Genomic DNA, 72,089 nt, shown 5'->3' with positions numbered 1-72,089 from the left:
CATGGGCAGCGCCCCCCAGGCCTCCTCTTGACCTCGACCAGTCTCTCTTTCTTTCCCTTTCCCATTCTCCCTCCTTTCCCTCTGGCGGCTCTGTTGAGAACCACTCACAGTGCTGGACTTCACATCCGCCACTGGCCATTGTCCATTGGGTGAGTGACCCCTTCTTGGAATCCCTGCTACAGTTTCTCTCTCCATGGATCCTGTTCCTCTGAGAAATCTCAGTGCTGGGTGTGAGAAATCCCTGGCACCACTGAGTGGCAATGACTTGCTTTCTTTGGGGATACCCATCAATTACCTGCCATTTCACTGTTGTTCTTGGAATGACCGTAGAGAAACCAAATTCTTGTGGGGATGCCCCTTGATTTTGGCTTTTCTCTCTGTTGAGTCCTTAGGGGTCCTCTATGATCCTTTTGTCCAGCATGGGCCAGACCAAATCAAAGCCTCCATGAGACACTTCTTGTGGTGCCTTCCCAAACATATCCAGACCCTGGATCTCTAAGACACAGTCAAACCTAAAAGACTCATGTTCTTCTGTAACACTGCCTGGCCCCAACACAAACTGGACAATGGCAGTCACTGGCCTTAAGACAGCACATTTAACTTCCAAATTGTCCAAGAGTTTGAACCTTTCTCCACCACAATGGCAACTGGTCCCAGGTCCTCTATGTCCAGACCTCCACTACAGGCTTGGTACTTCTACCCCAGACCTTCTCTTTACCAAAACTGCTCAGCATTTCACACTCTTCTCTTCAATGAAAAAACCCTTAAGTATCCTCTCTTGGGATCCCTTCCTCTTTGGGAACTCTGCTTTCTTACTCTAATGATTCCTGTAACTTTGCTCTTTCTGGTCTTTGTGTTCATACATTTCATTCCTTGAATTCGCAAGACAAAGAACCCACCCATCCACTCTCTGTGTGTTACATGTACAGGGGCTCCCCTGGCTCCCTGGGTTCTACCTGAAAGGACACTTGCAGAGTCCAAGCAAAGTTCAAAGACCACAATGCTGGAATCTCATGCAAGAGATTTATTATCAGTAGCACAAGGAAAACCGACAAGGCTGTCCCTCTGAGGAAGCAGCAGCGAGTCGAGTTGGCACTCACAGAGCAGGAGTGCCCAAAAGAGGAGTTTCATAAGCTGCTTAGGAGTTGCATCATAATCTGGGGTGGGGTTGATCGTTTGGCAGGTACATGTTCCTATGGGAAATTAAGCAGTGTTGCCTCAGAATTGAAACTTTGGAGCCTCTAGATAAAATGGCTCTCAAACTAAAATGGTGAATCTGATGCCAAGACTACCAAAGGGTGTGTGATATGGACAAGGGAGCTCTTGTTTCTCTTTTCTGTGGTCTTTTTTAGTGGATAAGCTGTCTATTACAAACACCAGGCAGGGCTGGGGTTGTGGCTTAGTGGTAAAGTGCTTGCCTCACATGTGTGAGGCACTGGGTTCGATTTTCAGTATCGCATATAAATAAATGGATAAAATAAAGTCCATTGACAACTAAAAAAAGAAAAAGAAAAAACACCAGGTACGGTCAGCCAGTTAAATGTGACTAGCATGGCTGCCAGTGTTAAGACTCAGGTGACAGGCTGGCTGGGCAGGAGGGCTGATAGCCTTCACCTAGGCATTGGGAATGTGGGTCCTGACTTGCTTCAGTTTCCCTTCTGTGGGAGAGAATTGGTGCATGGGACAGAGGAAGGCTTGAGATACTTGAAGACAGAGACCTGGGTGACTCCTTGGTGCTGCACAAAGATCTCATGTCCAGAGGGTGACCCTGAGAGCCTGCAGGGGTACCAAATATCAACCACTTTCTGTCTTTCTGTTTCTGACTGACTTGGCCCCATGGTGAGGGCACTCTCACCTGATGAACCTTGGACCCTGAGATGAAGACTTAGTCTGATCTAAGGTCTTTGGGGGAAAAGGTGACATGTTAATCCCCAGAGCATGATCCAAGAGTGTCTCTCCTTCTCTACAGAAATGCCTCTTCCACACGCATACCCTGGTGCTCAGGCTACTTCCAACTGCTCTATATGTCCTACTGATCCTCAGTTCTTTCATCTTCTCTCTCTCTCTCAAGTGCCTAAATAGAGTCTCTAGGGGTCTCCAAGCTTTCAAATGCTTCCTGGGACCCAAACCCCAAGTTTGACCCTAGTGTCTGCCTCTTAAATAGGGACTCCTTATGGGAGACTTTCAAGATAGCTTCAAAATTAGACTGTCTTCTTTGGACCTTCACAAAACACCTTTTCTTCTATATTCTTCCTTGTTCTTCAGGGAAATATCAGAAGTTGTTCTATTTCAATTACGGTGAACACTCACTTATCTCTTCTAGATCAAGGGATTGTTTGCCTTCTGAATTGGGGATATCACCCAGAGCACTCTCAGGCTTGCCTCTTTGTTCCAGAAAAGACTGTTTCCTTTTTTCTCATACTCTGGGATTTTGCTTTTTCAGTTAGTCCTTTGAACTCCCGTCTGATAAAGATGTTCTATATGCTCCATTACTAAAGTAATTATGGCCATTTCGGAGGGTGGAGGAATCTCTTTCTTTCTTTCTTTTTTTTTTTTTTTTTGAGTTCATTTTTTTCTGGTGAATTCACCTTTGACTCTGCACACCTAAACTAATATATTTTGTTCTAATTAGTCTTGTTTTATCTATCTGTCATTTGTTTGCCTTTTTTTTTTTTGTCTTCTATATGTATTTTTTTTTCCTGTTGTCTTTATTCAGAAACCAAATATTCAAGGGTTAACTCTCATATATGCTGGGAGAAAAAAAAAAGAGCTTCTCCTTTGGGGAATCCTAAGAAGGGAAATGTCCCTAATGTCCCACATGAAGGATGAGTGGCTACCTGAACCTTCAATTTTAACATCCACCGTGGCTGACAGACCCCACTGCTAACATTCCCTATTGTACAAGCCAGTCCCATGCCTGGGTCATACTGTAAAAAAATCTATGACCGGCTCTATTTTAATATTTAAAGGGCTAAATCTGATGGACATTGTGTAATAACTTTTGTCCCCTACTTAGGGAGTATAAGGATTATTTTTGAATACAAATTTAAGAAAGGGTCTAAAACTAGAAAATAAATATAAGAAACTTATAGATATGAAAATGTATTTTTAGTATGGAGAATTAAAAGGAAAAAGAAATGTTTCTGGATGAGAAAGTGTTTTGTATGGTAAACATATTTACCATATACAGTATGGTAAAATAATATATAATATAATATTCTTGTGCTAAAGTCCAAGATGAAAAGAAAGAACAAAACCAAGGATATAAACAAATTGTAGAATGTCTAAGTAGTTGTGGAAGGTGAATCTCAAAAAGTTTTCGGATGTGATTAAATTGGCTATAATTAGCACAAAGGATTGCTATGAAGCAAAATCTAAAACATTGATCAGCTCTTATCTATCAAGATAATTTTCTTGTATCTATTAGGTTTTGTTACTTAGGGAAACTAAGTCTTAAAGGAATTAGGTTTTATACCTATTTTAAAATCTTTTAAATGATGACTTCATAATTGGTTAAATAAGCAACTGTTATTTTAGGTTATTACAATATAGTTGACACCCTAGATATATGTGACTAGAGATATGTATAATCTGAGAATTAAATGTTCAAGCTTTGTCTAAGTGTTTTGTAAAAGTATATAAAATAAAAACTTATGTAGGTCTAGTACATGCAAAGTAACCAATAAGTGCTATCTTATACATTCTCCATTATAAAACCTGTCTTACATCTGTTTGCTTTGAGTACATAAAGGTTTTATCATGTAAATAGGACACACCTATGTGTCCCATAAGGCAGAAATGTTAGGAAGAACTTGACACAACACCATTTTGAAATATATCCATTTTAGAACAAGAGTCACCTCATAGTCACTCGGACTCAGCCTGAGCTTAAACCCCCGTCAGTACTCCACTTCATGCAAAGAAAGGAAATTGCTATCTGGGACTGGAATCCTGAAAACCACCTGGTTTGACATTGAACAGTGACCACCTCAAAGAATAGAGGTGATGACCACAAGGCCCCTTCTCTGAAAACTTCCTAGCAATGGCCTATCCATAAAAATCCCCCACTCCCTCACTCCCCTATATCCTCCTCAGGCTGCAAGTAGAAGAGAAAAAAATTCTGTTATAGAAGTTACACAGTCTTGCATTTTATATTAAACTCTATAATTCTTTTTTTTTTTTTTTTTCTTGTGATACTGGGGACTGAATCCAGTGGTATTCTACCACAGAGTGTGTCCCAAGCCCTTTTTATTTTTAATTTTGAGACATGGTTTTGCTAAGTTGCCCAGGCTCATCTCAAACTTGCAAGCTCCTGCCTCAGCTCCCTGAGTCTCTGGCATTACAGGTGTGTGCCACCATGCCAGGTTCTATGATTCATTTTGCATTAATTTTTATATGTGGTACAAGATATGCCTAAAGTTTTTTTTTCCCTGAGATATGTGTGTGTATGTATATGTATGTATATGTATGTACATACATACATACATACATATATATATATGTATACATAATATACATTCGTGATTTTATATATATATATATATATATATAAAATCATTCTAGCATATCATTTATTGAAAAGATTATCCTTTCTTCACTGAATTTGCCTTTGAACTTTCATTATAAATCCATTTCTAATCTCTCTTTTCCATTCATCTATATACTGTAGCTGCATAACAAGTCTTGAAATTATGTGGTATGAATCCTCCAGCTTAATTCTTTTTCAGAGTTGATTTTGCTATTCTAAGTCATTTGCATTTACACATAAATTTTAGATTCAGTTTCTGAATTTATTCCAAAAAGTCCAACTGGGATTTTATTTGGAATTGCATTGAGAATATGAATTGGTTGCTGGATTTCTACATAGTTGATCATGTTATTTGCATATAAAGGCAGTTTTACTTTTCCTTTATTTCTTTTTACTGCTTGATTGTACCAGCTATAAGTTCTAGTACAATGCTATATAGAAGTGGTGAGATCTTACATCCTTATCTTATTCCCAAGCTTAAGAGGAAATCATTTGGGGCTGGGGATGTGACTCAAGCGGTAGCGCGCTCCCCTGGCATGTGTGCAGCCCGGGTTCGATCCTCAGCACTACATACAAACAAAGATGTTGCGTCCGCCAAAAACTAAAAAATAAATATTAAAAATTCTCTCTGAGGTAAATAGGGAGCCTACGTCCTGGGAACAAATCTTTACTCCTCACACTTTAGACAGAGCCCTAATATCCAGAATATACAAAGAACTAAAAAAATTAGACAATAAGATAACAAATAACCCAATCAACAAATGGGCCAAGGACCTGAACAGACATTTCTCAGAGGAGGACATACAATCAATCAACAAGTACATGAAAAAATGCTCACCATCTCTAGCAGTCAGAGAAATGCAAATCAAAACCACCCTAAGATACCATCTCACTCCAGTAAGATTGGTAGCCATTAGGAAGTCAAACAACAACAAGTGCTGGCGAGGATGTGGGGAAAAGGGTACTCTTGTACATTGCTGGTGGGACTGCAAATTGGTGCGGCCAATTTGGAAAGCAGTATGGAGATTTCTTGGAAAGCTCGGAATGGAACCACCATTTGATCCAGCTATTCCCCTACTCGGTCTATTCCCTAAAGACCTAAAAAGAGCACACTATAGGGACACTGCTACATCCATGTTCATAGCAGCACAATTCACAATAGCAAGACTGTGGAACCAACCTAGATGCCCTTCAATAGACGAATGGATAAAAAAAAAATGTGGCATTTATACACAATGGAGTATTACTCTGCATTAAGAAATGACAAAATCATAGAATTTGGAGGGAAATGGATGGCATTAGAGCAGATTATGCTAAGTGAAGCTAGCCAATCCCTTAAAAACAAATGCCAAATGTCTTCTTTGATATAAGGAGAGTAACTAAGAACAGAGTAGGGATGAAGAGCATGAGAAGAAGATTAACATTAAACAGGGATGAGAGGTGGGAGGGAAAGGGAGAGAGAAGGGAAATTGCATGCAAATGGAAGGAGACCCTCAGGGGTGTACAAAATTACATACAAGAGGAAGTGAGGGGAAAGGGGGAAAAATATAAGGGGGAGAAATGAATTACAGTAGAGGGGGTAGAGAGAGAAGAGGGGAGGGGAGGGGGGAGGGGGGATAGTAGAGGATAGGAAAGGCAGCAGAATACAACAGACACCAGAATGGCAATATGTAAATCAATGGTTGTGCAACTGATGTGATTCTGCAATCTGTATACGGGGTAAAAATGGGAGTTCATATCCCACTTGAATCAAAGTGTGAAATATGATATATCAAGAACTATGTAATGTTTTGAACAACCTACAATAAAAATTAATTAAAAAAAATTCTCTCTGTCTCTCTCACCTCTCTCTTTAAAAAAAAAAAAAAAAAAGAGGAAATCATTCATCTTTCATTATTAAGTACCATGTTGGCTGTAAGGTTTTTGTTTTTATTTTTGTTTTGGTGCTGGGGATTGAACCCAGGGGTGTTTTACAACTGAGCTACATCTCCAACTATTTATATATTTTATTTTGAGACAGGATCCTGCTAACTTGCTTAGGGTCTTGCTAAGTTGCTGAGGTTGGCTTCCAACTTGTGATCCTCCTGCCTCAGGCTCCTAAGTTGCTAGAATTATTACCTCTGTGCCTGGTGATTACCTTTTCTAGATACTATAAAATTGAATGTAATAAATTCTGTTTGAAATTTTGCACCAATGGTCATGATGAACACTGTTCTGTAGTTTTACTATGAGGTCTTTCCCTGGTTTTAATGTCAGAATGGTGCTGGTTTTATAAAATGAGTTAAATGATGTGCTCTTCTCTTCAATTTTCTTGAAAAATTTTGTGAGGCTGGAATGATTTCTTCTTTAAATGTTTGATAGAATTTACCAGTTAAGTCATCTGCTCCTGGATCTTTCTTCGTGGGAAGGTTTTTAATTGCAAATTCAACTTCTTTAATACATGTAGAACTATTCAAGTAGGCTATTTCTTCTTTTCTGAAATAATTTCACACTTTATATATACATTTTTATTGGTACATTGTAATTTTACATAATAGCAGGATTAATTATGACATATTTGTACATAGCATAATTTGATAAATTTAATTCCCTGGTATCTTCCCTTTCCTCTCCCCTCCTCCCTCCTCCTGGTCTCCTTCCTCTGCTTTATTTACTTCTCTTCTATTTTCATGAGTCCTCCCCCTTTCTTCTTTTTTCCCTCTTTTTTGTCTCTCTAGGTTCCACATATGAGAGAAAACATAGAACCCTTATCTTTCTGAGTCTTACTTCATTTTCCAAAATGCTCTCAAGTTCTACCCTGCAAATTGCACAATTTCCTTTTTCTTTATGGGCAAGTTAAACTCCATTGTGTATATATACTGCATTTCCCTTATCCATCCATCTATTGATGGACATCTAGGCTGGTGCCATACTTTGAGTACTGTGAATGCACTTTTATAAATGTGGGTATTCTGTAGTATACTGATTTTAATTCTTTGGGATAAATGGTATAGTTGGGTCATATGGTGATTCATTCTTAGTCTTTTGAGGACCCTCCATACTGACTTCCATAGTGGTTGTACAAATTTATAATCCCACCACAGTGTATAATCCTCTTCAGCATTTATTATTATTTGTATTCTTCTCTTGTTCTTTTTTTTTTTTTTTTTTTTTTTTTTTTTTTTTTTTGTGGTGCTAGGGATTGAACCCAGGGCCTTGTACATGGGAGACAAGCACTCTATCAACTGAGCTATATTCCCAGCCCTTAATTTGTATTCTTCATCAAGAAGAATTCTAACTGGAGTGAGATGAAATCTTGGTTTAGATTTGGTATCCCTGATTTCTAAAGATGATCAACATTTTCTATTTATTTGCTATCCATTTGTATTTCTTCTTTTGCAAAGTGTCTGTTTAGAGCATTTGCTCATTTATTGATTGGGTTGTTACCTATTCTTCTTGAGAGAACTTTGTATCTTTCAAGGAATTTGCCCATTTCATCTGAAGTGTCAAATTTATTGGCCTACAGTTATTTGTAATGTTCCTTGTGTTCTTATTAATCTCTATAGAATATGTAGTGAAGTCTCCTCTTTCATTCCTGATTGGTAATTTGTGTCTTCTCTCTTATTTTCCTTATGGTCTGGCAGGGCATTTATCAATGCTATTGATCCTCTTTAATAACCAGTTTTGGGTTTCATGGATACTCTCTGCTGTTTTCCTGTCATGGATGCCTGCTCTGATCCTCATTATTTCTTTCTTTTGATTACCTTGGTTTAATATGTTCCCTTTTTTTCTATCTCTTAAGATGGAAGATGGGGTCATTGGTTTGAGGCCTCTGTTTCTTTCCCTCACAAAGGCACTTAGTACTTTACATTTTCTCCTAACAGCTACTTGAGCAACATCCCACAAATTCTGATATATTTGCTTTTCATTCTTCTCAAAGAAGGCTTCCTAATGTCCCTTTGATTTCTTCTGTGACCATGGCTTATTTAGCAGTATGTTATTTATAAGTATTTGGGGATTTCCCAAAGGTCTGTTATTGAGTTCCAAATTAATTCCATTGTTTCCAGTGAAGACGTTTGGTATGACTAATCTTGTAAAATTTATTGAGATTTGTCTTATCCCCCCACAATACCGTCTATCTTGGCAAATCTTCCATATACATTTGAAAATGTGTATTCTGCTGTTGTTGGGTGGAGCTGGTTTAAGCCAGATTGATAATGTTGTTTAAACCTTCTAGATCCTTCTTTATTTATTTATTTATTAGCTTTTGGCGGACACAACATCTTTGTTTATACGTGGTGCTGAGGATCGAACCCAGGCCGCACGCATGCCAGGGGAGCGCGCTACCGCTTGAGCCACATCCCCAGCCCCCTTCTAGATCCTTTTTAATGATTCTCTGTCTTTGTGTTCTATCAGTCATTAAAACAAGGCTATTAAAATCGTTAACCACGGGACTGGGGTTGTGGCCCAGCGGTAGAGTGCTTGCCTAGCACGTCCAAGGCCCTGGGTTCGATCCTCAGCACCACATAAAGTAAATAAATAAAATAAAGGTATTATGTCCAACTACAATTGAAAAAGAAATATTTTAAAAAATACTTTTTAAAAAATTGTTAACCAGGGCCGCGGATATGGCTCAGTGATAGAGTGCTTGCCTGGCATGCATGAGGCCCTGGATTCAATCCCTAGCACACAAACATATTAAAAAAAAAACCAAAAAACCTTCAACCTAACTATGGATTTGTTTATTTCTCTTTGGTGATCTTCTATTAGTTTTTGCTTCACATGTTCTGAAGATCTATGTGCATAAACATTTACATTTTTTGTCTTCTTGATGAATTGATCCCTTTGTCATTATGACAAGACTTTATCCCTATGAAATCAAGCTTTGTCTCATATCATATAGCCACTCCAGCTTCATTTGACTAGAGTTCTCACATGAATCTTTTCCCATCCTTTGTACTTTTATCTTATGAGTCTTTGTATTTAGGTCTGCTTCATGCAGGCAGCACCTAGTCCGGGGCTTTGATATCCACTCTGACATCCTCTTCTGCCCTGTTGTGTGTGTGCCTTGTAGAAAATTGCTCCACCACCAAGCTACATCCCAGCTACTTTTACAGGTAATGAACCCCACAACACACTGTTATAGTTGACGAAACAATTATCTCTTGAGATGTTAAAGAATACAGCCCTGCCAAGACAGGTTTTTTTTCCAGCCTGTGATCTGCAATCCACATTAGGACTGAGTCAGGAAATAAGATGGAGGCCCTAAGTCTTTCCCAAGAGTTCCCTATAAATATTTCTCGGACAGCATGAGAAATATGTGAACCAACATAATGACAAAGATCATGTTAAGGTCACTGCTTTCTCTCATACCTACCATTTCAGATGTTTCCAGTAGCTACCCTAATGTTGAAGGCAAGAGAACTGCTGAGCAGAGCCAACTGTCAATATTGGAAAGATTTCAGAATTCGGAGCTATGTTTAAATGATATATTATGAGGTGTCTGGCTGAGTTTATATGTGTGTATGTATGTGTATGTGCATATATATATATATATATATATATATATATATATATGTATATATAATATATATATTTATATTCATTTATACTCATTTTTTTTCAGGTACTGGGGATCAAGTCCAGGGTTACTTAACCTCTGAGCTACATCCCCAGTCCTTTAATTTTTTTTTTTTTTTTAATTTTTGTTTTGAGACAGGTCTGTTAAGTTGTAGACTCTGGCCTTAAACTTGTGATTCCCCCTGCCTCAGGCTCCCCAGTAGCTGAAATTACAGGCATGTACCAGCGTGGTTACCACATAGAGGTACATGGTTGCAGAAAGTGGCAGAAAGACTTATATCCCAAACAAGGAAGGAAAGCCCATAAGCTAGCCTTGAACTAGGGGATTCCATCAGTTTTCCCAAATTTGGCATTTGACTTTGCTTCCTGCCTTCTGCTTAGCCCCTCCCCCAGGCTGGCCTTCTGCTTTTCCCTGAGGCCCAGATCTGTCATTGTGACCGGCTCAGCCTTCTCCATATTATCTATACCAGATCCTTTTCTAAAGCTCCAGACAGTCGTTCCCATCCCACCAAGTTCTCCCGGACACCATTCTCCAGCACTGGCCCGTTGAGTTAGATGCTAGCTCTGCCCTCCAGGTTCCAGCTGCCCCAGTGCCAAGGCCAGTCTCCAGATACCAGCCCCTCCAGTCAGGCCTGAACCGCCACCCTCAGCATCCAGGTGTTGAGAGAGATATCAGGGGATCTACCTGCCTGGCCAGGCAAAGATCTCGACAGATGGCCAACTATCAGAAGGTGTCCCTAATTCACAGAAGTCTCTCGTTTCCACCTGAGGTTCTGCTTCTGCCATCTTCTCCATTTCCACAGGACACCCCTACTTCCCTGGCCACCTGGCCACCTGGCCACCATTCACAGGAAGACACTTTGGATCAAGTGTTCCTTCAAGAACACTCCTTTTAAAGGCAAGTCTTTTCAGCTGCATTATATTTAGAAATATATATTTAATGTGTGTAAGGGTCAGATGTGAAAAAACAAAAAGAAAAATTCTGATCCCCACATCAAGGAATTTCCCACCTATTTGGCAGTGACTAGAAAAGATCTTGGCTTTGTGAACCCTAAAACTTATGTGCTTTGGTTGCTCACTTAAAAGAAAACACAAAACTCCAAATACACACACATATTTTTCTTTTACTATAAAAATAGGAGAGAGCCAGGCACAGTGGTACACACATGTAATCCCAGCAACTCAGGTAAATTGCAAGTTTGAGGCCAGCCCTAGCTATTTAGCAAGGCCCTAAGCAACCTGGAGAGACTCTCTCTCAAAATAAAAAAATAAAAGGATTGGAGATTAGCTCAGTGATAAAGTGCCCCTGAGTTCAGTCCTCAGTACCAAAATGATGTGATGATGATGATGATAAATAAAATTTTTAAAAAAGAGTGAGCCAGGTATTGGTGTCACACTCGGGAGGCTAAAGCAAGAGGATCATTGGAGATTGGGAGTTTGAGATCAGCCTGGGTAACATCTTGAGTCCCTGTCTCAAAATAAATAAATGAATAAATAAATAAGGAAGGAAATACAAATTTAAAAAAAAACTGCCTAAAGCTTAGAAGTAAAAGAATAATAAAATTTAGGAAAATCACATAATATTTTTTATAAACTGCCTAACCCACCTCTATAATGCTTTGTCAGACCAGAGAGTGTTATTGTATAACAATTTTGTGATGCAGTTTCCTATAGAATAGAAGAAGAATTTGTTCTCTCTTCTAGCATGTTTGATCAAAATTAGATTTTCATTGACGGTTTAGAAAAGTCTCTTTCAGCTTCACAGCTGGTTATCAGTAACCTCCTGTATATTTTTGCAAATTTGAGGAAACTAACAAATTCTTCTCATCAAGAAGTTACACAATTTGGGGGACTTTGGGGCTTTCTTGTTCGTCAAAGCTGGGTGTGATGGTGCATGCCTGTAATTACAGCAATTTGGGAGGCTGAGGGAAGAGGATCACAAGTTCAAGGCAATGTCTCAGCAATTTAGCAAGGCCCTATCTCAAAAGATTATAAAAAGGGCTGATGATGTGCCTCAGAGGTAGAGTACTTGCTTAGCACATGTGGGGCGCTGGGTTCAATCCCCAGCACCACAAACAAAACAAAACAGCTCTTCAAATGACTCCACTCATCACCCAGTTTGTTATTAATATCACCATTGTGGCTTGTCAGGAGTTATTATGTCAGAATTTCATATCAAGACAGGAAAATCTTAGTAAGAATCTATATAAAGGGGATTGGGAGAGGCTCTTTTAGGCTAAAGGAGAAGAACACAGTAGATCTAGCACAGGTAAAAGGTCCCAGGGATTGAGTGAAGGGTGGAGGAATGGAGGCAATGGGTAATAAGACTAGGGCATGAGCCAGAAGGAAATGTGGCAAAGGTCTGAGGATAGACTCTCAAGCTTTAGGATAAGAAATCAAAGCCAGTGATGGATTCCTGAAAATATGAAAGCTAACTTAATCTGGTATAAAATTCAGAGTCATAATGAGGTAGATCTGGGATTAAATTCAATCCCTGCAAAATCCTAGTCTGTGAAACTTTACTAGAAACAACATGGCTCTACACAGAATAAGAACCTCTTAGTCCTGTGAAAAACATTTCCAACTCATCTTCCCCCTAGCCAAATCCTCAAACTACCCGCAGCCATTCCTGTAGCACAGACTCAACTGGGAAGTATGGGGAAGAAGAAGCTGAAGTGGTAAGAGGCACCAGCCCTCAAGTATTTTCTATAAAATTTACCAAAACATGACTGTGTGAACCCATGGCTAGAGATTCTCCCAGGGTCATGCAAGGGACTTGTGCAAGGGAGGAGCCCTGAGGCTTAAGCTTTACAAACTTCTTAGTAAATTCATATCCTGTTGAGAACATAAAATGCATACATGATGTCTAGTTATCTCTTATTGGGTAACAAATCATCCCCAAATTAATACTTTCAAACAACACACACTCATTGCCTCAGAGTTTCTATAGTCAGGAATCCAGGCACAGTGTGGATGGGTCCTCTACTTCATGGTCTGACCCAAGGCTGCAATCAAGACGCTTCCCTGGGATGTAGTCTCACCTGAAGGCCAGACTGCGGAAGGAATGGCTTCTAGGCTCACCCATATGGTTGTTGGCAGGCTTGGGCTCCTTGAGCATTGTTAGATTGAAGGCCTCATTTCCTAGTTTGCAAATGGCCAAAGATCACCTTCAGTACCTTGCCACATGGGCCTCTCCAACATGGCATCTTGTTTCATTAAAACTAGCAGATAAGAGTCTGCTAATAAGACTTTATCTTTGTTGTAGGCTATTGGTTAGGAACAAATCACTAAGTCTTGACACTCAGAGGCTCCAAGAAGCAAATTGGTTTCTAGGAAATTTCCAATCACCTTTGACTTAGCAGGGACTCTTGGCAGGACAGGAGATCAAATGTGTGACTGCCATCCTCTGGCTCATGCTGAGAATCAGGTCTCAAAATGAACCATCAAATGTAGGACTGGGGTAGGTATTAAATCTAAAAGGACTGGGATAGGACAGGCTGAAAGAATATAATGAAGAGGTAGTTCCCATGCACAAAGAACACTTTCCTGCTTTTTCTTCCGCCCCTCTCTGGAGACCTTTTGATTGTCATTAACTTTTCTTCTTTTAAGAGAAGTTCATTCACAAATTGCCTATTGAACTCCTAATTACGGACAAAGTACAGAGCTGATCACAACAGATAACGTTCCTGTCTTTGCAGAACTTTCCACCTACTTTCACAAAAAAGCTAGAAGATAACAGGACTATGTTCAAATTTAATCAGTCTACCGGGTTAATACAAAATCTTATGAAAAACACTTTGGAAATCTTAAACTGTTATCTATTCACTCACATGCTTCCTCCTTCAACCTCATTCTACAGCTATTTCTTGAACTCCTATTTCAGGCAATGTACAGAGGCGAACATGACAGGTGACACCTGCCTTTGCAGAACTTTCCTTCTAGAGGGTGAGACACAGTGTACAAAGTAACAAGTTCTTTGAAGACAGTTAAGTGGAGTAGCAGGACAGGAGGCACCCGGGACTCAGGGACAAACAAGACAGAAAAGGTGTCTATACTGTGAGAGCACCCTATCTAACAGAGTGACAGGCAGGAAGACAGGGAAGCACTCTGCCCAGGAAAATTCAGCCTCTATCCCAGACTTCACCCTGCTTTCTAGCAACCAGCTCACAAGCCGGCAGGGGTCTCAGGGCATCATGGAATCAGAATGCTGGTACTTCAGCAGCAGAAGAGGTCTGGGGTCTTTATTTTATCACCAGAACTTGGAAGGAGTTATGGAGAGTGCTCAGAGAAAGCCCACACTGATCCTGAAGCGGGGCAGGGGGACACCAAAAGGACAACTGTGGCCGGCAGTAATCTTATTAGAGCATCCTGGGAAGGCCCTGCCTGTTCTGGTATTGGAGAAGCAGTCTGAACTGATCCGTTTAATCTGCTTATTGCAAGAATCAGAATTATGTAAACTTTAGAGTCAGTGAAATTATTCTTTTTTAAATATATATATATATATATATATATATATATATATATTTTAGTGGTAGATGAACATGTTACCTTTGTTTTATTTTTATGTGGTTGCTGAGGATCAAACCCAGTGCCTCACATGTACTAGGCAAGTGCTCTACCACTGAGCCACAACCCCAGCCCTGAAATTTTATTTTTAGTACAACTTTATTGAGATATGGTATATAAATCATAAAATTCAATGTTTAAAGTATACAATTCAATGTTTTTTAGTATATATCCATTGTTGTACAACCATCAGCACAACGAAATATTTGAACATTTTGATTATCCCTAAAAGAACGTCACTCTCTACCTCCCTTTGCCACCACCTCCACGCCCTTGGCAACCACTAACCTGTCTTACCACTTACTATCTATTTGAAATTAAGAGGTGGCCTCTCCATAAGCCTCAGTTTTCTCATCTAACAGTTCTGTCTACTCTAGGGTGTCATACACCTACACTGACAAATATCATAGCTGTGAATAGAAACCAGCCTTGCATTGTGAGCCACCAGAGTGAGGCTTGATGGGACTCCGGGATGGCAGAGCCTCAGTGAGGCAGCTGGACAGATGGGCACAGTGGTGTACACCTGTAATCCCAGCAATTCGGGAGGCTAAGGCAGAAGGATTGCCAGTTGGAGGTCAGCCTCAGCAACTTAGAGAGAACCTTCACAACTCAGCAAGATCCTATATCAAAATCTTAAAAAATGATAATAAAGAAGAATGTCCTCCTTCCCCTGATGTTGATGGCCCATGTAGGGGACACCTCCACACTGGCTATAAGCCCCAGTTCCCCTTCTCAATCCTTCCAGTCCACCAATAGAATGGATCGCTCTCTCTCTCTCTCTCTCTCTCTCTCTCTCTCTCTCACACACACACACACACACACACACCTTTCTTTTCCTTTTCTTGGCTCTTCACATGTCACTAGAACAAACACCTGTAAATTTGACCCTGACCAAGAAGCTGCAGCCTGTCATCCAGCATGCACTGACCATACCAGGAGAAAGGCCGGGTACCCTCTGCCGCCCCAGGGTTCCTACCAACATTCCCTGCCCCAACACAAGGGCATCAACTCCCTTTCCCAGCTGTCTACTGCAGGCAACCTTCAGAGACCTGAAATTGGGCTTCTCAGGGTAGGAATCTGGTGGCACCCACAGAGGGTCTCAACCTAGAACCCAGGGGAGGAACCAGGCTCTCGTGACATTGATCAGGACTAAGATACCCAACTCTAGCTAGCTTATGTGAAAAAGGGAAAGGGAGGTTCACATGGCTGGAGAACTTGCCCGAGGGACCTGGACCCAGGGGCTCAAAGGCTCACCTGTGTCACCACCAATTCCTGGCCCTCTTTCTCACCTCCTGCTCAGGGGAAGCTTCCTCCAGGTGGTTGGGGAGATGGCCAGTGACTCCATCACCCCCTTTAACCACGCCAAAGGGAGAAAAGCTCTCCTTTCCCAGGCCTAGGGAGGATTCAGAGAGGCCAAGCTCGTCACTTGCCCTCCCTACATCCTGGATCCCATCTGTCTCCAAGAGGAGGATGAAGGGCCACTACGGGGAAGGCAAAGGCAGTATACAGAGGTCCTCTCCTGGCAGCTATTTTCAAACATGGGAAGCTTCCCATCTCTGAGTAAAAATAGAGGCAAAGTAGGGGAAGAGTCTGAGAGGCGGAGAGAGCTGCCAAGAACAGCCATCCTGTAAATAAAGCTGCCACTGGAGCTCCAGGGGCCTGGGAGAGCACTCGCAGCTGCTGCGCTTGGGCCTGGTGTTGGGGGACACTGCGGAGGAGGCCAAGGTTGCCCAGCACCAGCGGGGAAGGCTTCCCACGGCCGGCCTTGGGGCTCCTCCACCTGACGCAGCTCTCCTCTCTGGGGTGCCCCAAAGGCTGTCTACCACAGCAGCTCAGCCCCCCTTGGAGAACACCCCACTGTCATCTCCATGAAGAGGTCCACCCCTGGCTCGTTCCTGCCTCAAGGGCTCAGCCACGTGGGATTCTTCTCCATCCTGTCCCCCCCAGCATGGGCTTTGGCCCAGGTCTCCTATGCAGGGGATGTGGGCCCTCTGGGACCCCCCCCCCAGTCACCTCTGGCATGGACATACCTTGCACAGAGAAATCCTTCCTCCTGTTAGTGTGACCTTGTCCCAGGCCTCCACTAACAATAGACTCTTCCTCCACCCCACCCCGACCACCTGTGCTGAGGAGCACTGAGTTCTTCTGTGCCCCTTTTAAGGCCACAGATGTTTTGAATGCCACAGCCAACATTAATGAGAGGAAGTGAGCAGTCAGGGTGGATCAGCATTTAAGGAAGGGATAATGACCAAACAGTGAGCAGAGGCCGAAATAATGATGGCAAACAAAAAGCAACCTCTATTCGTTGAGCACGTAATACATGCCAGGCTCCAAACACTAATAATCTGTACATTTGTATATAAATACCCCCCACATTACTTCTTAATTATAAAGAGAAAGATAGTATTTCACTACAGAGTAGCCCAGTGTACAAGGTCAACATTATCAGTAATAGGGACATGATGGTGTCATTAACCCCTGCTGTGAGGATGTACTGAGGATGACATTGTTCCTGTGATATTCTGGTCAATGACACAGAATCTCATTCTAACTATGAGATAACATCAGACAAGCCTAATACTAAAGGACAATCTACAAATAACCAGTACTTGTCAAAAATGTCATAGTCAAGAAAGACAAGATAAGACTGAGAAACAGATGGGTGACCAAGGACAAAATAACACCAAATCCGATGTGGGATTTTACCAAGAGTCCTGGAACAGAACATGGACGTTAGTGAAAAACATAATAAAATTCAAATAAGGGCTTCAGTCCATAGGGCCACTGAGTCCATAGGAGGCAAGAGCTGAGGCAGTCTGCAGTGTCCAGGGAGATGTCAGGGAACAGACTGAGGCTGTGAGGGGTACCTGGTCACTTTCCACCCACCCCAGGAATATTGGGCCCAATATTGATTTTGATAATAATAATATGACTATATAAGATGTTATTAGCATCATGGAAAGTTGGATAGAGGTAGATAGCTTCTCTGCACTATTTTTACAACTTTACTGTAAGTCAGAAATTAATTCAAAATTGATATTTTAAAAGTTATTTTTGAATTAAAGTCTTCTAAGTGTAAGTTTTACCCAACAAATTCAGTCTGAGAAAATCAGATTATCAGGTTGTTCTCTTAGCAATAAAAAATGTTCAAAACCTGGGTATTTATATGTCAATATATGTTATACATAGTGTGTGTATGGTACTGGGGGTTGAACTTTACCACTGAGCTACATCTCCAGTTCTTTTTATTTTTTATTTTGAGACAGGGTCTCTCTAAATTGCTGAGGCTGGCCTGGAACTTGCAATCCTCCTGTCTCAGCCTCCCAGTCGCTGGGATTACAGGTGAGCACCATAGCACCTGGCAAGAATATTTTTAAGTGTCTGCTATATCATTAGAAATCTGCCAGGGGCGGGGCTTTTCATGGGTAGGATTGCCCCTATTACTTGAGCAGGTACTCAATAGCACTGAGAAAAGCACTAAGCATGTCTCCAATTTCTGAAGATAGCAAGACAGCAGAGACAAACTGTCTCCCACAAGGAAGGGCTCCTCCCCAGCCTGAGAGCCAGTCGCCCTCCAAGGGGTTGTTTTGCATCTTGTTTGTCTTGTTCCTTAGTCCAGCGGGGCACAGTGAGTAAGAAAGTGCTGCAGCCCTCTTGACAGTACATCACCACCCCTCCTCCTTCATTCCTTCCATGGTGACTCACTTGTAGAGGCTTTTGCAATCAAATAAAGAAAGGCATTTCCCACCAACTTTAAGCCCAACAGCTTTATACTTCAATGTCTACCCCTCATTTCTCTTAGCCCACAAGAGGAAAAATAAATGTGAGATGTTGCTATGTCAAAGGCTTGGATTTGCACACATTTGATTATTTTCTTCTGTTTTTCTCTCTTAGCGTTTCCCTGGGTTTCTCCATGTCTCCAGCCAGGAGTGCAACAACAGATCAGCACAGGCTGCCGCCAAAGAGTCTGCAGCTCTGGCCCCCTGGTTGACTGAAGGCTGAAAGTAGGTATGTTGGTCCTCAAAGGTTCCAACAGCCAAAACAAGAAGGCAGAAACTGCCTTGTCCTGTGCTGGTTCTTGGCACCTCCTGTCTGATCCTGGGTCTCTGCCCAGTTGGGCTTCCTGCAGCCCTGCCCCTAGCCAACAGGGTGCTACATTTTCATTCTCCTCTCTCCAGACCACAGGCTAGAAGTAAGTTGTCCAATGATGAGTTATCATCCCATTACTGAACCATATTTTGCAATGAAGAAAAGGCATTCTGACCCCAGCTGCCTTATCCCTTGAACAGGAGGAGGAAGAGTCGCAGAGGGTCACTGAATCCATAGGAGGCAAGAGCAGGGGCAGTCTGCAGTATCCAGGGAGATGTCAGGGAACAGTCAGACTGAGGGGCTGCTGCCTGGACACGGGTGGGTGCCTAGGAAGGAGCCCCAGAGCCTCCTTCTCAAGGCCATCTCCCAGCTCCTGAGTTTTGCAGAGGCAGGTACCAGGAAGGCAGGACGCAGGACAGCTCTGCTCCTAGTTCTTCACCAATAGGGGAAGGGAGGAAGGGTCCCACCCCAGGTCAGTCAGAGGAGGGGTAGCTCCTACCCATGGAGGAGGGAGTTGACCCTTGGCACAGGAGACATCAGCAAGTCAAAGCAGAACGTACTCACCCTCATGATACAGGAGCTGACCTTAGAGGTCAGTATTCCTGCCCCGAAATGGGGACACTCACACCTCCATCACACTCCTGGGCAACCCAGAGTCATGTGGGAGGGAACTGACAGTTTGCACCCCCTTCCTGGATTACCCCCTACCCGTCGCATGGGTGAGAGCACCCAAAAGGATCAGAATGGCTAGGGGGGTAGCTCAGTGGTAGAGCACTCACCTAGCATACAAGAAGACCCCCAATACCTCCACACATAGGAGCAGGAGCCAAGAAACAGTGATGTCACATCAGGGGGAATACACTGTAGAGACCATAAAAAAGACACCCCCCCCCCCCGCTTCCATTTCTTACAAAATGGACCTCCCCTGGGCCTGGGGACTTGGAAAAAGACCATACCCCAGGATGGGGTCAGGTTCAGGCGGCCTTTTGCTGGGTTGGACTGTGGTACTAAGAGGTCCCCACAAGCAGACAAGTGGGACCTCGTGGGCTTCAGGGAGAACCCAGACAAGTGGGTTCTGCAGAGGTGGAATAATGGAAGAGGAGGCGGGCTTGTCCTAGCCAGATGCCCAGGGGACAGAGGGACCAGACAGCAGGATGCGTGGGACGTAAACCTGGTAGGTTCTCATTGCTTTGAAGGGCCAATAGCCTCTCACAGAAAGAGACTGAAAACTGGGATCGATACAGGAAAGAATGAAAGGTGGAAATGTTATGGAGAGATGCTGGGAGAGGACTGTGAGGACTGAGAGGGGACATCAGGGGAGAGGTCCAGGAAGAGGCTGCGGGCAGCGTGGGAAGTTCAGAACTAGGATGGTGACAGGATTAAGGAGCCAAAGCAGGGCATCTAAGCAGCAGCTGAACCAAGACAATAGATGCTGTATCACCCAGAAGGGGGAATTTTGAGGTGGTCAGTGCGGTGAAATGCTAGAGGTCAGCAATGACCTCCTAGTTCCCAGTTCAGGATATGGACATTCAGAAGTGTCTGCGCTATATGACAGTGAAAAGATTTTGAGACCCGAGGCAGCAGGAGAGCCATGAAGACAGTTACCATCAACAAAGTAAATGGTACAAATATTTCATTTCTGAAAGAAAAGGCATTGTATTAAGGGACAAATGGAAGAGGAAATTGCAGGCCAGAACATGAATGGGAGAAGGCTGCAGAGGATATGGGTCAGCCTTCCCAGGGGACCTCCGGAAAGGGGCCCAGCTTGGAGGAAGCTGAGTGGGTAACTTCCTGAGGAGTGAGCTATACAGCAGCTGGATCAAAACCCCAACACACACACACACACCTGCACTCACAAGTGCACACACAAAAATACCAGCTGGGTTGAACATGAGTTCAGATGCTTACCTACTAAGAATTATTCCCTAAACTGAGCAGAGACACAGTTTTCAGATTGGGAAGAGACACTATGTCAGACACTCCAAAACAGGCCCAAAGAGGAAGGAAGACAGCTCCCACATGGGGTGAGGGGTGTCAAGGCCACCTGCTCCCCACTTGTTCAATTCATGAAGGGAAACAAACTCAGTGAGGACACACACTCAGTGAGACACTCCTTCAGCTCCACTGCAGGGAAATGGCTTCTTGGATAGACAGTCTTGAAAAAGAAACACTTCCTAGAACTTCTACAAATCAGTTTAGTCCTTCATTCATAAAAAAGGGCTGAGGATCGCTTAGTATTCTCTTCCATGAGAATCAGGGGGAACCGAGGCATAACTAAGCCCTGAGATAATGCACTAGGAATTATCAAAAGAAAAGTCTAATCTGTTTCATTATAAGGAGTCCTTGCATATATAAAGAACTGGCTCTTATGGAAAGAAGGGCAGTCAGGAAGCAAGACATTGTTTTGGAAATTTTTTTTAAAAAAGAATAAAGATAACAAAAAATAAAAAGTTCTATACATAGCTAGATAATGGGCTGGTTATGACTCACAACCAAATTGGTTTTGTAGTGGTTTATAGAGATAGTTATGCATAACTCTATGGTTTGCCAAAATCGTTTAACACTTTATTTTCTTGAGGTGTTGTTTTTCTCCCCCATAACCTTTCACTGTACACTTTAAATGGGTGAATGTTATGGGAGGAAAATTACACCTCAATAAAGCTATTATAAAAAATCACCTAGCCAGGGGGCTGAGGTGGTGGCTCAGTGGTAGAGCACTTGCCTAGCATGTGCCCTGGGTTTGATCCTCAGCACCAAGGTTTTTGTCCATCTATAACTTATATATAAATATATAATCACCTAGCCAGGATCAGTGGTGCAAGCCTTTAACCCAACAACTTGAGATCCTGCCTCAAAATAAAATGAAAAGGGCTGGGGATGTCACTCAGTGTAACAGTGCTTGCTTATCATGCATAAACCCAAGATCCAATCCCCAGCAACACTCCTCACACACATGTACTCACTCCAGCAGGTGCCTGCCAGCAAACCCAACAGCCCAACTCCCTTAGGCCTCAGGAGAATTCTTTTTGTGTGTGTGTGGGGGGGCGGCGGGTACCAGGGATTGAACTCAGGGGCACTCAACCACTGAGCCACATCCTCAGCCCTATTTTGTATTTTATTTAGAGACAGGGTCTCAATAATTTGCTTAGTGCCTCGCTTTTGCGGAGGCTGGCTTTGAACTCGCAATCCTCCTGCCTCATCCTGCCGAGCCCCTGGGATTACAGGCGTGTGCTACTGTGCCAGGCAGACAGAATTCTGAGGCATATATTTTGCACTTTTCTCAACTCCCCACAGGACAGAACTCCCAGGGTGACAGTTGGTTTCACGCATCCACATATATACTCCCATTGGACACCTTCCCTTCCCAGCATCACTTCCCAAAAACACTACTCACATGAGAATCCTCATCTAAAATTCTGTTTCTGGAAGAACCCAAACCAAGGGTAGCATAATTTTTATTTCATATACTTCTAAACTGTTTGACATGATTGCAGGCGGAGCCCTGGATGAAGGTTATTTATAACCTGTCAGCAGAATGATGAGGGAAGTCAATTTCAGGAAGGGCTTGAGTCATGAGCAGGAAGGAGAACTTTAGTTGACAGGTTGGAAAGGGCAAGTTACAGATGGTAGGTTTCCAGAGCAGTGAGGTGAGCCCTGGCTGTATTATTAGAGTTCAAGTTCTCCACGAGCCTTTACTGCCTGAGCAGGACGAAAGAGCCCCTACCCTAGTGCCAAGCGGCTGTTGAGAAGTTGCAAGCACCTTCATTCAATTCAGATTATACTCATATTAAAGCCTCTAATTCTGCTGCTTCAATGCAATTAATAACTCCTGTTCACATGGTGCCACAGGAAGAAAGGAAGTGCCAAAGCCCAAAAGCCACCACAGCTGCTTAGGATGAAAATTCCCAAACACAGATCAAAGTGACAGAGAAGCAGGAAGCAGTCCTGAACAAACCTCCAGCTCCGAGAGTCGGGGTTTTAAAATACAAAGACTGTATAGAAATTACCGCTATGTTCCAATTATTCCAAGAAGTAATATTTCACGTCTTACTATCTCTGTAATTGAGGAACATCATACAATGGATGTAAATCATATTGATTTGCAAAGTTTTTCAATGAAAAGTTGTTATATCTTTCAATGAACAAATATACTAATTCATATGATGAGCAAACAAGACTTTGAGGGATTCTTTAAAGAAAAAAGAACTTATTCTTAATCTCTACCTTTTAAGATGTAGTAATATGAAAGGCAAAAAATTTTGTCAGTGTATCACTTTGAGATCTGAGTCAGGATAAATACTTCCAATTTTTCAAATTTACTATTAACTCGAAATACAAAGTTCAGTCTCAAAATTTCTTATTATTCACTGGATGTTCCTGGCATTGAAAACAAAAACAACATAGAATTAATGTTAAGGAAAAAACAAACTTATCCCATAATCTCAATGATTTTGCCCCTTGTTCTAAGAATTTTCCCTTTGTCTGGCTTCCTTTTTTGTTTTGTTTTTGGCAGAAGATAAATCACAGAGAAGTTAACTTTTAGCTCAAGTAAAGGTTTTGTTGATTTCATCTTTCCTGGAAATGAAAAACCGTCATTTCCCTTTCCCACCTCTAATGGGCTAAGATGGCTCAGGCCATCAAATATTCATCATTAGCAACCAGAAGTGCAAACAGAAGGGATGGTCACACTTGGGTGTCTTTAATTCTGGACCCAATTTCTAAGGTAACCAAGTGTTTCCCCAACTTCCTATCCTCCTTTTTTTAGGCTTCCTCAAACAGCTCCAAAAAAGAAGATATAATCAGGGTCAGGGGTGGGAAGGAGCTGTTCTTGTCTGTCATCCTTTTCTCTTAAGGCCTTGTTACGGCTTAGATGTGAGATGTCCCTCGAATGAAATAAGGTTTATAGGACAAATGATTAGGAAAACCTTAACCCAATCACTGAATTAATACCCTGATGGTATTAACTGAGTGATAACTGAAGACAATGGGAAGGGCGCAGCTGGAGGAGGTGGACATTGGGGACGTGGCTTGGGGGTATACATTTTTTATCTGTGGCTTCCATCACATTCTTCTGCTATGATGTTCAGCCTTGCTTTGAGCCCTGAGGAATGGAGCCTGCTGTCCATGGACTGAGACCTCTGAAAATGTGAGCTTCCAAATAAACTCTTCCTCTTTAACAATTGTTCTGGTCAGGTCTTATAGTCAAAGCAACAACAAAAAAAAGCTGACTGAAACAGGTCTGCTTGGATTTATGAAACATCCAAATTCCGATGATGCTCATTCTTCCTTTTTGACCTTCAAACTCAAAATCAACACGACTTGAGAGTAGCCATGAAAAAAGCCAGGCTCCAGTTTGTGCTGAACAGTTGTTGAGCAGTTCTCAAAGAACTAATTAGCCTTTTGTACTTGCCTCCATGAGATGGGGAATCAGGACAGAGTCCATCTCATGGGCACCAAGGGGGGGGCTTCATGAATTAGGCTCAGTCAAGTACAACGTGTATACAGCTCTAAATCCTAGAATCCCTTTGCTGCCAAGTCCATGAAGTTAATCTCAAAGCACAGCAATGACCAGCCACTGACCAAAAACTTCTGCCAAATAAAAAAGGGACAGAGATTATCTCACACAAATATCATCAGCACCAAGGACTCATGTTTGGACAACAGCACATCTGTCAACTGCAGGCTCACAAAATGCCCCCAGCAACTCTCCAAACCTGTCACATGGCTTCTTTCTTTGCAGATTTCAAACCTCAGGGAAGTGGGTTCCCTATAAGGAAATTCCCCTCAGGAGGAATTCATTACCTGAGACTCCAAAGTCAAGTTACAAGGACACATGCATATTGTGAATCAATTACCTTTGAATGTCCTCAGAGCTTTTTTATCCCTCTCTAAACCTAATCTGGCAGAGTGGCCCTTTGGGAAATGGGCTAGCAAACACAGGAGTGTAGAGGTCAGATGCAGGCCCCATAAATCCTTCAGAAAGATTAGGCTTCAAAGCCTTTGAGCCCACACCAAGGATCTGTGAGCTCACATGTGCTCATATGTGGCCTCAGCACTCCAAGCAGCAGAGGACAGTTTGCAACCTTCAACATCACTCCTCCTGTTCTGAGCTTTATCAAATGTCCACTTGTTTTTAAGTGCACATTAGCAATTTCTTGTTGATATGAGTCTATGAAAGAAACAGGCCTGACTGAGGCTGCCTCTGTATTTCATCACTGCGGCCATAACCCCTGCAAAAAGGAAACAGCTCAGGATTCTATGGTCTTCACCATGCTGAACCATTCCCATTAAATTCTTTATATTCACTAAAAACAGAAGCATAAATAAACATTCATGCCTCTCTTTAAAATGTAAGGTCCTTGCTTAGCATCTGGGCAGCCATCTTAAGTGACAGCCGCCATTTTCCCACCCAAGGACCTTTCCGGGAAAGGCTCACCACTCCCTCATACCAACCCCACCCTTAATCCTGCCCGCATTAGGACCCACCCGGCTCTGATCCCTAAGCCTGGCCCATAAAAACCCCCAAATGCAAGCCTGTCCTGCCTCTCTCCATCTATGGAGAGAGATGGTCTTTATTTGTCAGCTCTAACAAATAAACTCTCTTGTGTATCTCTGGCTGGTCTCCGTCTTTCATTTCTCGCTCGCCTGTTTCCTGGTTCCTTACTTTCCTTTCATAAAGACTAACTGGGAAAGCACTTTTGAGATTTTTAAAAGCAAAGATGGATAATCCATTGAGAGAGAAAAACGGTTTCTGGGGAAAATGGCCTCTTTGGACAAAATGTAATCAAATACAGGAAAAGACAAATTATTACACATAACAATTAAAAATAGGGTGACTTTATTTCCACTTTTTTACAGTCCCTAGTATTGCATGTGATAAGAATTCTTATCTCTAAAAACACAAAAATATTTCAAGAAAGCATGTTATAAGATAGTACATATAAGCAATAGTTTGGCAAAATTTTATCAACTATAGTAGTTTATACTCCCCAAAAAAACCCAAAATTTTAAAATTCAAAAATAACCATTAGCTTTATTTAACATATGTTACACCTTAACATTTAAAATATCATGCTCTAGTTAAATATATCACCAACAACACTGTATACAAATAAAATATTACACAAAATATATTTAAGAAAATGTTTTGGTCTTTGATCTGAACAATAAATAAAAACACAGGCACTTCTACACTGAGACAGGGAAGCGATCACTACTCAGAATAATAATTTTGCATAAGCAACATGTGAAAATATGGCAAGAATAGAATCCTGGAGTTTTAAATTGACAGACCAGGTAAGAAAAAGCCTACAATTTCAAACCTTTCACTTCCAAGTTCAAAAGTCACTATGCTTTCCTGATCCATAGTGAAAATTCATAAACCCATATGGTTGTCACTGGCAATCCAATTTCCAGTTGGCCATTATGGAATCATAATCATTATTTTCAACAATACTAAAATCAGATCATTATTATGATACCACCTAGCAAAGCAAATACAAGAGAAATTAAACTCACTCTCTCCTCATTATGACCATGAGACCACAAGAAGATAAACTGGATGTGTCACACATGATTCTCATTTTGCAAAATTAACTGATTAAATTAACACAAGAAAATACTGTTAGGGTGGCAGGAAATTTTGAAGTCCATTTTGTAGATAATTTAAAAAATGCACCCAAATTTCATGAAAATAAATATAATTCCACTTTAGAAAACCACTGAGTCATGAGTCATGAATAACAAAGTCGTGGTAGCCATTAGGTTCCTAAACACCCGAATTACAGATAAATCCATCATGATCACAGAAGTAGGAATAATATATAACAGAAAAAAATAAAAATAACTTAAATGATCACATTCTAGGAACTTAAGATTTCAGATGAGAAGGTAGGATAAATTAGAAAATAATGACCACTATTCAGTAGGAAAGTTCAGAACCAATCATCCTGCCATATTCTCCATTAAAATCATCATCATCTGCTTTCCCTAGTCACAAAAGTACCAAACTAAAGCGTCTGGAGGGCTTCACATGGATACTATCTTTAAAGGTAACTCTGATGGTTTAACACAGAAATTACCCTAATACGAGAAAACAACATGGGAACTAGGGAAGATATGTCTTTCTATGTAAAATTTAGCCTGTATATTTTAGCATTTTAAATGAGCACTTTGCAACCGAGACCAAATATCAATCATCTCTTGAGGTTTTCTACTATGTACTAACATTAGATCTACATAAGAACAGATGTTATTCTTGTTTTTCTCCTCAATATCAAATGTCCTGAAGCCTTTGTGTTTCTCTGGAACGAGGCCAAGTTTCTGAAGGCACATTCCAGTATAAACGTCATCAATGGGGTAGAGATGGACCTGGTCAGTTATGTTGTACAGCCTCAGGGCCAGGTGGCCAGAATAGAGGAATCCCCCTCCCCCTGCATAAGGAGGGTAGACCCCAGAGAAAACCACCTCTGGGATGTAGTACTTCAGTTTCTTGTTTCGATGAGGACCAGCATTATGGATCACATCACCTATAAACAAATCTTTGGCTTTGTGCTTGGGAAAGCTATTCAAGTAATTCAGGATGTGATGAGTGTTCACAAAAACATCGTCATCACCCTTGAAGACAAACTCAGTGTCTGGGCAGGAAGTGCTAACCCACCTGAGAAATAGCACTTCCTTTAGAGACAGGTTGAAGAAAGTGTCTCTATAGTTCCACATAAGAATGTCTTGGTGCTTCTCACTCTCAAATTTCAGCATGTCAGAAAGGTCAGGGTGGTTGTCCTCTGGGGGAGTCTGGCCCAGCAAGAAGACTCGCACCACTGTCTGGTTTCCCTGGTTGATTTCTTTGCCCCAGGACTCTCGAATTGCTTGCCTTCTGGCGAAATGTGGAGTGAGGGATTTAATTGCCAGCAATAAGAAGGGCTTCTTTGCACATTTATTTGGTTGATCTATAACCAGTGAATAATTTCGACATCTCAAATACAGGAGAAAGTCTTTAAATCTGTCCGGCAAATTATTAAAATCTGTCACAACTGACATGACCCTCAGGTCAGGTTCACAATAATTCAGATGACTTATATTTGACGACCCATTTACATCCCCTGTCTGGTTGGCCAACATGCTCAAAATAGGATTGTATCGCTTGTTCAGCTTTTCTTGTTCTCTGTTCCAGTACGCCTGGGGAGGTACGCTAGATATCTTCCAGAACTTTTCTTTGGGTATTATTACTTCTCCCTTTCCATTTTTTTCTTGACTGCTGCTTTTGGAGACTTCCACAATCAAATAAATGAAGGCATTTGCCATCATCAGGATACCCAACAACTTTATTCTTCGACGTCCAACACTCATTTCTCATACCTGGAATAAAGAGCAGGGAAGTATTACATTAATTGGATAATTATGAGTTTTCAGTTTCATGTACATTTTAATTCATCTTACTTGCATTTTTGTCTCCCCAGGAAGAGTGGTTGAGCACAAGAACTCTAGACTTGCCAACTCTGGCTCAAATCATGGCCCTTCCTCTCTAGCTTTGTGACCTTAAGCAAATGGTATAATTGTGTCTCAGTTTCTCCATTTGTGCTGTGGGGACTTTAGAGGGTTGTGAGAAATATATGGTTTTGTATACAAAACTTATAGCTGGCCCTATGAAAGTGATCATATCAACATCACTGTTGTTTTAGACACCCAGAAAGCAGAGAAAAGGATTATTAGATAATCACCTAGGCGTTCAACATCTTTGCTTATGAGATTACACACAAATCAAGAGCAAAATGATCTGCCTATAATTCATAACAAATATATTTTATATTGTGCTACAATATGCATGCACACACAAACATTATTATTATTTTAAAGAACCCAGGGGTGCTTTATCAATGAGCTACATCCCCAGCCCTTTTAATTAATTTATTTATTTTTAAATTTTGAGACAGGCTGTTAACAGGCTTGCTAAGCTGAAAGGGCTGGCTTCAAACTTGTGATCCTTCTGCTGAAGCTTCCTGAATTGCTTGGATTATCGGTGCTACTGTGCCCAGACATATTTTTTGTGTTGCACTATATACAACAAATCATCCACTCTAAATTTAAATTTTAACAAAATTGCTTCCATTTTATGTCCAACATTTTATAGACAAGGACACTGAGGCAGAAATATTAAGGTGCCTATAGAGCTAGGAAGTAGAAAAGATACTAACCACGCTGTGTATTCTGAGTAATAAAATGGGGGAGAAAAAAAAAAAGGGTCTCCACAACTTTAACCCAATAACCAAAAATTGAGAACAATCCAAATATCAACAAGAAGGGGTTACAAATCCTGGTACATTCATGCAATGGAATATCCGTTAGCAATAAAAAGGGAACAATTGTTACAGCAACATTACATTATGAATGAAAGACCCTGAATTTCAATTATTTCCATTACCTTCATGAACAGGCAAAACCAATCCAGGCCCTAGAAATCCAAACATGAAGGAGGTGGGGGCTTGGGGAGGGGGAGGAGAAACATCCTGGGATCCAAATAAGTACTGTGTACATGCTACTCTGGGTGAGGGCTTCAAGGATGAGTACATCTGTCAAAGCTTAAGATCTCAATTGTATATGGCAAAAAAGTAAATGCAAATGACATTTTAGTGAAACATCAAAGGATTTCAGGCTGTGGGTAACAAAGGAAAAACAAAGGGTAAGGAAAAGTTTTCTGGGGACAACTCCAAGCTTCTAATACTACTGCAACAGATGACCTGCACAAGAATAACTATTTAGACAAGCTTGACATTAAAAGAAAACCCAAAAAATGTGGAATGGCAAAACACTATAATGAGCTATTAGGCTTTTCTTACCAGGTCAATTCTATAACTGAGAACTTATCCTTAAGCACTGTCTCTATTATTCCCATTTTATAACTGAGGAAACAAATTTAGAGGAGCTAGGGCTAGGCTGGAATCTCAGCCAATGTCATCAGATTTTAATGGTAGCCACTCTTCTCTAAAAACATATAAAACAAACTGGTCTGACTATTTTAATCAAGAGCAGTATTTACTTTTTAAAAATAGAAGTGGATTTTTAAGTTCACTGGGTTCTAACAAATAATCTCAAGGGGAAAGAACATTTGTTGTGACGAGAATGCTGTGAAACTAAGACATGCTGAACAGCCCAGATCAGATCCACAGGAATTCACAGCTATTTTGTTTCTCCCAAGATCTATTTAGATCTTAATCAAGTGGACTGTATTAATACTGCTAAAAAGCTTCAGCTGTTGACACGTTCAACCTGCAGTCAGGCCCTCCACAAACACAGGTCAAAGATATTACTAAGGGGGGGAAAAAAAAAACCTGTACCTGAACTGAACGTGTACGGAATTTTCCCCTTTGTCATTCCTCCCTAAACATGACAGTACATGGCTATTTAAGTAAAATTTAGACAGTATGGGGTATTTTAAATAATTCACACACGATAAAGTTTATAGGAGGATTTGCTAGGATACCAATATCATGGACTTGAGCATTCATGAATTCTGGTATCCACAACGGTTCTAGAACCAAACCAATTGGATACCAAGAGATGACTCTAAGTAAAAGGGTTTGGTAAGAGATGGATGCTATGCTGCCCAGGTAGGGCCCAAACTCCTGGGCTCAAGCAATCCTCCCATCTCAGCCTCCCAAGTAACTGGTGCCACAGGTAGGCACCACTAGAACCAGGCCCTACCTCACACCTCCAACTCCCCAAAGCCTTGCACATCTAAAAAACATGATGGAAGAGAAAGTGGCATAGGTTCCTCAGCTTACCAAAGCAAGCAGCCTATCGTCACCACCACATGTCCCCTCACACTCCAGTCACTACCCACCTTCTACCCCTCCAGAATCCCCCCACTGAGCCAGCAAATAAAAAGGGGGAAAGCTTTGGCTTCCTTCCAAAGAAAGAGATCACAATACATTTCTTACTACTTAAATACAGTTCAAAGCACAGCCTGAATAATATCAAACTGTCCTTACCTAAATCACAAGACCACACCCTCAGATTGGCTGTTTTTAAATGAGTTTTTCTGCAGGTCTCTGGAACTCCCCGTAGGTCCGAGTCTGGTCTATCTCAAGCACTCTCAACCCCTATGCTATGAAGGTATGAGGGCACAAATGGACACAATGCATTTACGTGATATCTGATTCAGATCAAGAACTAGTCATCTATTTTAGCAAATCATAGATACATTGAAGGGGTTTTATTTGTTTTTAATTCCCATAATTGAGACAAAATTCTTTTCAAAAATAAATGATTTAGGCTGGGGATGTGGCTCAAGCGGTAGTGCGCTCACGCTGGGTTCCATCCTCAGCACACATAAAAATAAAATAAAGATGTTGTGTCCACCAAAAACTAAATAAATAAATAAGTATTTTAAAAAATTCGCTCTCTCTCTAAAAAAAAATAAATAAATAAAAATAAATGTTTCTCGGGCTGGGGTTGTAGATCCAGAGGTAGAGCACTTGCCTTGTACGTGTGAGGCACAAGGTTTGATCCTAAGCACCACATAAAAATAAATAAAGTGCTTCTTTCCCACGTGTGAGGCACTGGGTATGATCCTCAGTACCACATATAAATAAAAATAAAAGCCCATCAACAACTAAAAAAATTAAAAATAAATACATAAAGGTGCTGTGGCCATCTACAACTAATATATATACATATATAATACATATAAATAAATATATATAATATATAATAAATAAATGAAATAAAATAAATGGTTCTTTCCAAATTGGGACAGTTCTCCAAATGCAAAGGCAGCCCTTGACTGTAGGCTATGAGAAAAGCAACAGGAAAAAGGATGAGGGAAATGGAGAGAACTACAAGGAAATATATCTGGAAAGGTACTGGTGGTGGTTGGGATGGGAGGGAGACAACCAAAACCCAACACCCATTATGAACAGTTGAATACCAGGCATAAGTTTTCAACTCAGTAAAGGCATTGAGACAATTCCCGAAATTTCCAAAGTAAAAGACAACAGCTTATGGAAGAAGAAATGGAGGTAACAATACTTTACATAGCAGGCTGTGAGCTTCCAGAGCCAACTCTTCTAGGAAAAGATGCGAGTGAAGAGCATGAAAAAATGACAGCGATAAGTTAATAAGTTATGCATCCAGGTTGTGAGGGAAGCCATAGATGCCTGGAATGCAGCCATAACTATATGACATTTCCATCACGAAAGCTCCAACTCTTTTTTTGAGAATATTTTGAGGAATACATTAGGCTTGGTGACCCTGGCCAAAATTCCAACTTCATCTGCTATAATTCAGGCTTTTATTTCCTCAGTCAAGACCTGGTCGAGATAGAGAGTCCTTATGTCACCTCAACTCAAGACAAGTCTTAACGGTTGGCTCTATAAGGAAAACCATCCTCACCCTGTACTTGCTCAAGATCTCCAGCTGGCTGAGCATCTCCTTGCCCATTTGGACCCCCTCCAGGAACTGATAGGATGCCACTTTTACCAGTAAAGAAAATGAAGGCTCAGGGGAGGGGGCAGAAAGTGATTTGCCTGAATGTGACACAGGAGCTAAGTGGCAAGGATGAAGTGTGGCCTCCTTCTTGCTTCCAATGCAGGCTGGCTGCATATCTTCCTTTTTCTACAAGGCACAAACACATTCTGTTAACCTAGCCTGGGTCCATAGTCTCAGGGACTGGCTCAAGACTGAAAACACCCAAAGCACAGGGTCATGTACATCTGATCATAGCCAAGAATTTTCAAAGAAAGGGAAATAGGAGCACCTACCAGATCTGGCCCCTTCAAACAATAGGCAGGCCTTTCTTTGAACAGCCTACATTCCCAAAGGCTCAATTTGGGGCAACTTTCCCTATTACTTGCCAAAGGGTATTTTTTTTTTTGCGAACCTACTGAGAAGGAAGGGTAGAAAAACCAAGATTCTCAATTGCATACTTCCTTAAGGTTATATGTCATCTTTCACTTGTGACCTGGGCACAGATTCTTGCATGAAACCTCTGCTTTGGGACTCTTATAAAAAAACTCAAGGGGAGACGATAAAGCAATGACTCCCATCAAAACATCTGTGGGAAAAAGCTAAGTATCTTAACTAAATATTCCCATTGCAGACATAAAGCCCAATTCTGTATCCTTTTTTGAGCAGGAAGTTACATTGCTCAAAAAGAATTTGAGGAAGAATTACTTATCCCAAAGCTAGGGAAAATGGCATAAATCTTCACTGTGAAATACAGAATTTTTATAATAACAGAAACAGGAGAAATTCCCATTTGCAAAAAAAAAAAAAAAAAAAAGACCTTAGCTCATCCCCAACAGAGGAAAAGCAGTTTTCAAACTTCTAAAATTGTTGATTTTGTTGAATGAAAAGCAACTTCTTTATTTTGCAACTCAAATATTTAGAAAGGAATGTGAAAACAGGGAAAATGTGAGCTGAAAATGGATTACAAAACAGAATGGATGTTATGCTTCAAATAATGTGAACATCCAGATAAAATACCAACTAGTTTGTTCAGGGAACTAGGACGAGAGACTGTTTCAACATCTTTTAATGCTGCAACACCACCTTTCCTCTGAGCAGCCCCTGTTGCACCCGGAGAATGCCCAGGGAAGGAAGCATAGCACACATGCCCCACCTCCGCAGCCCCTCTCCAGCCTGTCCCTCGCTGCACAGTGCCTCACCAACATGACCCCTGCCATGGTTAGAGAAGCTGTCAGTACGCTGCCCCAAATCACCTGCACCCCTTGCCTGTGCCAAACCATCTATCAAGAATAGATATTCTATTCTAGACAGAAGATAACGTGTGAACACAAGTGCTTTATTTTAATAAATATGGACCAGGCACCAGCAATCCTACTCCTCTAAATGCCTCTCTACGCACCTTGCAGATGGGGAAGAGACTGAGGCACAAGGGAATGACGGAATTTGCCCAAAGTCACACAGCTGGTAATATAAAACCAGGATTCAAACACAGGCAAAATGATCCCAGAGTCTGAGTTTTAGACCATGATGCAAGTGAATCCTGATGCACAGGCTTACAATGAAAGGAACTGAAGGGATGCTAGCTTTATTTTCAGTAGTTAATCTTCTTAGAATAATTATTTTAAAAGCTTTATATTTATACATTTTAACCCACTCAACTACCATAACAAAAATCAGATATGGGAGGCAGGGATGTCCTAAGTAACCCTTAGGGAATTACTACTCAGGCAAAAGGCAATCACCTCTCCTTCCATAAAGGAGGAAACTAGGACTCTTGGGTTCCTCGCCAGGAAGCAAGGAAGGGAGGATCTGAGATGGGGCAGTCTGCTCCAGACGGCTACATATTGCACTGGAACATGGGGAAAGATCACCAAACTGTGAGAACAGACGGTGACACCCGCAGCTTTCTCCATGACCTTGGAGAAGCCAATTTCTCAAGACCTTAGTTTCTTGACTAAGGAGCTGTTTTTATTTTTTTCCTCCCATACAAAACCATGGTTGTCGAAAACATCAAGTTTTCTAGTTTCCTATTGTTTTATCAACTGGCAGCTGTGCTTCTCCTCCCCCCTCCCCAGTCACAGGAGGTGACCAATGCTACCAGCTACCATTTTTCAGTTGGCTTAACTCCAGCTGAGAGCACATGCCTTCAGCTGCTCAGAGATGATTTTCTTTAGGACCCCAAAATATTGAAACAATTCCCATGTTTCATGCACAGATACTAGACTGGAAACCTGTGAACCAGATGATCCTAAGAGGTTTCTTACAGCTCTGAAAGCTCTATAAACTCTGAAGCACAGTCTTGGCCAAAAGATGTGATTGTGATCAAGGTGGCCACCCACAGTCCATTCTCACAGACCCCTGAGGCAGGGACTAGCCTCCCCTAACAAGAGGCTTAGGTGAGTACAGAGCCAAGCCAGACCTAAAGTCCTTGCCAAGATGCCCTGTACTATCCCCAGCACCAAGGTGGGGTGGTGACCTTAAATATCCCCAAAAGCCTATGTATTAAAGGCTGGGTCACCTTTAGCATGCTACTGGGAAGAGGGGAACCTTTAAGAGTTGGGGCTTAATGGAAGGAAGTTACATCACTGGGGATATGCCTTTGGAGGAGACATTGGGACTCAGACCCTGTTCCACCCTTGCCACCTCACTCCCCCTCCATCCGAGCTTCCTGGCTACAATGAGGTAAGCAATTTTCTCTGCTACACGCTCCCAATATGATGAATTCTATCTATCACCACAGGCCCAAAAGCAGCAAGGCCAAGTGACTTTTAGACTGAAATCTCTTAACATCATAAGCAAATAAACCTTGCCTTCTTTAAGCTGATTTATCTCAGGTGTTTTGTCACAGTGCTATAAATCCAATTAACACACAGGTTAAGGATAAAAAAAAAAATTAGGGCAGAAACTTCCTGTAATCATAAAATAAAATGACCGGACACTCCCACCCAATCAGGCTGAGACAAGGAGGCTGGAAACCCAAACTTGTGACTCAACCCCAGGAGAGTCTGATTCAGCAGCCTCTGTGTCTAGGGGGTCCTGCTTCCTGCTCACTCTTCTGCTCAAACCCTAAATTCCCAGAGAGAGAAGCAGTTGAGGCCTGCTGCCACACGATGAGGGCAGAGAACCAGTATATCCTTGTGCCTGCCCCTGCTCTGAGGGCCTGGCAAGAGTGGCTTCCCTAAATCTTCACCTCCCAGGCTGCTCCATCTGTTGCCTGCTCTTTGCCAATCCCTTCCAGGTTCTGCTCGGATAAACAGAGACAGTTTGCAGCTAAGTGGTTCTGGGGGAGAGAACAGCACTCATGGCAGATGGCGGGGTGATGAGGATGCGAGCGCAGAGGCTCAGTGGTACCAGAAGGGCTGGGCCATACCTAAAGCTTCTGTGGAGCAAGAGGACTAGCCTGGGTTCCTGCCAGTCCTGGGGCAGGAAGCTCGAGGACTCCCCCATTCCTCACTGCGAGGCTGGCACTAGGCTGTCTGACTGCTTTCTGGTCTGTAAATTATAGAACAACTATAGGCTAAATTTGAGGAATTTTGGTTCCTAGTCATTAGTTTTACCCTTCATGTCAAAAATTAAAAGGGAAAAGTACTTCTAATGGACCTATTCACCTACACATCCCCACAGGCAACACTACAGATCAAAGTGTCTGGCAGGCTGTGTTCAGGTCCTCATTGATTACTACTCCCACAAAGTCTAGCACGGCTGATTTGCTCAAATGTTATTTATCGTTTAAAATGAAATTAATCACAATGTGTAGGTGGAGGTAGAGCTCAATGGTGGAGCACTTGCCTAGCTTGCACCAGGTCCTAGGTTCAATCCCTGGTACGGAAAAAACAAACATAAATAAATAAATAAATAAAATAAATCACTAAATTCATTTTTCAAATAAATAGGTATAGAAATTTCAGAAAAAAGGAAGGTAAAGAAATGATGACAGGGAGGTCATCTTGCCCTGCCTTTAATAAAATTAAAAGGGTTTTAGGTCCTCAGTGGAAAGATTATGTAATTTAAAAACAAGGCTAGCAGATGTTTGAGGATGGAGATGTCCCAGATCCAACTTCAGTCTGGAAAACCAGTCTGGCATCTGCTGCAGATCAACCAGTTAAATTCTCTGATTATGCTACCTACTGGCTATGTGACCTGAGGCAAGTTGCTTCACCTCTCGGACCCTCAGTTTGCTCATTTGTGAAATGGGGATGATATAACCTACCATACCAGCTTGTCGTCCATCATGCCACAGGCACTCAATAGTTGTTTCCCAGGAGTTCTGCTTTCTCCACCAAACAATAAATGGCAGCACATTTCTTGAGTTTTGTCTTTCACTGCCTCTTTAATAAAGTTTTCTTTCTAGAAACTCATCCACCCACTGCCATAAATATCACCTCCAAAAGAACTCATAGTTGCCCATCTAACTCCAGATCTTAGCTTCTGAATTCCTTCTGGAGACCCTCTTTCAAGAGTCCCCTGTTTTCAATGGGTCAAGTTCCTGGGCATCTGGATGAAAACCCCAGCATTGTTTTTTTTTTTTGGTGGTGGTGCTGGGAATTGAACCCAGGGCCTTGTGCATGTGAGGCAAGCACTCTACCAACTGAGCTATATCCCCCGACTCCTGCTCTCCACATTCAACAAGGATCAGGCCTGTGTTCCCACCTCCACAATATCACTTGTACCTCCTCCTCACCTCTCCTTTATTCAGTTCAGGTTCTGCCACCACCCAAAAGCCTAAAGCCTCACTGTCCACTCTGCCCCATTCCCTGCACATACCCTCCCTGCTCAAGCTGCCCTCCCAGTGTGGTTAGCTACCACCACATGCTACTGCTCCCTTGCAGCCTAACTCGACCTCCTACAACACCTGCTACAACACCTCCCTTCACTCCCAAGGATTGGGCTCTGGGTCCTATCACTGCTTCTCCTCCAAGAGATCACCTGTCCAAGGAGGTGCCCAGCCTAACCACCGGCCTCCCAGGGTCAGGATATCCTCCCCAGGTCAGGTTGGCTCACACCCAGGCAGCTGCCATGATCTAGTTCTTCACCCTGTACCACCATGACACCCAGCACATGGCACTCAACCTCTGCTGAACAGATATGCCAGTCATCTGGTCAAGGTCACTGAACACTGTGAGTACTGAGTAGAAACAATTAATTAAAATACACATCCTTTTTCCAAAAAGATGGTGTGGAAAATCACTCAGACATGGGCTGGTGAAGTACATATAATATATTTAAATGATATAAATCCACCTCACTTGATTTAAGTACTAAAGGACAATAAAAATTTTTTGAAGAATACTCTTAGAGGATGTAAGAGTTTCAGAATCAGTGAGTCCATGTTGGACCTAAGGGATAAATTGGAGTACAAAGTACAGCCACAGTCATCCCCGTTTACCCATAGGCCCACATCCACCAAAAGCAACATGACACCAGTGCTCTCTGCCTGAACATCCCCAAGCACAGGAACAGAGGTGTGTGGGAGTCAGCAGTACTTCCCAGGTGAGGACTCTCTCCTCCCTCCACAGTAGACCAAAGCCACTCCCCGCCACACGGAGGCCTCCACCTCCCTTCCAGCCCAAGGCCAGACTTCTAGTAATTGTCACCTCCAAGGCTATGACAGGAGAGGGATGTGGAAAACCAAGGGCATGACTTGCCTAAGGCAGAATAGTAACTCTAGAGAAGAAATGCTACAATGCAGGCAGTCCCTCCCTGGCCAGCCCAAAGGCCTTGATAAGAATCCAAAGGGGCATTGTTTCCCCTCTGACCTTTAGGACCTTAGTATCAGCATGTATAGCTTGGCAGGTTCTCAGAAAACCCTCTAGAGACTTCTTTCTGATCCAGCCTCTGCTTGTTTAGTTGCACTGCACAGGGCGCTTTACAGTCCGGGTCCAACTAGGAGTCAGCAATTTAAGCAAAGGAAGTTTCATACAAAGAACATGATAACTGAGTAACTGTGAACATGAAGTAAGAATCTAAAGGATGACCTGGGACAGATGAAAAGTGCCCCAAAAGGACAAATTTGAAAGGGGTGGGGGGGAGTTCATGGTTTGTTGAAGGTACAGATACAGCCCACAGTCACCAGGAAAAGCAGAGGGACTACCACCTGGGGTGTGGGCAAGCACGACTGTGGGGTGGCATGAGCAGGTGTGTGGGAGCAGAGCACACACAGGCAACCTTGGGAGCTGCTGGAACTGGGAACTGAGGAGGTTCCCTCTGCAGGAGCTTGGCACACCAGCATACAGCAGGGCAGAGCAGCTCAGGGAATGCTCAGGAGAACAAGTAGATGGCCAGCACACAGGGAGCACCATGGGTGCTCATACATGGTGGCTGAGGACAGGGTGCAGGGAGTGGTGATCGGGGCTAGGCCCAGGCTGCTCTATCTCAGGTTCCAGTCTAACCACTGCTGCCAGAGAGACAAAGCAGAGCAGCACCATACTGGTGAAAGCTGTGCCTGGGAGGCATCAAGGTGTGCAGGGACAGCAACAGGCTCTCTGGGAAGCCAGACTCACACCCTCACCACAGACACACATACACTGGGCTCAGGAAGGACAAGTTCCTTCCTCCTATGAGGAAAAACCCTCCATTTATAGAAGGGCCCATATCCATTTTCAGAGAACAGGCAACAACAGGTGACTTTGGAGCACAGAGGTAATAACTGAAAAATTGGCACAAGTTGTAGATATCTGTATCATCAATCAAAAGTCACCTCTAACCATAAACATTTTAAGTCTGAAGTTAAAGGGGAAAGCGTATAAAACATGCTTCCTGTACAAGAATGGGAAGAAGAGCAATAAATACACTACAGTCCTTTAGCTGACACCAGGAAACAAGGCAGGACTTGAATGGGGCTTGCAACAGGACAGATTCCAGAAATGCAGGGAAAACAAGACAGGGAATAATAGGGTTTTAGGATAGAAAGAGAGATATACTGATACTGAGTCTTAAAGGGGTTGAGCCATTGAGATGCAGAAAGCACAGTTGTAAATCTTGAGCAAGAGGCCCTTGGCTAATGCTCTTGTAAAATGAGGAGGGGGTGGGGACTGGCATAAAGTTGTGTGGCTCTACATCCAGTCTGGCCCCTGATACAGTCCTTCTATAAATATTGGACACCCCCAGCCCAAGGTATGGCTTCTCACACTTGATGTAGCCTGCCTACAATCTCTCTTGAGTGTATCTACTCTCTATGGGAACTTCTGTCATGGGGGGATATGAAGGACTCCAAATTGGATGTCCACAATGATTACAAACATAGTGGGCTTTCAGATTCTCTGAGACTTCATTTCCAGAAGCAGATTCAGAGCACAGGTCAGGCTAGCCTCCTGTCATCAGATCCCCACATCACTGCCCACAGCACACAGGAATGTTTGGTCTGCCTCACCAACTGCTAATCCATGAGCCTGAGTTTTCCTGATTTTCCCTATAACAAAAAGAAGTGACAAACTCACTCCCATGTATGTCTTCTTTCGTCATGTGAATTCTGCCTTTGGAAAAATTACAAAGGGAGCACAACCTGTTGAAGTCACGTAACATCTAATCAAGCAATTCCCTGCACCTTCACCCTTACTCCCCCACAATAAGAAAAGCCAGACTGGGGCTGGGGCTGGGCCTCAGTGGTAGCACACTTGCCTGGCATGTGTGAGGCACTGGGATTCTCAGCACTGCATGTAAACAAATAGATAGACACATACATAGATGTGGGGAGCTGCTCTGAATGATTCGCATCTTCCGTCTTGGAGTGGAGAGGCTTGTGACTTGGACATTGCTCCGGTCCCCTTGGGCTGAATTATACTCACATTTCCCTTGTAATTCCGTCCCTTCTTACCTTTTTTGGATGGAACTTCCTAAGAAAGGATCCTCCCAATAAAAGCCCACTTCGGAACCATGCTCCTCTCTCTCCCACTTAGGGAGCTTGAGGCCAAGTGGAGGAGCTGTCCTGAAGCTTGTTTAAAGGTCAAGTATGTGTCTGTGTTTTATTTGATGTTCCTGGAAATTCACAGGGACGACCTTAAGTTCAGCTGCTCCCATGGGCCAGGAATGGCAGATAGATAGATAGATAGACAGACAGACAGATAGGGTCTATCAACAACTGAAAAAAAAAAAAAAAGCCAGACAGATTTACCCTCTCATTGTACCCGCAAGAGCATGGAGTCATCAACACTGATGTGGACATTGTCTTTAAATCTTTACTGTATTAAAAATGAAAACTAAAAAAAAAAACCCACCTCCCTGTTTTAATGCACACCATCTTTCCACAGACTTCCTTCCCGATTTTCCTACTCCACGTTCCCTTTGCCCATTTTTCTAGTTCCCATCTAGAGATGTTCCCATCTTATTCCATCTTCACAATGAGCTTAAAAAAAAAAAAAAAAAAAAAAGTGAAGCTGTTAATTTGAGGTCACAGAGCTAATCTGGGTGGAGCCAGAGTTTGGGCTTTGGACCCTGAGGAGTCCACCCTGAGTCTACCCTCATGCACTTCTTATCACCAGACTGTGGGGCTCAGAGAGGACTTCAAGAATCCCCAAGCAAAGCTGCGCTTCCTAAACTAATTAAGGACCTGAGATCAGTAGCATTTATTGGATACCGAGGAACATTTAAGCAATTCCAAGAAAGGTCAGGGAATTTTGAAGATCTTTAAAACATCAAATTGAGAAAGGAATAATGTAGACAAAATGGCCACTTGGGTACCCTCCCTGAACTAAGGTGTCCAGAGGCACTGGTCTGGTAATGCAGGCACCTTCCACACCTCAGGTAGAATCTTTGCAGATGTTTCGTGTTTCATGGCTACATTGGATTAGTGAGTTATTTACCTATAGTAAAGAATGGGAGATTGGCAGGGGCTTAAACTAGCCTAGTCATAAACACGTCCAGGCAGAGTCTTGTGTCTGAGTTGTTTACACAGAGAGGAAACTGCCTCCTCTCCCCTCTAGCACGACATGCTGAGGAAGAGATCCCTACAGCCTGCTGGAGGACAGACCCCTGCTTTCCTGCTCTGAGAGAACAGTCAGCCATCCTGGAACAAAAGAGGTGACTGACCATAAACTGTGCTAACCACAAACTGCACCACCTCACTCTCCCGTCCTTCCAACAACATTCACACGCATTCCACACGTGGATCATATCCCAATTTCATTACCAGAAAAAAAGTCATAAAAATTTCGTTTCCAAGGCCAAAGAGAACACCTGCTCCAACCAATTCACTCACAGATGAGGAGAACCTGCAGTGAGAATTATTATTAATGCAAAATCTTTTCCCACAACCTACAGCTTCAATTCTGGGTTATCAACATAAAAAAAAAAAAAAAAATTTAAGACACCATTAGCCCTGCACTCCCATTTCTCCCAACCTGGACTGCACTCACTTTTATTACTTCCTCCTCCTTGCTATTACAACACCTCACCCATGTTTATCTGACCTATCACTATGTGATAACATGTCAGGCATACCAGAAAGCCTGGCTCTGTCTTTAGAGCAGACTGCCACTCAAGACAATAAATACGAGAACAAGAAAGACAAAAAAAGGGGAGAGGCAGTAAAGATAGTAGGACCTAAAGAAAAATCTTTATTCTTTATAATCTTTTTGATTGAGAATATTTAATACTGCAGTAAATAATCATTCTTAGATAATTTCACACACAGGTCCTAGTATCCAGCGTACCTCTCCCCACATAAAGCAACCCTCCCTGGCCCAGTCTATCTGCCAGTCTTAGCCACTCCTGTCCATAAGGTCATAAGACTTTTCCAATTCTCAAGCTTTCTCAACACCTCACCCATCAGGACTGTGTAAAGGTATCATGTTAAGTTAGCAGTACATCACCTAAAACCACCTCTCAGGAAACAGTCAAATACAATTAAATTAATCTATAAACAAATACAGGCCCAAGGGATGGGGGAAGGAAAGGAGAGGCAATTAAAAATTAATAAATATGCACATGCATAAATTGCAGTACTGGATTAGAAACAGATCCCATTATATAAACTGAGTTGTCAAGCTGACCTTATATAATTGCTTCTGGAAATAAGTAGGCCATCAAGCCCAGTCTGGCAACCTTGGTGTGCAGGAGTATGGGGGATTGGGGAGATAATGCAGCATCTGTTAGGTGGGCTACTCATACCTACAGACACATAGACAGAACAGCTGGGGAAATCAATTAAGAAAGAATATTTTCAAATGGGCATCATAAAAGTAACTTATTTTATCTAGTAAAACTCAATTAATGACCAACTAACAAAATTAAAATTTTGACTCCCCTCAAACTCTTCAATTTTCAAAACGACATCCTCCAACATGTAGTTCTATAGGCTGTGACAAATGATCACAAACATAAGTAAAAAAATTCAGATTCTAAAAGAATCATTTACTGTTAAGTACTTGGACAACCAAATTCAACCTGCCATTTTCCATGACATAAAGAACCATCCATGTCACTTCTCACAGGTACTATAAGGACAAATTCAAAATAACCAATCCTTCCCAATTCTATGAAATTATATTTGGTAATTCTTATCCCATGACATACAGAGCTTGACAGCATCTCCATAATTTTCCTGAAATTAAAATGTTTATATTTGTATCTCTTCCAAAATAAAAATACAAGCTCTAAAAATAAGGAAAGCATTGTGCCAACACTCTCCAACTAGGGATTGCATAAAACATATTAAAAAATTGCCTTCTTTTGTAACTTCAATAAACATTTAAATTTATACCAATGACATTCACTGTGTTTATTTTAGGTAACTTAATAAATTGCCTTGGGAGGTCTCAATTTTTTGGCCCTTAAGAGGAAGGTTTTCAGTGACATATTTTCTTAAAAGAGAACATGCCCTTGGTAGTGAAGGGAATACCAAGGAGCAGAAGGGACACAGTCTCAAACTCTAGGACTCCTTGACTTACCCACGTGGAGTCTCTTAGAGGAGCAGCCTTGAGATAGCTGCCTGACTCACTCTTCTAAAAACTGGCATGAAAAATCTCACAGTAAAGGCTGCGGTTGTGGTTCAGTGGTAGAGCACATGCTCAGCATGTGCAAGGTCCCAGTTTCAATCCCTAGCAACACACATACACACAAACCCATATAGAACATTCTGTAAAACTGGCCTGTGCAGAGATTTTTAAATAATGTATTAAAAAGGGCGAATTGACAGGAAGGTTGGCCAAGGACCTAACACCTCGGGGGAGGGAAATAATACAAGAAATGGGACAATCATCAGGGACAATCCTTATAACAAGGCAAATCAACAACTGCACACCTAGTCCCTACCTTGGTCACTAAGGATTCCTCTATGTGCCCAGAAGTGTGCCAAAGGCCAACTGGATATATTCTGTGAAGCTATCCTCCTCTTACAGATAAGCAAACTGGCTCCCAGGATGTAAAACTTGTCTGAAGTTCCCAGAGAGCACAGAGGGTCAAGAACTGGGAACCTATGCCCCAACACCAATGCAGAGCTGCGAGGTCAGACATCCCCATCCTCACTGAGGACTCTCACAAAGACCTGACCCCAGATCCAAGCATGACAACCTCAAAATCCCCCTCTGACAGCCTTCTGAGCACAAGAACCCCTTAAAAACAACTTCTATACTTTCCATCCATACCTCTGCTCAGGCTGGCTTCTCTCAGCTTAAAAATGCCCTTTCTCTTGCTGCTTTATTCTACTCTTATCTTCAAGACTCGGGTTCAAATTTGCCTCCTATTCTGTGAGCACTGGGGTAGGGTTCTGGATTTAACCTCTCCTCCTGGCATTCAGGATCTCCCCAAACCAGAGGCCCTCTAAAAGAGTACCACCATCTAGTCACCTGGAAACCACCCTCCACACCAGCAATGCCTCCCAACCAGGATGGTTCCAAGGGACCTGAGATCCAGCCCTGAACCCCAAGGGAGGCGGAACTACACAGCCCACCCTCAAGTGCCATAAATGACTGACAAGAAACGCACCCAACCACCATGTGCCCCAGCACCACTTCGCACACATACAATGTCCCCTTCTCTAGGATCAGAAATCATTCTCCTTCCAGAAGACCACCTTCCTAGTGACTTGTGACCCTGGGTGGCAAAAACAAGCCAAAAGGCTCTTCTCCCAGCTCCCTTTGCTGATTCCTTCCCTGCCCCTTCTCCATTTCTCAAATGTTGGCTAAATTGTAACTAGTTACTGGTAGGGGCTTGAGCACTGTGGTTTCTAACTCATTTTTTAAAATATTAAAATAAGTCATGTGAGTTTAGAAAACAAAGCCTCCAAATAAATGACCTTCTGGCCTTTCATCCAAATATCCTATTAAAGGAAGGGGTTGAGGAATCATCCAATCATTCAACCAAGACTTATGGCTACTTATTTAAAGAAGGTCAAATAGTAACACAGCTTTCTCCCACCACTTGCCAAGAAAAACACGTGTTGCCAAAATAAAAGAGATCATGTTGTTTGCTCAATATATGGGCACACTGCTGAGCAGCTAGGAAAGTGGGCCTCTTTTGCCAAGCAATTTAAATCACCTCAGTTTTAAGTACATCTATGAATGTCATGGTCACATACTGTACACTACCATACATGTGGAACCACCAGGACCACAGCAATCCATCCTTGTGCCTAGAGCTTCCCGCGAGGCATTCCCTCTGCTGGATCCCCACAGCTTCAGCTGCCTCTACACTAACAGTAGCCTCCCCACTGTGGACCTCCACACCCTTCAGTATGGTCACGAGTGGGGGAGGGATGAAAAAAGAAAATCATCCTGCTGAAAGAACCGCTGGCCACCTAAGGCTTTATTATACACTTCTCTGTGTCATACTTGTTTGAAAACTTCAATTATAAAGAGTTTTGTTTTTTAAACAGGATCCATCAACCTTGAGGAACAAAAACTCGAAAGAGAAACATTCAGTTAAAAATAGGGCTATCCATAGATATTTAAGTTCATTTGAAGGAAATAATTCCTATGTGAGGAAGGGAAAGAAGAAAAGTAAAATGGCTGCATCTCACTTAAAAGAATAATAGCCACAAAAGTTCCTCATAAACGAGTTTCAAATTCAGCTATAAAATAAGAAGTGTAAAAAATACACCTCATTAGGGCTGGGGTTGCGGCTTAGTGGTAGAATGCTAGCCTAGCACGTACGAGGCCCTGGGTTCTATCCTCAGCACCACATTAAAAAAATAAACAAAATAAAGGTATTGTCTCCAACTACAACTAAAAAATAAAAATATATATATAAGAAAAATATCTCATTAGTTCAGTATCTATGAGGAACTGGTTCTAGGACCCTGAAGACAGCAAAACCCTCTGATGCTCAAGTCTTTAAGATGGCACATTATTTGCATATAACTTATATGTACATCCTCCAGTATACTTTAAATCATCTCTAGATTATTTATTTATACTACCTAATACAAAGTCAACACTATGAAAGTGCTGGTGCATTATGCTTGAAAACTAATGACGGGGTTTGTTGTCACAAATCATACATGCACACAATATAACAAAATAATTTGGCCAATATCACTCCCCAGGCACTCTCCCCTTTCTTGGTCCCTTTCCTCTACTGATCTCCCTTTGATGTTTACAAGATCCTCCCCACCTCACCCCCACCTTTCTTTTCCTTTTTCCTCTCTAAATTTTGTATAAGAGAAAAAAACATGACCCTTGACCTTCTGAGTCTGGCTTATTTCACTTAACAAAATGGTCTTAATTCCATCCATTTTCCTACAAATGACATAATTTCATTTTTCTTTATGGCTAAATAAAACTTTATGTATATATATTACACACACACACACACCATATTTTCCAAAAGCAACTTTATACTGTATTTTTTACCTTGCATTATTTGTTGTTGTTGTTTTCTGAATGTTTTTGGCCTACAGTTAGTTAAACCCTTGGTTGTGGAACTCATGGATACAGAGGACCAGGTACATTTAGATAGGATGACATTTGTAACAAATCCACTCTGACCCTTTCTGTGTTAGACAAATATATTTGATTTTGAGAATACCACCAGGCTTCCTACTGAACACCTAGGGCTAGACCTGAAGGGTTTGTTTAAACACACACACACACACACACTCTGTATCACTCCCTGATCAGGACTCAAAAAAGCAACACTTTAGAGAAGCATTTGAATGTTGAGTGCTTTTCAAAGAAAATAAATGATAAAAATTGTGAAGCAAAAATTATATAAGCTGTGGCAAATTTATGGTTCATAGAAATACCTTATTAGAGTGTTAACACCTTCATATTCACAATTTCAATGGATTTACACTTAAAATAAACCAGAAAGGTGGCTGTGCAGGTTTTATCCTATTTTGCAAGGGGGTGGGAAACAGAGGCTAAGTGAGTTGCCATGGTTACAGTGATACTTGATGTCAGCTCTGGAACCTAACCCTCCTTCTGCAAGATCTCCACATCACCAGTCACCCCCATTGACAACTTCTGCTGTGCCCCTAGGTTCTTGAACCATTAGCAATCTCCACTTCTCCACTGAAAAGTTCTCTCTCCAGGTGCTGCAGTTACTCACTCTTGTCATGCCCCTCGTCGTGCCTTGGCCCCTTTTTAATTCCCCTCACATCTAGCATCTTCACAATCCTTGTACTCTCCTGGATTCCCAGGGCACCCAACACCTTTGGCCACCACTTCTACCCTCCCATTTGGGGCAAACCCTATCACCTCCTGATTCTCTTCCCTCTTGGCAGCCTTAATTCCTGGCCTCAACCCCCCAAAATGGACCAAGTCCATTACTAGGTCTTCCCTCATCCCACACTCCTGTCCTTTGCACCCTTAGACACTACCACAGACTCTAATATTCCATATGCTAAATGACATCCCAATGGCCCATGTCTGTAGCTCGCCTCCTCCTCCACATCTTCTTTAATTGGTTTCTAAATCTTATCCCACCCATCCATGATTCATCTCTCACCTCTTTCAAACACACATGGTCTTTAATCCTGTACCACCTCTGCTGTTTTTGAACTGAGTTTTTCCCCTACCGAAGCTAATGAGGTGGCCTAATTCAATAAATTCCAACAAGCACCCACTTAAACCAAGCAATGTCTAAAACAAAACTACAAAAACTAAAGGAATAAGGGTAAGGCTGTGTTAAGCGAGGTGATCAGAGAGAAAAGGGTGAAGAATAACTGCAGCCAGAGGTAGCAGGCGGCACCAAGGCCACAGGCAGGAAAGTTAGTGAGTGGAGGGGTGAAGGGAGGTGAGAGACAAGGATATCCACATCCCAATAGGTGATGTGAGAATTCTGGGTTTATTCTGGGGAAGAGAGGGACTCACTGGAGTCTGAATCTGAGAAGTGAACTCAAGGTTAATTCCAGTTTCTTCCCAAGAACAGATTGAGGGCAGGGGAAATAGGAAGCAGACAGCCCCACCAGGCTGTCTATATAATGACCCAGGCTCCTGATCAGTCCAGTCTCCCATCCACCTCTCTGGCTCAAGTTCATCCTCTTCAATGCAAGTCTGACCATGACATGTCACCACATCCTGTGCACCCAAGAACTTTCAATGGCTCCCCACTGCCTCTGAAACTATCAAGTACCACATCTCTGCACAGTCATTGAGGCTGTGCTGCAGGCTGTTACCTGCTCCAAAGCACCCTGCACTCCAAACTCACAGGATACCTTGCTGCTTCCCCTGACATGGCTCTATGAGCCTTCGCAGTATCCTGTTCTCTCAGGCTGCAATATGATGGCCACCTTTGCCTTCCTTTCTCTGCCCCTAAAAAGTTATGTGTTCATTCTTCAAGGCTAAGTCCAAGTGCCCCTTCCTCAGGGAGCCTTTCTTGACTGCCCAACACACACTTTGTTTCTGCCTCTTCAGGAGCACTCTCACCAATTTCTTTTCAGTGTCTACCAGACAGCCAACTTCAGTAGGCCAAGACCCAGAATCATGCCTGACCCACCAGTAAACACACCCAGGACAGAGCACAGTGCTAGGTGTTCTATCAATGGACACTAGCTACTGAACACAGCCCACTTCACCAGTCATCATCTTGAGCTCTTAACTAGAGGAGGAGGATTTCAGAATAGGCATTCCCTCTCAGTTCCTGCAATCTGGAGGCTCCCTGGAGAGAGACTCAGGGGACTGGGTTCCCAGTACTACTAAGAAGAGGGAGAGCTACAAGCAAGAGTTAGAATATGAATGGGCCTGAACCTAGGCATTCTGATATACCTGCCCTATCTGCCAGGCATCTCTTAGGCAAGTCATCACACTGTCAAATAAGCCTAAAGTGCCAGCAGTGTGTTTTTTCTGAGGTCATTCTAGAAGTATACATGTGCAGAGAAGAACACTTACAGGGTCCAAATCAAGTTGTTAATAGTTAGTGTTAAGACACATTGGGATTCATGTTAATTTCCTTCACCTTATCTTGAATGTTGTTTCTAAATAAATATAAGAAAAACTTTTGGAAAGAATGCTAAAATATCACCCAAGTTACAATTGAAGGAGGAGTCCAAAATTAAGAAGTATCAAATAAACCCACTGGGGACATGAGACCATTGAATATATAAAACCACTTACAGAGTTAAGATTACGAAAGTCAAAAACATTTTAAATGGTTTGTCTGAAGCATGCAATTAAAACAATAGGGCCTGTGCTTTCACTTCTGAAATAATTACTTCACAATACATAATGCAGCAGTAAATGTTCTGAGCATCTTGGGCACTTACTGATGACTTTCATCTAAACACTTCCACACACTTCAAGATCAAATGCAAACCAGCTCTCACTACCGCACCCTTCTGCATGCTAGCTCATAACACAGCTAGCAGATCAAGAGCTATGTATGGAACATTTCAATAACTGTCATTGGAGAGGAAAAATCCACTAAAAGTAATAGGAGATCAACTATCAACAAATAATACATTTTTTAAGCTAAATGCCACATCAACAAAGTATTGAATCAAACAAATTTGGTTTCCTAACTTTCAATAACAGACCTATATTAAAAAAAAAAGACCTATCTGACTTTTATAATGAAATGGATTGTATAAACAGAGAAGACATAGTTGCTTTAGTTATCTTTTTAATGAAATAAAAAATTGCCTATCAGCCACAGTGCTAGGTATTTTAGGTATATCATTCACATAAACTTTCCCAGCATATCTATGATATATTTCACAACAAGAAAACTGGCTCAGAGTCAAGTAACTTGTCCATAGTTACATAGTAAGTGGCAAAACAGAACTCAAATCCGGGCCTGATTCACAAAAAACTACACACTCTGTACATTCTGAGATTCCACTTATGTGGAGTTCGAGAATAGGTAAAACCAATCTATGATGATATAATCACATCTATGATGATGTAAGAATAACTGTTCCCTCTAGGGAGTACGTTCTGACTAGAAAGGAACACCAGAACCTTCTATAGTAGAAGAAATGTTTATTTCTGGATCTGGAAGGTAGAAACATACACATAAGCTCACACTTTGGGTACTTCACACACTTCAAGTTATACCTCAAGTTAAAAAAAAAAAAAATCATCCAATTGACTTCAAGTTTAGGCTTATAACCATTAAACCACCACACCACCACTGATAGAACCTAACCACCCACACTCCAGAGTTGATTACCTTGGATGATACCTTAAAAAAAAAAAAAATTCCAGTAAGCAATGAACCTTCTAGTCACATCACACTGAACACATCTGAGCAATAAACTTGGTTTAAAATGCTGCAGAGTGAAAAGTGGAAAGTATCGGTTTCCTGGCTACTGGGAATTTCCCCTCTGTAGCCACATCAGAATTTTTTTTTAAATAATATTAAACCTGCTATAAGGGAACATTTACAGAGGCACAGAAAATAACCCGTAACAAAGTTCTTCAATTTAACTATGGAGATGCTGAAAGTTTAAATTACACAAATATTTCTACATGTTATAACTTTATCAACAATGCTGACTCTCACAAAGGTTGGATTTTGTTACAATGATTAATTCAAGCCAAGACAAAGCTGCTGAGCAAAGGACATAAAACTCACAATCGGAGCAACTTAAGTAGTGCAAAAAACTCAACTCAAGAGTTGTAAGGAATAGAAAACTCAGTACAAATAACTTGTTCTAGCAGTAGAGACTGGGCCACTATGTGTGCCACTGCCACCCCCCTCCCCCCCCCAAAAAAAAATTCTCCATCAAGTAATAAGTTCTTCTCACTGAAGCTTTGTTAGACTTGGCAAAGCCTCATCACCAGTGGGTGATGATGAAATCATTACATCAATTCTCTCAAAGCCTTACCCCACACATGTACACACCTCTTATCCGAACAGTAATTGCCTCTCCAGAGAGAGGAATATATTCATCCTACAATTTGGAGACAAATTTGGCAAGTACCTACTAACAGTTATCCCACCTTGAGGCAGTGGCGGGAGAACAACTGGACCCACACCTGTTGGGGGTATGCATTCTTCTTCTTCTTCTTCTATATATATATATATATATATATATATATATATATATATATATATATGTTGTAGATGGACACAATATCTTTATTTTATTTATTTATTTTTATGTGGTGCTGAGGATCGAACCCAGTGCCTCATGTGTGCGAGGCAAGCACTCTACCACTGAGTCAAAATCCCAGCCCCTAACAGATGCTTTTGATTATGCAGCCAGCAAATATTTACCATAGACTAGTTTAATTCACATTTCAGCTTTCTGGGCACACCAAAAAATATCAGGCAACTAACTGATCAAAATGACTTTAGTTTCCCCTAAGCACTTATACATAAGACCAAAAGGCCTTTATGAGAATCTTTCAGTATTTGTAATTTATATATCCTATTGGATTTGCTGCAGTAGATTATATATTATCCCAGTTGCAGGATCTCAGTATTTATAAAAGCAACCATTTAGCTGGGCACAGTGACAAACTCCTGTAATCCCAGAGACTCAGGAGGCTTAGGCAGGAGGACCACAAGTTTTAGGACAGCCTGGGCAATATAATGAGGTCGTGTCTCAAAAAATAAAAAGGGATGGGGGGGTGGGCACAATGGCACATGCTTGTAATCCCAGCAGCTCCGGAGGCTGAGGCAGGAGGATGGCCAGTTCAAAGCCAGCCTCAGCAATGGCAAGGTGCTAAGCAACTCAGTGAGACCCTATCTCTAATTCAAATACAAAATAGGGCTGGGGATGTGGCTCAGTGGTCGAGAGCTCCTGAGTTCAATCCATGGCATATACATCCCCCAACAAAAGGGATGGGGAGGATAAAGCACCCCTGAATTCAATCCCCAGTACTGGGGGAAAAAAAATATATATCCGTTTGCATTCAGTAATTTTTAAAGTCTTTAACAAACTAATAAAACTATCAAAAAAAACACTAAATAAAAAATTTTAAAATGTTAATATATTAAAAGAACTCTAAATAAGGGTTGTGGCTCAGTGGTAGCACGCTTGCCTAGCATGCATGAGGCACTGGGTTCGATTCCCAGCACCACATACAAATAAATAAAATAAATAAAGGTTCATCAACAATTAAAAAATATTTCAAAAAAAAAAAAAAAGAAGAAGTTAGAAAGAATTAAAAGACTGACTTGGTGGGGCTGGGATTGTGGCTCAGTGGCAGTGACTTGCCTTGCACATGTGAAGCACTGGGTTCAATCCTTAGCACCGCTTAAAAAATGAATGAATAAATAAATAAAGGTGCTGTGTTCATCTACAATTTTAAAAAAAGTTGGTTTTTTGGTTTGTTTGTTTGTTTTTTAAAAAGACTGACCTGGTGGTCAAGAAAGCAATATTTCAGGGATGGTCAGCATTCTTAAATTAGGTTTTCCCAAAAACTCAACATCATTAGAAATCATTAAAAGCTAATGTTTTCAGAAAGGATTCACCTTTTCTCTTAATCCCTCCATCAGCTGAAAAAGCCTCACACATCTCTATCCAGAACATCTTTGCCTTATACCAACAATGCATCATGTAAACTAAAATGATTAATGTTCTTGGATCTTCCTGCTTTTTAAAGTAACTTTAAAAAAAAATCACATTTGAACAAAGAGTACAGTGTAAAGTCAATCATGAATTACCAGTTCCACTTTCCTATTTTTAGGATAATGGTAATATAGAAGTTTTAGAGAAATCTAAATCATGATTTTTTTAAAACAAGGAAATCTTCCTAACCACATAAGCCATCTATTTACTCAGCCCTCCTTCAGAAGTCACCCCCCAAAAAATCAATTCAATTAAGTTATGCTTATTTTCCTCAAAAGACTACCACATTCCTTGGATTTTAAAAACCTTCTAAATGCATTTGCCAAATTTGGCTGATTTCATCCTCAGACAAATCTAACTGTTCCCACAGTTTTAGGTAAAGGAAGTTGATGCCAGGAGGGAATTCTATATTAATTGCACCAGGACCCCTCACTAAAGCCTCCATAACTTCAACAGGCCAGTGACAGGAGTAGGAAATCATCCTACATGTCTTCAAACAGAGCCTCTTAGGGCAGACACTACCATCCCCAAAACCAGATATGGGAAATAAGGCTCCGATGAAAAACAATTCGCCCTATGTCACTGAACCCTCTGTAGCAAAACCGAGACTAGTGAAAAGAGAGAGTGGGAACTCAAGTTTAATGGAGAATTAGGGCTTTGGTCATACATACACCATCTGCATACATACAAACATACATACAGAAAACTAAATTAAGAGAAGTGAGTCCCTCTGCAGAGAGGGTCCCAAGGAAAAAAGCAATATTCCACACTGAAAAAAGAGTTTCTAACAGAAGGTCTTATGATAAACACGTTTGTGAAGGCTGGGCAGGGCGGAAAAGGGTTACTCAAATTACTCCAGCAGAGTTCTTAACAGGGCTCCTTCACCTCTCTGGTCTTAAAATCTAATCTGGTTTAAGAGCACACGGGCTCTACGTAAAATTCTCCCAAATTCCATCAGGCTTAATAACCTCTATTCAAAAGAAGCAGAAGTAGGCACTAGGGCAGAGGGAAGTGACCTACCCTCCCTCCAGGTCAGCTGTCAGATCTACGGGCGCGACCATGAGACAGCACAAGAGACCCCACACATACACTCGATCAGTCCCACCTTCCCACTCCCAGTCCTGGCCCAGTCGCCACCTCGTTAACCATCCCATCAACTCCCGAGGCACAAATAATTACACTGGAAGAATTTGTTATAACAAGTAGGAGCCCATATTCAACAACTGGCTTCGCAACTTGACAGACTAGGCTCTAAAAAGGGAGGGGCAGGAGAATAATTGTTCTAAACAACGTCTACGAAGTCGGGGAGGTTGAGGCGGCCATGGAGGGAGGGGAGCCAAGACAAATGATCCCTACGTTTTAGGGAGGAGAAAGCCTTCCCACCAACAACCGAGGTTATAAATGTATGTAATGTTTTTTTAAAGACGCTGTGACACTTGTGGGGGATTTCTTTTTGTTCCTCCACTTGATGGGTAAAGAGGGGGTTCAGCGGCTCCCCAACCCAGAATGTAAAAAACCAGGGCCTGGAAAGTTAACAAGGTGACTCAGTTTTATTAACTCCAGAAGGGTCCACCTGCCATCCCGCAGCCGCCAGACCAGCATGACAGCCCAAAGACCCCACGCCCACCTTCCCGGCGAGGTGTTTTTCAGAGAGCGGCTTTGCGCGCTCCCTGGCCTGCCAGCTACCCCCACCCTCGCGGTGTCTCGGCCAAGCAGCCTGGTTAATCATTCAACGCCGGCAGCGTGGAAATATTTTTAGAGGTCAAAGCGAAAGGTTCTCCCTAAGTTTCGCAGAAACCAGTCTATGGGGAACCGGAGGTGGCAGTGCAAGAGGTTGGGGGTGGGGAGCGGGTGCCGGCGGCTCCCTGGCTCACAAAACACCTGATCTCCCCATGCGGCACTGGAGACCAGCGCAGTGCGAGGGTGGGGTGCGGGGGTGCCAGAGAGAAATCGCACACGGCTCTCCTCCCCCAAATACCCAGATACCCCAGAAGAGGACGCCCCGACCCAGAAGCCCCTTCCCAAATCCTGCAGCCCTGGGCGCGGGATCCCCCGGAAGTTAGGGTGCAGAGAGGAGGGGGAATGACCCTGGGCCCCAGGGGGTGGGTGTGGAATGGAGCAGGAGGCTCCAAAGACGCGCAACTGGGGGTTTCGTTATCCTCTTCATCTAGGGTTCGGAAGATGCAGAAGCCACAGGGGAAGGCAAGCAGCGTAAATGCGGCAGAAGCCACCTAGGAATGGTTTCCTCCGCCGGGGCGCCGGTATGGAGCCGGAACTGAAGAGGAGGTGGGAGGAAAGAGGGGGTCCAGTCAGGGGGCCCCGGAGCAGGGAGTTGGGAGGTGGCGGACAGAGTGGGCCCCGGTAGGCAGCGGGGGAGGGAAGAGCGAGAAGACGTGGGGGTGACCACCCGCTAGGGCCCTACCTTGTCCAGGAGCAGCTCCAGCTCGGCGGGGCGGGGGCGGGAGATCTCGGCCTCATCCACGTCCCAGCCGCTCCGCGCCGCTCAGCCCGGCGACCGCCGCCGCTCACGCTCCATGCGCGGCGCCCGGGACGGGCGGCCCGGCGGAGTCTGCGGCGTGAACAGTTCCGGCTCGCCTCCAGCACTTGTTGCCGCCGCTGCCGCTACGCCTCTCTCAAGGCTCCGGCTCCCGGCGCCGCGGCTGACTCCGGGCGCCCGCCCTGGGCCCGCCCCAGACCGACGCGCCAATCAGGCTCGGCGCCGCCCCTCGCGTCACCGCCCAACACCGGAGTCCGCCCCGCGCCCCAAGTTTTGGGAAGGCGGGTCTCCTGCCGGCCAGCTACTTGGCTCCCTGGACCCGCCCAGGCTCGTGCTTCCCGTGGCTTCCGGAGACCCAACGAACTCTACGTCCACACCTAGCAAGCAAGGGGTTCAACTGGAGAAAAGGGACCCCCTAGGAAATAAACCCTGCCCGAAAAACAGGGCAGCTTGAAACTTTAAAAAATCACTTTTAACTCAGGTCTAACCTCAATGTCTTCAGTTGGCCCCTCTTTGCAGTCCGCTCCATGCAAGGAAAGAAAGCGCCTCACTTGATGAGGACCCCAGTGAGCTTTCCTGGCCAGGGCTAGTGTGGACTGGGCCTAGAGTGAATCCCAGCCGCCCCTCAGGTGCAGGGGTGGGTTAGAAATCGTTCCGCAGTGGGAGATGGCGGGGGGGTACAGGGACAAAGTGGAACCTGACCTTTGTTTCATGCCCACTCAGTACCTGCAGCCACCTCTTGGATGCCCGAGGTCCAGGGTGGTGCCCACTGGGCACTGCCACAAGATCCTCGGGTTTATGAAGCTGCCCAAGACCTTTGGGGAGTCTTGTTCCTCCTAGCAGTGAAGTGCAGAGGGTTTCCTCGAGGTCCCCCTCGTGTCTCAGGAAGCCGGAAATGCAAGGTGCCTGGCGCGGGGCTGCTAACCCGACGCCGCAGTCCAAAATGCAGGTACCTAGGCATAGCCAAATAGCTGAACGCTGACCCCTCGCGACAATGCTCGGCTCGGCAAGCTGGATGGAGGCTAGGCGTCAACCACACCCACCAACCGGACCTCACTGAGCACCGAAGGGTCCTCCTAACCCAGCGCCCCTGCTGTCTCGCCAGAGCACTGCATGCCACTAGGAGTCCGGCCGGCTGACATCACTTTCGGGCCCCAGGTAAACCTGCGCGACCGGATGGAGAAGTTGCGCGGGTTGGAAAGGTCCAGCCTAGCCGGCAAGACCCGCCCAAGGTGCACCTGCAAGCGCTGCCTCACCTTGTCCTTACTCCCCTGGGCTGGAAATGATCCCCTCTGGGTTCTGAGGAATTAACTATTTGCAATTATTATTTTTTTTCCTCAGAAAGCTGTCAAGAGGTGAAGTTAGCCAAAGGGAGGGAATTGCTAATGTAAGAAATTTCGTGTACCTTCAAATTCAGCTCAATCCATCATCACCATCAGCACTTAAAGAGCACATTGTCGCTGGATGCACAGAGCCACGTGGGTACGACCCTCTAGAAATAAGGATTGTGAGTCAGTGGATCTGGAAGGGCTATGAATTGCAGTCTCAAGATCTTCCTGCTTTTCTGTTGATCACATGATTTTACTAAGACTACCACGTGAAATCCAAGAAACAAGTTGTATTTTTGTGCATTCATAGGAGAGACATTTGTTACTGGAGTTTGGGATTGGGGCGGGTAAGAAAGGGAGGTAAATTTTAAAGGGCATACAAAACTTAATGTTGTTTTTCCAGTTTTATTTATTCCCATAATTTAGAAAACTAACAAAATTTTAAAGAAATAAATTAGAAGAAATCTACAAAAATTCTACATTAATAGATAAATCAATTCGTGTAAAAATAAATAATCTTAAGTCATGTCCCTTGGTTTAAATAAAGATGTTTGTAGGCTCTGTTTTGATCTTTAAATGTTGTTAAGGGGGCAAAGCTGATATCTGAAGAAGATCCTTCTAAGCTATCAAAATGATATTTTGTTACTGTGCGAGTTTCTTCTTTTAAAATTCATTCCCAGTAGCCACAGACATGCTTTCAAGGACTGCCAACCAAGCAGTTTTTAGTAAAGGAACTGCTACAATGTCAGCTGGCAACCAACAAGAAAATTAAGCTTGTGTCCTTCACAGCTGCCAAAGGCTGCCCAGGCCCTGAAATTTAAAAATAAGAGCATTCTCTCCAAGTTGCCATTAATAAGTCCAACTTGGAGTGTATTAGCAATAGTCGTTCTGCGACTTGGGGGAAAAAATCAATGTAGAATTCATACCCACTTATCTATAGTCCCTGCTCTTAGTTAAGGACTGGGTTCATCAGCAGTAGGTAGAGGTTTTATTCATTTACTCAACAAATATGTGCTAACTACCTATGAGGTGCAGAGCAGAGGGCTAGGCATTGGAGTAGTGAACATGGCAGACATACCGTTCCCTCTTGGGACTCACAGTCTAGCTGGAGAAAGGGGTTTAACAATTGAATACACTTAAATAATTGCAATTATGATATGAACCAAAGTGAATGTAAGGTGGTGGGACCTTTGGGAAGTCCAAGAGAAGTTCCTGGCTGGTACAAGCTATCAAGGGTAAAGGTGGAGATGTAGGCAGGGTCAGAACATACAATACCTAGTATAGCGTGTTACAGAGTTTGGAGCTTATCTGAAGAGCCATCTGAAGCTAGAGTTGTATGCTCAAATTTGCACCTTGGGGCCAGGCATGGTGGCACATGTCTGTAATCCCAGCAACTCAGGACTCTGAGGCAGGAAGATGCCAAGTTTGAAGCCAGCCTCAGCAACTTAGCAGGGCCCTAAGCAACTTAATAAGATCCTGTCTCAAAATAAAAAAGACTGGGGATATGGCCCTGGGTTCAATTCCCAATCCGCCCCCCCCCCCCCCCCCCCGCCAAAAAAAAATGCACCTTGGTTAAGATCACTCTGACTGCAATGTGAAGAAGGAAGTGGGGAGGGGTGGGACTGAAGGACAGTTAGGAAGGTGTTTGTCTAGAAAAATGGTACAGTCAATGAAAAGTAGATACCAACAAGACTTGGGTCATCATTCAGATAAGGAGGAATCAAGGAAAACTCCCAGATGTCTACTGATTCAATCAAGTGGATGATGGTGCCATTTTCTGATACAGGGAACCCAGGAGAAAAGGGTAGAATAAATGTTAACAACGTTCAAACATTGTCAAAATAGTTTGGGATGCCTGTGAGATGTCCAAGTAGAGATGTTGAGCAGGTAGTTGGTAATATTCTGGTGCTTTGGGGAGAGGCTGGGCTGGAGTAACTGGTGTAGTTGTGGTGGTGAAGCTACAGGAGTGAGGAGGTCTCATGGGAGAGTGCACAGTAGACCAGAAGATGGCCTAGGACTGATCCTTGATGCATCCTTATCTCAGATCTGAACAGAAGCAAACTGTCTGGCAGAAGAAATTGAAGAGCAAGCAACTAGAGAGGCAGGAAAAAAAGCTAAGAGCTTGAGGAGATGGGGGGGGTAGCAGAGCCTAAAGGAGCCAAAGTGCTATGAGAAAGAGGCGGGATTCAGCAGCCCTAAAGATATGAGACCAGTATGAAATAAAGACTGAATAACATCCACTTGATTTGGTGACCTTGGTGTCACAGACTTTTAAAGCAGGACTGGTGGAGTGAAGACATAGGGCAAAGATTGAAATGAACTGAAGAAATGAAGAAAGGCACCGAGTGAAGGCAATTTTTGTAAGGTTTGCCTGTGCAACTCCAGGAAGAGAACTAGCTAGAGAGGGATGATATGTCAGCAATGGATTTGTTCATTCTGGTTTATATATTTTTATATTTTTAGGATAGTATAATTTGAGTGTATTTAAACATAGATTGGGAGGATCCCATAGAGAGAGGAAGACAAATGTACAGCAGGGAGAGGACATGAGTTTCCTGTATCCAAGGGGGAACGGAATCAGAGTGAGTGGAAAGGCTAATCTCATGCAAGCGACCAACTTTACCTTTGTAACAGGAGGAAGAAGATTGCAGGAGGCTGCATCAGGGAGGTTTGGTATGGATAGCTAAACCTTTTCACCTGAAGACTTCCTAATCTGTGGCATAAGGAGGATTGTGATGACCAGAGAAACAGCCAGATAGCAAGACTGCATTACGTTCCACCTGAGGTTGCTGACTTTCCTCTGAGTTTTCTTCCAACAGCTCAGTGGTCCACTCACAGGCCCAGGTGAGGGAATTGATAGGGAAGAAAAGCAAAGAAATTGAGAACATTGGCCAGTGAGATCGACATGCTGCATGATCAGAGAGAAAGGACAGATGTCAATGGGCTAGAGAGCTCAAAGGGATCACATGAGAAAGGGAAGAGACTGGTCAGAGATGTGGATGCTTAATGTGGGCTCAGAGGGTGTGGGCTCAGAGGGTGACCTGTAGGGTTATGGCAAATCCAGCATATGATAGGGGAAAAGTAGAGGAGAAAGTCATTGAAGAATATTAGGTCAAGGAGTTAAGAGGCAGTGTACTGGATGGGTCATCTGTATGAGTGAAGTTGTCCAGGATGTGGATGGGCAGTGGAGATGTGGTATGAAGGCCATGGAACCAGGAGTTAGAGCAAGGAGGAGGGAGTAAATAGGAGATCAGAAGATGGAAAGAAGCAGGAAAGGGAGAGGGAATATGACTGAGATGACAGTCTCCTCAAAAGAGCAAGACTGTTTGCAAGAGGTGGAGGAGTGGCAATTGGTAGAGGATCCACCCTCACCTGTGGACCCTTGGGGACACAGTGAGTGAGAGTCGACAGGTTCAACTCCCAGTGCTGCAAGGGAAGAAAAGAAAGTGAGTTAAATTTTGAGCAGAGGTGGATGAAGGATGGATGGATAAACTGTCAGATGCACAGATTGATGAAACCAACATTGATTCAGCTTGCATGTTGAAGTCTATAGTTCCAAAAGACCATGTTGAAAGATTTGGAGGCAGCAGGTGAGTAGAAGGGATAACTCAGGTGCGAGGAAAATCAGAGTGTTATGGCATGATGGAGGGAGAGAGGATCCATAAGCGAAGATGAGGAAGACTAGAGTGAGAGGCACAGTGGATTTTGCCTTAGTTGTCTCTTTATGAAGCCTAACTCATGTAGCTCTTCAGCCAAGGCCACATTCCCACACTTTCTTTTCCTTCCCAAGATTTCCATCACAGCAAGCATGTGAAAGCCTCTCAACCTTCTCCCCACTTCTCTACTAGGGATGCTGTTGTTACCACATTAGGTTTGGTATGAATAGCTAAATCTTTTCACCTGAACAATAGCTGTTGTTACCAAACAAGCTCCTGTAGGCCCTGGGTGTGAGTCAGGAATCCCAGGCTTGTCCTACCTCTACAGCTCACCTCCCTTCTTCAGACAGCTTGTTGATCTCTTAGTCTCAGTTTCATTGTCTGTAAAATGGGGTTGCTAAAACACACCTACCCCTTAGGGTTATCTCAAGGAATCGAGGAGGTAAGTGCTTTCTACAGTGTGAAGTCTAAAAAAAGTCAGTGTGAATCACAAAAGCTAGTGATTTCATTGTAAAGAACCCCAAGGTAGCCCCAGATACACCCACATCTCTCCCAGTAGCCCTCCAAAGAAGACCGTGAGTCTTTGCTCCAAAGGAAGTTGTAATTTTTCCCCAGAGACAGGACAAACACATCCAAAACAATTAGTGAGGAATGCACAGCTGTGTCTGATTAAGTGCTAAATTGTAAGGTAAAGACAATAAGAGCTCCAAGAGCAGAAAAGGGAACAATGAACTAAGTTTGGAAAATTCTGGGAGACTTCCTGGAGAAGGTGGGGTAGAGAGCACCCAGATTGCTCACTTATCCTAAGAACATTTGCAAACTTGCCCATTTCTTTGAGACTGCAAACACTGTTGATCTGACATTGCAACATGGGTCTACAAAGAGGTCGTAGGTCATAGATGGCTGTCTCGACATGCCTGCATCTCAGCCTATTCTTGCTCCTGGAGCCCTGTCCCTTCTCAGTCATACTCATGTGCTCCTCCCAGGGGGACCTACAGCCTGGGCTACACAATGAGTCCAGGTGCTTTTCCCTGGGCCTCTCATCTTTGGATTTCCCATGACACCCTTTTTATGTGTGTGTGGTAAGGAAATTGAGGCTGATCTTCACAAAATTTCCCATGCCCTCTGTTTGGTTTTAATATCCACCTGGTATTTTTTGCCAAGCCAGACAGCAAGCTCTTGAGCAAGCAGACCTGGGTGCCCCACCTTCTTATCTTTCAAGTTCTGTGGTTTGCTTTACTGCACCTGGCCAGTCTAGGGCACCTGTATGCCCACACAGCCAAAGCCCGGGTCATACCTGCCTTCTTTGTTCTTTACTGCCTCTGACTTGCTAGCCAGGAGCCCTACAGAGCTGCTACCCTGGACCCAGAGTTCAAGCATCTTGAAGCCAAGAACTGGTTTCCACCACCTGGTTCTATGGAATTAGTTCCTGTAACCCATAACCCTGTGGCCTGGTTGATGCCTCAGCCCTGTACCTCTCCCTCCTTTCCCCACAGGCCCATTAAAACTCTCAGTATACCTATGGGCCAGGTACACATAGATAGCATCAGCAACAGAAATTCCCAAACCACATACATTCTGTGAACTTAGATTATTCTAGAAGGATAGCAGTGTTTTGCTAGTCTGTTAATCAGTCCCAGATGGGACTATGAAAACAATCACTGGTCAATGGATAAAACATTAATTATCCATGGGAAGTATAGGATCTTGGCACTGAGATTCTTAAGAATTCAAATTCAAATCTCTTGAAACTGGCAAATAAGGAAAAGGCCCCAAAAGTAGCTTCTCTGAGGCCAAATACCTGATACTGGAGATGGTATCTTGAATGTTAAACAATTAAGTCACAGGTTAAAAACCACCTGGCTCCTAAAGCAGATGCTTTGCTCCCAAGGTTACTGTGACTTTGCAACAGCAGAAAAACATAAAGCCTCATTATCAGATGCAGATACTAGAGACAAATGTCATGATTCCCAGAGGACTCGCTCCATATTCCACAGTCCTGGTGCTAGAAGAACTCAAAAATTCCCAGGTTAGTGAAGCCAGCTTGTACTGACATTATGATAGAGCATAAAGTCAGTCATTTGAGGGGGCATAAACAGCTGTCTCTACTAGGGTCATCACACTGTTTTGGAAATGGAACTCTCATTAAGGAGAAATGCAAAATCATACTCCTAATTATCATCAAACTGCAAATGTTCAAGAGGCGAGGTCCGTAACTGCAGCACTGAGCATGAGACAGTGCTGTTAATATGATTATCAGGGCATAAGCCTATTAGAGAACTTAATGCCTCTTTGCTGGCATCATCTCTTGTAAAGCTTCCCAGGGTCTAGAAATCATCTCAATTGTAAACACGACTGTGACAAAACAGTGATTTCCAAGGGGCATAACAAAAATTTGCTGACCTTTACCAAAGGCCAAAACTGCCTGGCTTAGGAGAAAAAGAACATTTCTGAAAAATGAAGACTGATCAGCCACTCTGGTTGGCTCTTATTGAGGAAGGCAGGGTATCTGGCTGAGTCCCATGGATCCTTGCAGTAACCCAATGGTGGATATAATTGTAAGGTCTAACCACCACCAGGAGTTATGCATGAATGAACTCAGATGGCCACAATGACCCAGGTCTTGGCTGCTGCTAGAGAAAAACTCATGGTATGAAAGTCTCTCAACCCATGTTTAGATCCCATTCTGGAAAGAAGCTCAGTGTAGTCCTCATGGGGATAGTAAGAACTATTTGAGAGAGTTCCAAGGAAGAGGAAATGAAGCTGTTTATGTCCAAGTGCCTGCAGACACTCAGTGTTTTATAAGTGTTTATTTCCCTCCTTTTTCTTGGTCGTACGACCAAGTCCTAACAAGGATAAAGTATGCATGGTACCTAGGTGTAGAATACTAGGCAGTCTCAACCTTTGTCCTGGGTCACAGGAGGAAGTACCATTTTGTCCTCTTTCTAAAAGGTTCTAACACCAACATCACCATCATCATCCAGAACAGAAAAACCAATTGATTATCCCTGGAAGGAGCCACCTGCTTGGTCTTTAAGACCCAGTGACATTTGAAACTCTTCAAGTTCATCCCACAGCAAAACCACCTCCAAGAAGGGCACAGCCTCTTTCTTAAACATATCAGTTAGGAAAATCAGAGAGCAAGACCATGGATAGTCTTAAAAACAAATCAGAATTCATAAGCCATGTAGAATCCTAAAACACCAAATGAAAGGAGCCATATACAAAGAATACTTATTAAAGTTCAAGAACATGAAAAAGCTAATCTACGGTGGTTGAAATCAGAACACTGGCTGTCCTTGGGATTAGGAGAGGATTACCTGGAAAGAGATATGAGAGAATTTTGTGGGCTAAGAAAAATGTCTTTGACTAGAATTGTGGTTACATAGGAGAATATGATTGTCACAACTCATCATACATGCATTTCAGACTTGTACTTTAAAAAAAATCCTTTTTACTGATTAGCTGCTTGACACAAGTGCACTTTGTAAATATTCTTTTTCAAAAAAGAAAGAAAAGGAAGCAGCCATCTTTAGGAAAGGGAGTATGGGCAAGTAGAAAAATGAAAAGGGCTCCCCACCCATCAATCCCACTACCATCTAGGGCAATTTCCCCAGTGCCAACCTTTAGGGCAGTAAGAAATTGACATTTCAAAATAAACCAGATAGAAGGGGATGCATTTTTTTTTTCTAAAAATTAATAGCTTACTCTGAGCTCAGCATTTCGGATCAAGCCCTGTTTCTCTACATTTTGAAAGCCTTCTCATCACCATTTCCTTCCTTTGTCATCTTAGTGAAATGGCCTTTCAGAGTCAGCAGCCTTCAGCAGCACATATCTGTGGCATAACATTGGCTTTATAAACATCATGCTCATGATACTATAGAAAAACAAAGCAGCATGTAGTTGATCTAGCAAATATATGTAAATAATCATCAAAACTCAGAAAAAAAGAGAGTTTGAGTTACCAGCAAACTTTCAAGAAGAAAGAATTTTGACAATAAAGCTTTTGACAAGCAAAGACCCTCCAAGGGTAAGAAAACAGAATGGGCCATTGAAACTAGAACAAAAATCACAAGCTGTAGATGCAATGCCATCATTAGGTGCCTGTGTGACAAATCCCTTCTGTGCTGTCAAAGGGGACTCATTGCACATGACAAGAAGATTGTAGGCTGGGCAGGCTTCAGCCCAGCATGTTATGGCTCTTCTTCAGCTTGACTTTCCTGCTGTTCTCTTGGCTCTGTCTACCCACGTCTGTTCCTTTCCACAGCTATTTCAGGCATCTCACCCAGAGTCAATAACCAGAGTCAATAACCAGAGTCAATTCCCTTGTCTCTTTTTATGACCCAAGAAAAACTTACCTATAGTTCCCTACCAGATTTCCCTTCCCATCTCTTTGTCTGGGATGGAGTCAAATGACCCTTCCTAAGCCAGTCACTGGCAAAAATGAAGGTACCATCCTGGATCACTTGGCCAGTCAGGATTTACTCCTGAGCCTTCACATGAAGACAGTATGGACCCCCAGACACAGTCGGGGCTCTACTGGCCTGGATAAATCAAGTAGGATTGCAGGTAGGGTTTCCCAGCCTGAGAAAGAGGTTTGTAAATAGGAAGTTTGTGGGTGGGGGGGAGTACTCTTAGCATCAACACCTGAAGGGAAGGGAAGTAAGCAGGAATGGACGGGGAGAAAAATTGAACTGTAGTGCAATCCTGATAATGGCCTTGGCTGATCTCTTAGGGAACTCTGGTATTAGGATAGCTTAGAGTTGTCCAAATTGGATGAGAGGACAGGGCCTTTTTACTCCTGCATCAGTCAGTCATTGGATGTAGGCTGGCCTTGGTCAATGAGAGCATGATCTTAGGAAAGGTCCTTCAGCAAAGGACAAGTCTCAGAGAGGGGCTTCGCTGGCAGGTGCTGCTATCAACTCTTCCAGTAGAGACAGAGATGTAGTTTAGTAGTGGTGCATATGACCAGCATCATGCACGAGGCCCAGAACCAAACAACAAACAAAGAAAAAACTCCCAAACAAAACCCCAACCTCAGTAGATGGGGGAATGAATATGTCAGTCTCAAAGGAAAGGTGGATTTGGGAACATGTCATCCACTTTGGGGGAGATGGATATTGCCTAGGCAATACCTCAGATCTCCTAAAAATCAAACTGAAATCCACACTCTTATTTGGAGAAAACATTATATAGCTACCTTTACCAGGAGTAGCTCTGGGGCCCCAATATCTCCTCACCCCTCCACCTCCTTAAGAAGAGGGGACAGGAGACCTTTCAAGCATCAGCTACTACTTTGGTCTTTAAGAGGACAGTTGAGAAAAGGCTCTCTAGACTGAGTTTGGGTGGAACCCAAGCCCTCAGACTTAAGGGGCATGATGCCCACAAGAATGAAAATCCACAGGATTAATTTTGAACAAGCCAAGAGCCTGCTAAGCCCTGGCATCTGCTGAACTTCCCAAATCACACACATTAGACCATTCAGTTCCACATTTCTACAGGGTGCTTCCTGCCAAGCTTCCCAACACAGTTGACACAATAGGAGAATCAAAATGAGCAGTTAGAGCAATTATGGATATGCAGGTCAAATAAATAAGCCTTTATCTAGAGTTTAAACAGACATAGTCAACAAGGGTCTGGTCCAAAACTGAGTTTTAGACAAAGAAAGGCTTTACAAAACAAAGGGGGGAAAGGGAGTGGAGATGTTTTTTCTGTCTCACTGAAAAACTAAAGTAACATTTTATTCAGCCTCTCCATGGTGCCCTGACCCCCTACCTCCCCATCCTCCACCCCTTGAATATTCCCTAGCTATATTATAATCTGATCGCAGGGCCAACTCACAGGAAGTGTTATGATAGCAAATGAAAAGAGTTGACATTAAAAGGAGCTGGGGAAATCACTTGTTCATTGTTACATATTTAGTTGAATGCTTAAGAATTAGAGCCATATTCATGAATATTTATATTTATGTGTACATTAAGGAAGTACTCAGATTCTGTTACTTACTGAAACCTCAAGTATTTCAATCAAATGAATAGGTAAAGTAAGAAGGTTGAATCTGATCATTAGAGATGCTATAAAGCCAAGAGTGGTACAAATCCAGAGATGTTACAAATTTCTTTTTTTTTTGGGGGGGGGTGTGTGTGTGTGGGTGGAAGGTGGTGGTGCTAGGGATCAAAATCAGGACCTTGATCACACTAGGCAAATACTATACCTCCAGGCTCCCTGAGTCTCCCCGCCACACCACCCGGCCCGCCCCCGCCCCCGCCCCCTTTTTGGCACTAGGGATTGAGCCAGGGGCACTTTACCGTTGAATATATTCCCAGCTCTTTTCTCTTTTTTATTTTGAGACAGGGCCTCACTAGGTTGCTTAGGGCCTTGCTAAGTTGCCGAGACTGGCCTAGAACCCGTGATCCTCCTGCCTCAACCCCCTGAGTCTCTGGGATTACAAGTGTGTGCCATGGAGTTGAGTCCCTATTCTTTTTTTTCTTTTTAATGAAAAAAAGTGTATGCAAGTTTCACTCCTTGAGAAGAACTGTTGGAAGGCCCCTTTGTGTAGCTGTAAGGCCAGTGGATTTTTTTGGTTCCAGGGAAAAGGAAATAAAGAACCATTTTGTTTTCTTTGTCCTCCTCCTCCCCACCCAGCCTGACAAAAATCACTCCACTCATACAAGCCCACAATCTTCCCTAAAATTCTTTTTGTTCCTATTTTTATATTTTTGATGCTTAGGATCGAATCCAGGGTCTCATGCATGCTATGTACTTGCTCTACCACGGACTACATCCCCAGCCCCCTCTGCAACTCTGAAGTCCATAAACCTCCGAAAAATGAAAGTTTTTTTTTTTATAAGATGTCACTAAAACTAAATTGGCTGTAAAATTCTACAGGAATTTATGGGAGAGTAGTTATAGTTTTTATCATTCCCACTTTATTTATTCCATGTTTATTTACAAATGTTGATGTGTTTGATCACGGTTGCTTCTGGAAACACATTAATATATCTGTAGTAAAGGATATTAAATAGTACTCTATTACTTCTCTGAAATCTAGAAAGTTCTAATTTCTGAATAAGAAGTGTGGGCCTGTATTAGAATCTAATGTAAGGACCCAGGTAAGATTAAAATACTGGATCATCTCCCTTAGCACCCCAGTACTGGGGTTTGAACCCAGGGCCTTGCACGTGCTAGGCAAGTGCTCTACCTCTGACCTACACCCTCTGCCCTGGGTCACCTTAACTAGTGACCAAGGTTTAGCTCTAGGGCTCCCATTGGTGGGGAGTAAGTAGGCAGTGTGTGCTGCCAGTTCTGGGCACAGTGAGTAGTTGATGGGGAGCCACCTCATATCCAGCTACCTGCACAGTGGGACAACAACAAAATCAGCAACCCAGCTCATCCTGTCTTTGGTGGACAGAAGCACCTATTTCTGTTGGCTACATACCTAGGTATTGAGATGCTGGGATATTTATGTTTAGTTTTAGTAGCTACTGCCAAACAGGTTTCCAACATTGTTATGCCAATTCCTATGCTCCCATCAGGATAAAATTCTAGTTGCTCCAAATCCTCACCCAAAGTTTGGTATCCTTAGGGCTTCAAAAGTGTTTGCTGTTTCAGTGGAGCTCTAGTGGTGCCTTATTGTGGTTTTAAAATGCATGTCTCTGATAAGGATAGGAAGTACCCAGTCTATGCATGTTAATTGTTTGGATACCTTCTTTTGTGAAATTCCCATTAGTCTGTTGAGCATTTTAGATAGTCTTTTTCTTATTTATTTATAGGCATTCTGTATGTATTCTGAATGAGTCTTTTGTTGACTCTGTGTGTGTTTGTGTGTGTGTGTGTGTGTGTGTATAGTAAATGCCTTTTCCCAGACTCTGGGTTGTCTAGATTTTCTTTTCTTCTCTTTCTTTTTTTTTTTTTTGTAATTTTAGATGGACAGAATGCCTTTATTTTATCTGTTTTTTTTTTTTTTTTTTAATGTGGTGCTGAGGATGGAACCCAGTGCCTCAAACATGATAGGCAAACACTCTGCCCCTGAATTCAATCCCCGGTATACCCCACTCACCCACCCCCTAAAAAAGAAAATCCAGAGTGTGGAAGCCCAGCAGCCCAGGGAAGAGCTCATTTCCCTATGGGGAGTGGTGATTAGTGCTGGCTGAAGGAGGCCCATGACTGACCATATGGTAGCTAATGGATTTGTAGCCCCAAAAGTCTTGTCTCCTAGGAAGTTGAGAACATGTCTTCAACTTATTTTATCTTTTTAAATAACTGATCTGTGCTTTGATCATTGTAGTTACTCAATAAAGACTTGCTTATTCATTGAATATGTGAATTAGAGCCGTAGATCAGAGGCAAACATGCTTATGTGAAGCCTCGTTCGGGATAAAAGACTGGGGAGACGACGGAAAGAGCAGGAGTTTGCTCACTGCCATGAAGAGCTGAAAGAACATTTTACCTCTTACCACATAGTGCTGCAGTCTGTCTGGGCACAAAATAACTGAGCCACCACACACCTTGTAGATTCAAACGGCAACTCTTTATTCTCGAACTGTCACCGGCACTCTACACGCACGATCTGGGGAAAATCCACACCTCCACCGGGCTCTGCATCCCAAATACTCTGTGAATCCCACGAGAACTCAACAGGAACTCAAGGAGTGGGCAGGCGCCTGAGGCAGCAGGATACACCCTATTCCCAGCAGGATACACCCTAAACCTGGAACCGCCCTAAACCCGGATCCGCCCTGGTCCTTGAGCGGGGTCACCTTTCTCAAACATTCATGCAATGTCATCCAGGGCCACCTTTATCAAACATTCATGCAATGTCACTGCAAATGACCTGGGTCCAAGGCAAGCCCATTTCCACAATGGAGAGTCCTCCCTCTAAGCAACATTGGGTAGGCTGACAAAGAAATTGCCATGCATCATTCCTACTTGGCTATGGCTCTCAGCACCATAGAAGAGGAACAGGTCTGGGCAATGAGAGAGTGAACACTGGCAAGTCTTTGAGGTAAAAGACTTCCTCCCCATGGTCGGGGAGGAAGTAGATCAACCCAATAAATGTTTGGTTCTTAAGCTGTATAAATCAGAGCAATTTATAGAACTTAGAGATAATGAAATCAACTGTATTATTTCACAAGTGAAAATGACTGAGAAGTAAGAAGGATACTCAGAAAGCTGAGAGACTCGCTTAAGGGCACAGCTAATTACTGGTGAAGCTTGGACTCAAACTGAGGGCTCAGTCCCAAGTCTTGTGCAAAAGGACAAGAGGGTCTGGTGCTATGTCCACTATAAACATAAAATCTCACTACTAAGTCCTCTTCCCGTTTCCTATTCATTTGTTTGTTTGTTTGTTTGTTTTGGGGGGGTTGGTACCAAGAATGGAATTCAGGGACACTCAACCACTCAGCCACATCTCCAGCCCTATTTTGTATTTAAACACAGGTCTCACTGAGTTGCTTAGCACCTTGCTTTTGCCGAGGCTGGCTTGAACCCTCAATCCTCCTGTCTCAGCCTCCAGAGCTGCTGGGATTACAGGCAGGCACTATACGCCCAGGTCTCCTATTCATTTCTTTCCACTTGCATATGAATGAAGTTTGGTTAGAAAGGACATCTAGGCACCTGTGATCATTTGCATGAAATCATAGACACTGGGACTAAAGTACTCTCAATGGTCACCCCTGGGGCAGTTTCTTCCCTATTTAGCAGCAAAATTCAGGCCTGGCTGTTGTGCTGTGGTGTCACAGGCCAAAGGCTATGATAATTTACTCCCAAAAGTTGCTTTTAAGTCCCCAAAAGAGGAAGTTATAACCTCTACAACATGGAAAACAAGACTATAAAACACCTGAAAAAGTCTTGGAAATTTCTCCGATGAGGTTAGTTCAAACTTCCCCTTCCCCCAAGGGTCAGCTCCTACTGTCCACTGAGACAGTTCAAGTTGCTATACTGTCTGTGGGTGAATGAGCCTTCCAAGGACCTGAGAGTCTGGTTTAGAACACTGTAGAAAGTGTCAGCTGTCCTTAAGAGGGAAAGTTTCCTGCCTTGGATATTATAAGCCGCAAGTATAGGAAAGCCCAGAGGCATTTTTGCCAAGAGCTTTTAAGTATAGTTCATAACTCTCATTTTCAGCCAACGAAATTCTATCCTCCAGTTTCACTAGGAAGAAAACATTTCATAGCACAGAAGCACTGAGCTCACCATCAGAAAAACCAGTTTTGCTTTGGGAAGAATCCAGGGGAATCAATCTTTCTATCCAGTGTCTAAAAGATCTTATCACTGACATGAAAATAAGAGGGTCACCATAGAACTGAGGCAGTGCCTGACAGACTCTCTTGCTACTGCAGGAGATTTCTTAGTGCATGGAGTTGAGCCTAGCCCTGGCTTGGCTTCATACTGCTGGGAGGCATTTCAGGAAAAAGGGAGCCATTGTCCCCAACAGGATGCACACATAGCCCAAACACAGGTTGGTTTCTCTGTCTATGGACCAATGACATCCTTCTTAACAAATGTCAAATGTCTTTGTGCTTTAAAGGATCCCTATGAATGGATGTGCTAAGACGTCTGATTATAATTTAGGGATTATTTCACCCAGTCTAATTAAGTAAATATTGACGAGTGGCTTACGTAAAGGAAAATGATGTCACATTCTACTGTAAGGGTAAAATTTCTAAGCTGCTTCTAAGCCGCAAAGCCTGAGTTAAAGTGTAAAAGACCGGGCATTGTAAAGCTTCTAAGCTACAAGGCTTGGGTTAAAGAGTAAAAGACCAAGTATTGTTAAATTCCTCTGCTACCCCCAAAACCTGTAATTCCTGTAGCTGTTAGGACAATACCCGAACTGCCCAGTAAATATTTCCATTGACTCCCTGGTTGTCTAATAACTTGGGACTTTGAGTAGTTTGTCATATAGGCATTTAGGCCCTAAAACCAATCAGTTTGAATGTGTACCCCACTTAGGAATGACCAATCACCCCCGTCCAATCTGTTCCCGCCAATGAATGTACTAATCATGTCTCAGAGTTGTTGTTCAATTTTCCCGCGCCTCATGATGATTTGTTCTGATGTATGCAAAGCCCCCGCCCTCCTCAAAAAGTGTACTTAAGCACCGCTTGACCTCTGCTCTGGGCTCTGGGCTGCTCTCCCTTCTTGAGCGAGCCTGCCTGGAGCCTCAGCACGCTGAATTGGATCCTCAATAAACTCCCTCCTGCTTTTTGCATAAAGTCAGTCTCTTGGTGGTCTCTTCCTCCGATGCTTCGCTGGACCCTTACACTACTAGAAAACCAATAAAAAACCCAGTCTCCTAACCTTAAGGAGCTCATCGTCTAGTGGTGGGGAGCATGGGGGCATGGTAGCTATGGGCGCCCAGAGTCCCCATAGACTAGACAATGACCTAGTATTCTTTTGCTATCTGGTTTTCACTGTATACTGATACATTATGCTCAACTCTATCAACAAATACTCTTCTTCAAAGAGGCAAGATGGCTGGGAAAAAATGTTTATTCAAACTGGCCCAGTAGGAGGTGAGGGTGGTAGGATGATAGGAAGAAGGAAGAGAGTCACCCCTCAATGCTGGTAAATCTATTATATAGAGGCTGGGGAAGTAGCTCAGTAGTTGAGCACTTACCTAGCACATGAAGTTCTGGGGTTTGAGCTCCTGCATCACAAAAAAAGTAAAAAATAAAATTTAAAAATGCATTGTATAAACACCAAATGAGGAGACATTTACCTTTGTTGCTACCTTTCTCCAAAATGAACTCTGAGTCCAACCCTCTGTTAGACAGAAAGGTTAACTTCTTAAGTAAAATTAGTTTATTTGGAAAAAAAAAAAAAAAAAGCTTTGTTTTTAATGTTTTATTGCACAATCATAAAATAATCAAAAAGTCTCTCTTGGTGAGAAGGGCCATTGCTCTGTTCTAACTCTATAGTTAATTTACTCAAATTAATGCAGCAGAAGCAGGGTGGGGGTGGAATCTTCTTTTCTATCCCATTTTTGCATTTTTAATACTGATAAGCTTTCAGAAGCCATGCTCTTGCAGCCTTTAGTATGAGGTTAAAGAGAATGAGTTGGAAGGAGTAGGATTATATTTATTTTTACAACAATCTACCCTCTCTGAACAATGGGGAAAAGTACATTTTAGATCTTCTAAAAAGAAAATTAAAAGGGTCTCAAATAATCCTAAGCTTTCTCTTGCCTCTAAAAAAGTACCTTTTCTCAGCTCTTTGGTGCATATTATCTTGTCTGCCTGGGATCTGCTTTTAAAGCACATTTCCCACTAGGCCACTTCAACAGCAGTCTAAGAAATGTCAGATTTCCTACCTAAGACACAAATGGAAAAACACAGGATCTGAGTTCACTTGTTCTTTCCCCTCCCCCATCCATTTTAAATAAAGGATGTATTTATTTCTTTCATCCTAAGACTTTTGGCAACAGCCATTTAAAAGAAAGAATCATATGGTAATTATTAATTTTGCATGGAATCGACTCTGGCCTCAGCTTTCATTTGAGATGCAGTTACATGAA

The 72,089-nt window shown here is 42.8% G+C and overlaps 1 protein-coding gene and 1 non-coding gene across 2 annotated transcripts; both read right to left on the bottom strand.

Annotated features, from left to right (window-relative positions):
• Positions 1–25,563: 25,563 nt before the first annotated feature.
• Positions 25,564–54,734, bottom strand: B3gnt2 (UDP-GlcNAc:betaGal beta-1,3-N-acetylglucosaminyltransferase 2). The gene is made up of 2 exons (XM_076832996.1): positions 54,520–54,734; positions 25,564–28,099 (listed from the first exon to the last, which is right to left on the bottom strand). The coding sequence occupies exon 2, from the start codon at positions 28,088–28,090 to the stop codon at positions 26,894–26,896; it is 1,197 nt and encodes a 398-aa protein (XP_076689111.1). The 5' UTR covers positions 28,091–28,099; positions 54,520–54,734; the 3' UTR covers positions 25,564–26,893.
• Positions 36,737–36,809, bottom strand: Trnav-cac (transfer RNA valine (anticodon CAC)). The gene has a single exon. It is a non-coding gene; the product is annotated as a tRNA-Val (tRNA).
• Positions 54,735–72,089: the final 17,355 nt, after the last annotated feature.

The sequence above is a fragment of the Callospermophilus lateralis genome, chromosome 14, assembly GCF_048772815.1.
Source record: "Callospermophilus lateralis isolate mCalLat2 chromosome 14, mCalLat2.hap1, whole genome shotgun sequence".
NCBI classification, from domain to species: domain Eukaryota; kingdom Metazoa; phylum Chordata; class Mammalia; order Rodentia; family Sciuridae; genus Callospermophilus; species Callospermophilus lateralis.
Note: the sequence above shows the minus strand (reverse complement) of the source record. Positions and strands in the feature narration are given on the sequence as shown.

Bases quoted from the DNA above. Each gene is read 5' to 3' on its own strand.
- B3gnt2 (XM_076832996.1), bottom strand. From the start codon at position 28,090: ATGAGTGTTGGACGTCGAAGAATAAAGTTGTTGGGTATCCTGATGATG.